Source organism: Chiloscyllium punctatum, chromosome 30 (genome assembly GCF_047496795.1).
Source record: "Chiloscyllium punctatum isolate Juve2018m chromosome 30, sChiPun1.3, whole genome shotgun sequence".
Lineage (NCBI taxonomy): Eukaryota > Metazoa > Chordata > Chondrichthyes > Orectolobiformes > Hemiscylliidae > Chiloscyllium > Chiloscyllium punctatum.
The window spans coordinates 79705788-79777876 of record NC_092768.1 but is presented as its reverse complement, the minus strand read 5'-3'; the positions used below and the strand labels follow the sequence as shown (position 1 = coordinate 79777876).

Genomic DNA, 72089 nt, shown 5'->3' with positions numbered 1-72089 from the left:
AGCCTCATCAATTAAGAGATATTTAAGACATTTCACTAATAATTACTGTTTATGACGACACATTGCTCGTTCAAACATTAATGAGATTTCTCATTAATATTCAGTTCACTGACAGCATATTAATAGTTTAGTTATTGTTAATATCTAATAATTGATCAATCCAGTAAGGGATATAACAGTGGAATTATGGCTCAGTACATTAACTCATGGAAAGATATTGTTGCGTTCACTCTCCCAATTATTGTGAATATGAATGTGTATTTGAATTTGATTTGATTTGATTATATTTTTCTTCAACGTGAAGATTTATTATATTTCTCATCACAGTAATAGTTAAATATTTTAAAGCTAAAAAAAATCAAATTTGAGACTTTTTTGTCAACAAGAAAAAAGAATTTACATGCGCACATTCTTTTCTTTATCAGAGTAAATTTTGAATTGTTGGAAGTTATGCATGTGTGTAAGGAAGGGGAGCTGCCTACAGCTGAACAGTCACATTGAATGATTTTTTTTGCGATTACATCCTGCTGCTAATCATTCTCGTTATCTTTTCATTATAAAAAAATTGCTTTAAACATAATTCCGCAGTTGTATTTTTCATTAATTTACAATAAGCGCATGATATGTGTATTTATCTTTCTTTCATTTGCCATGATTTTACTTTTTAAGTAAGAGCGTATGTGCTTAGTACCATCATTATTGTAAATTACTATTTCATTCTCAGTCCATTACACACAGAAACAGTCTAATTAATTCCCAGCCCAATTTTCGGAATGAATATTGATTTGTTTTCATTTGAGTAATCACAATTGATTATAATCCCACACTTCCTTGTTAGGAACATAATGAAAGACACTTGTGGAGCTCTAATAGTGTCACTTTTATGAGATTAGGAGGTGTGGGTTCAGTTCCCTTCTCCAACAGAGATATGCCAGAACAGCTTGGAATGGTGATTAGAAAATATCTAAGCAGAGTTTGAATTGATTTTCAATCCAGTTTTGTATCTGCTTCTGTCTGCTGTTCATTTCAATAATCTCTCAATCTGCAATTTATTATCTTCAGGTCATTAATAAAAGTATGTATCACATTACATTATATCTAAATTGTAGGTTTGTGAACACTGCAGTTTTTAACATTTTAAAGTATCTAAGTAATGAAAATCATTTTATTTAATCAAAATAGATCCAAGTGTTATCCATATGGTGGGCAACAGGATTTTACTTCCAGTCAGCTCAAGACTGTTCAAATATTGTTTATTCTGTGAACTTAATTCTGCAGAAGAATTTCAATAAACATTTAACACATCACTATTGTGCATTTCAACACCTCACGTACACCAATCCTTATTCTCTTGGCCGAGCGGATGAAGATATGAAGATCGCCTGATGAAGAGGCAGCACCTTGAAAGTTAGCGCTTCCCAATAAACCTGTTGGACTATAACATAGTGTCACGTGATTTTTAACTTTGCTCACCCCAGTCCAACTCTGGCATCTCTAAATCATTGTTTCACAAAGGAATTCTCATTATTTTAAAAAAGAAAATATGACTTTAATTAAGAACTTTACGCGATTATGAATCCCTTAATGTAAAAGCAAAATATCTCAATGTCAATGAAATCAGTGCTCACACAATAGGGCACATACAGCCACACAAATGTCTTCCTGGTCATCTAATTACTGCTCTGGAGAAAAACCGGAGTAAGTCTCTTATCGTTCCTGAGAACAAGAACCACAATAAACATTTGGTGACCAGTTCCATCCAATAAATGCATTTGATTTCTTACATTTTGGTTCAGTAATTGCACACAAAATATTTCGCTAAAACCAATAACCATGCTTTATTACAAATGACCGAGGATGGTAGCATCAACGTATGTAGCAGCTTGCCAATAAGGGTTCCAGTTGAATTATCGCAAAATAAAATAATTTAATTTCGGCTGAGTACAACTGTAGGTGAAAACATGTTGACTTTGCACATTAAAAACCTTTATCTGCTTATTCAGAAAAAATACTGAAAGGTGGCACTGTAAATTTAATTTATTTTGGGTTTCTTTCACGCAAACAATCATGTAAGTTGCTTTTCATTTTCTTCCTAGTTCTGATACACATGTCAAAATATTTACGATATTAACTCTTTATGCATAATGAAAGAGTTTTCTCTGCAAGAACGACATGAAGATGTTCAAGGTGCTCTAATTAATGTTGAGCAGAATACTCTTCATAAGGGTCTTATTGTCTTACACCGATGCTTTTTATGACCTTGATTTTATTTCTGACTGGTTTTTTTGTGACTGATGTGTTTTCAAACCATGTGCAGCGCATAAGGATTTCTTTCAATTTGTTATAAGATAAAAAACTGCTTTCCATGTTGATTTCTAATTGTATTTTAGTCCCGAGGTTTTTGTCAATGTGCAATAATCACAAAATTATGGAAGCTCCCGGTATCTTATGTTCACTGCAATATGCACTTTCACTATCTACTTATTTACTTCCTACGTCTGACATGAATGCCTAAACATTGGCCATGAACAAAAAGTTGTAAATTAAAGCTACATCTCAATAAGCAAACCAATGGATGGAAACATGTAATTCTTGTAATCCTGCATTTTTGAACCAAAAGCAAATCTGTTGAATAATCACTGAATGGCTCATTTTTCTGAATCATAAAGCTAGCTACCATATTAAATTTCTCAGTTTACCGATCTTAATGAATATCCAATCATCATCACAACAAAGTGCTTTTAAAATATTGAATTTTTTTTAGATTACAACGTAATTTTCCAGTCACTGCCATGACAATAATTTGCACAGTTGTTGGAGTTAGTCTTTCTCATAAATATAGTGCTATTCGCATTTAAATTGCATTAATTGTTTCTTAGTACGAACACTACAACATAAAAATCAATTTATTGTTCAGGCGAACGATCCCATAACGGAACCAATGACTTCCCAATCGATGCCTCATTGTAAGTATTTAACGATTGCTCATTTGAATGATCGCGGTAATCTCAGCCTGAAGCATTCAGAGAACTGTAATTACTTTTCATTAGAATAACTGCTGGTCGTTTCTCCACATTGTTCAGTGAAATAATTAACTGAGAATTCTCAGTATTCTTAAATGAAATGATATAATTTTGACAATTCAATTGTTGCTATTATCTAATCATTGCTCAATATAGTTCAGGGTATGACGACAAAATTATGGCTCATAAAGTAAATAAAGTAAAGATTTTGCAGTGGGCATTGTGAATAACAATTTTTGTTTTGACCATGGAAACAGTTGAATTGATTTAATTATGTTTAATTTCAATGTTAACATTGACTGTATTTATAAACACAATTCAAATTAATCACTTTTCATGGAACAAAATCATTTAGAATTCTTGTGACTATTTGAAGTGCAACAAAAGGAACTAACATCTCTTTATTGTTTCATGAAACAGTCACAGTACATTTTTAACTTTGGGAAGTTGAACATTTCTGGAAAGAAGGGAAGTTTTCTTCAGATGAATAGCCGCATTGAGTGACTGATTCATTTATTTTCCTAATCATTTATGTTGCAAATGCATAGTAATTTTCTTTTCATTCTGTGACAAACAGCATTGAACATATGGAACTATTTGATTGATTGAGTTTCGTTCATCAGTGTAAACTGATCAAATGATTAGGTTTTTTCTTATCATGAATAATCACGAGATTCATATTTAATTAAAGTCATTATTGCTTTGTTACATCATTACTGTAAATTACTAATTCATTTTGTCAGTTCATTACACACAGGAAAGACGCAATTAATTCCCATTCAAATAATTACAAGAAACATCTGATTAATTTTAATTTGAGTTGCCGCCGTAAGCATGTGTCTGGAGGCCTGCCCTTCCCGGCTGGTAACATTATGACGGGTCTTTGTGGAGCTCTGACAGTGTCTCTACGACAAGATCAGGAGGAATGATTTCAATTTCCACCTTCAGCGGAGATGTGTCAGAGCAACTCGGAAATTTCATTAGAAAATATCTGAGTATACATTGAACTGCTTTTCAAAACAACAGAAGATATTCTTCAATCTGTTCTGCATTTCAATCATCACCATATTTCCTATTTATTTTCTTCAGTTCACAAGTAAAATTATGCATCTAATTCTGCTGGTTCTATATTGCTTGGAAAAATAGTTGATGATGTTGCAACCTTAAAGTTGGAAGAGTCCAAGACATGGTAATCATGATTTGCTTTACTGTTTAAAGGAACCTAGTTCAAACATTTCAAGCACATAAATCCTTATTCTCCGGTAGTATAAAGAGGAAAATATTAACAGTCGAAATTCCTCTTTAGCAAAATAACCAAATGGAACTTCATGTTATTCATTGGTCAGCTGATCACCTACATTTATAACTAAATATTGCAATTCATCTAAATACTGGTATGTTCTTAGATCAAATTTATTTTCTATTTATTACTTATTCATGAATTGTCAGGAATTTATTTTTATTTTTCATTCACCTATTCATATTGAACGTAAGATTGACATGCTGTGAAACTATTGACGTGTTTTTATTTGAACATTTAATTTGTCTTTCTCTCTCTCTCACTTATCTCACTTCATTCGTGTTGGCTTCAGTGTACCTTGCTAAACTTAAAAGATTTTGTTGACTTTAAGTAGTATCTTTAGCACTCACTTATCAATTTAATCCAAAATCATAGAATCATAGAATCCCGACAGTGTTGAAACAGGCCATTTGGCCCAACAGTCCACACTGAGCATCTAAAGAGTAACCAACCCAGACTCTCCCTTGCTGTATTACTCGACATTTTCCCTGACTAATGCACCTAACCTAGATAAAAACAATGACTACATACACTGGAAACCAGAGTTTAGATGAGAGTGGTGCTGGAAAAGAACAGCAGTTTAGGCAGCATCCGATGAGCTGAAAAATCAACATTTCAGGCAAAATCCGTTCATCAGGAATACCGGCTGTATTCCTAATGAAGAGCATTTGTCCAAAACGTCAATTTTACTGCTTTTCGCAAGCTGCCTGAACTGCTGTGCTTTTCCAGCACCACTCTAACAAAATATAATGCACCTAACCTGAAACATCCATGCATCATGGGCAAGTTAGCATGGCCAACTCACCTCAGCTGCACACTTGTATACTATCACAATGTTATTGAAATCAATGCTTACACAAAGCACGATACATAAAGCCACACAAAGGTCTTCTTGACCATCTAATTACTGTTCAGGAAATAATCTGAGTAATTGTCTTATTGTTCCTGAGATTAATCATCACAGTAAGCATCTGGTCATCATTCCCGCCAATAAATACAATTGGTGTCCTCTGAAATTTCTGTTCAGTAATTATCCACGATACTTGTTTCTCAAAGCAGTGTCTATTCTTCATTACGAGTGGCCAATGATTCTAACAGCCATTGATCTTGATCTTATTGTTGCTGAGTGCAATAACCACAGTAAACATCTGGTTATCATTCTTGCCAATAAATACAAGAGCTATCCTCTTACTTTTATGTTCAGTAATTACACATGATACTTGTTGCTGAAAGTGGTGTTTATTCTTTATGGCAATTGGCCAAGGTCACTGACAGCAAGACATATTGATAGTCTTGATTTGTTCATGTTTTCAAACACGTTTTCAGGCCATATATTTCAAAAAGAAGTAATTTGACTTCGTTCAAATTTAAATGTAAGCATTTTCAGATATTTTCCATTCAAAATGTTTATTTGCTTATTCAGATCAAATTTGAATCTTGCCTTTGTAAAGTGAATTTATTGTGCTTTCCATTCATGGAAGTACTCATTAATTGGTCCTCATTTTCATCTTAGATCTGATGGAAATTTGAAATACTGATTACAGTGAAAATTGTATGAATTATACATGAGTGATCTCTAAAAGAAAATCACGAAAGGCGAGTTAGAATTCTTGAATAGCCTGTCGATTTGAATAAAGAAAACATTCCTTCAACCACCTGATGAACGAGCAGCGCTTTGAAAGCCAGTTCTTCAAAAAAAAACATGTTGGTTAATAACCTGCTGGTGTTTGATTTTTAATTTTGCACAGCCCACTCGAACACTGGCGCGTCCAAATCATTCAAAAAATAAAACTCTTAAGTCTGTGGTTGAACAATTCAACAATCCTGCAACTAGATTATAATTCCCAGTTTATCTATCTTCATAAATATCTAATCAATATCAGTGTAAATTCCCGGAAAACTTCAAATCGTTTTGTTTGTTAAAACACAAACTTTAATTGAAAAGTCATTGTTATCACAATATATGAATTATATTTTAACTCTCCAGTGATGTGAAGTGACCCTTGGACAGAAATTGGATGTTCTAAATTCACCTACAGGCAGAGAAATGGGGACAAATACAGAATCAATCAAACTCAATGAAACAGCAGCTAGAATCAATCAGCTCCAGGAAGAATCAGATTTTCCTACACCTTGAATTCCAGCCAGTGCGTGAGCATTATACACCTCTCTTGGAAATGTAAATAATGAAGGGTTTTCACACCAACACAGTAGATTCTTTAAATCCAGCTCATGACCACATGTGGATGTTTGTCACAAAATTATTAATCATATACAAATCATGTAAAATATCTCAAAGCTCTTGAAATAAATTAATCACTGCACATAAAGCCACACGATGGGATTCAAGGCCACCTAATTACTGTTCAGTGCAAAACTTTTTGTCAGTATTGTATTGTTCTCAAGATGAATAACCACAGCAAACATCACACTTTCACACCATCCCAAATATATGCAAGAGATACCTTCTTATAATTTACACACATCTTTCCCCCCCAATTAATCAGACTTCAATATTTACGACTAAGGATGCTGATAGTAACATGTTTTTTTAAATATAGGCGAGTTTTCTGATAGGGTTCCCCAGTCATCATGATAGAAATGTAATTGCGGCTCAGTACATTGTAACAGATCCCCATTAAACTTTTTCATGTATTCACTCAGAGACAATGTTTAAAAATTTCCTCTATAAATGCTGTGGACTGTTTTTTGCTATGATACCTATGTTCCTTGTTGAATTATTTTCTTTGTAATGCTGACACAAATGTCTGAATCTTGATGACATGAAAATTTGCATGGATTATATATTGTATTTTTACAGAAGAAAAACTGAGAAAGCAAGTACAGATTGCAGGAGTATCTGAGAATGTTGAACGATCAATAATGACTGCATATCGAATGTATTTTCCAAAACATCATGCCAGCATTCTAACTCTCAGTTCACTGATACTAATTATTATGTTATCAAAATCACAGCAAACCCGTTTGGAAATATTGAATCACTCAATGTGTCAGTGTTCTAAAATAGATTACCAATTCATTATTAGTACAACAATCACACAGTAATTCAGTTTAGGTTTTGTAATAAATATCGTGAGATTCATATTTCAAATTAAATAATTATTTCGTCTTGCCAATTTTACAAAGAAAAATGGAGCTTTTATTCCAAGTCAACACAACCACAAACCAAGCAATGATTCCTCATCCAACACTGACAGGAAATATCTGATATCTTTTCATTTGAATGTTCACAGAAATCATTGAACTAATATTCGGCCTTGCAAATGAAGATACGTCTGATTGTTTTAGACTCCAATAATTAATGTTCAATTCTACATGTTACGAATAATAATATGACATTTCTAATCATTTTAAGTTTACAGTGACCAGTTTTAACACTAATTGTTACTTATATCTAATATATAATCATCGATCAAACCCAATATAGTTGGCTTGAAGTGTGGAATTAAGTCTCAGTGACGTAAGCATATTGCGTGGTACTGTTTCCTAATGGTAGCTAATGCTGATTTTTATTTTAGTGCTGAAATCCTTATTGATTTGCTGCTGTAGGGATGCCCCAAGAAGCCTGCCTTGGAATTAAAACACAAATAGTGGAGGGGAGATAAATAAGACTAACAGCCTGTTTCAGTCTGAAGTAAAAAAGAGAATATTGTGTGCAATCCTACTCCAAGTCCATAAGTATGCCATTCTAGACAGTGATATTCCAGATAGTGATAAGAGAATGCCAGCATACAGAAAAATGACCAACATTGACTTTCTTAATGAAAGAATAATTATCCCAGTGAATGAGTAAACACCAGCTGTAGGATAGAGCCCAGCTAACTTCCACAGTTGCTATCAGAGAAACAGACAGGGGTTGATTGTCAGAAATAGTTACTATTTTAAAGTTGCTCAGAACATTTAAAAAGTTTCTAATTACATAATCATGAGAATCGTAAATAAGGCAGAGTGAGAGGCCCAAAGGACTGCAGCAATTAATTTTGTAATGTGAAGAAATAAAATGCACAAAGAGATCCCAAGGCCTGGAGATTATAGCACTTGTATAACAACATGAAACAATAGGAAGCTGGAGCTATCCATAGCGATGTCCATCTGAGATTAGGTGTTCTACAGGATCGGGTGTTTATATAAGGAGGGAAGAATTGTAACCACGTTGCATGTGGATATTGTAATACAGGAAGTGTGTAAAAATAGTGCTTTTTACTGTACACGTTACATTGTGTCATGGATCTCCCTTCCGAGATTGGCCTCGGGGGATGATCCCTGCATTAACTGATTGCAGCATGAGTAAACATCTTCCACTTGCCTGAGTTCTGCCGATCTCCTCAGTCTTCATTCCCTGTCAGGGGAAATCACTCCTACAGCTATGGTGACATTTAAATTCAATACAAACACTTGTTACCTGTGAAATGATTACTTGCAGACCGATATCATTTCCATGTTAATTTTTTTTTTACTTTTTTGTGTGCAAGAAAACAATCCATTTGTCATTTAGTTCAACTAATACTAAATTTTAAATTATTGATAATACTACGGGGGTTGGGGGTGGGGGAAGAACGATTCTTCAGCTCAAATGTCACATTAAGTGACAATTTCCATTTTTCAAATCATGTGACCCATCCAAAATGATATTTATTTTAATTTCATTTTGAGATAGCTTTACTTTCTTCCAACATTAGTTGCCAATGAACAATAATCACACAATTATTAGTCATTTGCTACAAAATGACTCCCTGTACCAAATGTCATTAACTCGATGTTGTGTTCATAATAATACTCACTTTCCCGGCCTAATTATTTTCTTCCTAGTTCTTATATTTGTCTAAACATTTATCATGATTAAAGTTACATTAATAAAATAGACATGAACCGACCAAAAAAAAATGTTGAACTGTGTTCAATTGCTGCTGAGTTTTTTTTAAAATTATTAAAGCCACGTTTTATATTTTAATTTTCAGTTTATTAAATTTAATGAACATACAATCGCCATCAGCGCAAAGTGCATTCAAAATATTAAGTCAATTTATCTATCAGGATTTTAGAAACAATTATCAGTTACAATAATTATGCAATTCTTCAACTTAGGCTTTATAAAAAGCACAATGTGCCTTTAATATCTTCCATATTTCTCAGTGTGAGTACTACAATATTAGAACTTGTTTCATAAGACCAATACACCCACAAAAGATCAAGAATTGCCATTGCAGCATCATTTGTAAATATCTGACTTTTGCTCATTTGAAAGATCACAGTCTTCTCAGACATTGAAATTCAGAGAACACCAGTTACTTTACACTGCAATATTTCTCTTCGTTTTTGAACATTATTCAGTTGAATAGTAAGAGGAGATACCTCATTATTCTTAAACTCATTAATAAAAGTTTTCAAATCGATTTGTTGCCACCACCTAATAATTGTTCAATTCGGTAAGGGGTGTACACGTGGAACTATGTTTTCATATTATAACCAATGCAAGGACATTGCAATGTACAATCTCTCAATCATTCTGAATATTGCGTTTCAATTTAAACTTGGAAACGCTTTTGAATTGGTTTGATTGGAAATCACTTCAATGTTAACATTTATTGTGTTTTTAATCACAATAGCAGTTGAATATTTTTCATGTGCAAAATCATTTAAATCCCCATGAATATTTTGAAGCACACATCTCTCTTATTTCATTAAACAATCACAGGAAATGGTGACTTCTTAGAAATCGTACATTTTCAGAAGGAATGAAAGTTGTCTTCAGCTGAATAGGCACATTGATTGACCAACTGATCATTTTGTTCCAATTTACGTGTAGATCAAAAACATTTTAATTTGCATTTCAGAAAATGAGAAACTTATGACCATATAGAATAATTGTATTCATTATTATTTATAATGCACAATAATCACACAATTCTGTCAATTTGTCGTTCCACAAGTGATCGTAAAAATCATGTTTAATTAAGACATTTGTTAACTCCCATCATTATTGTAAATTACTCCTGAATTTTCAGTAGATTACACACAGTATCCAACCATTTAATTTCAATCCAATTATCATAATAAACGTCTGATGAGTTTTCAGCCCTACCCAGCTTGGTTGGGAATGTTATGAAGGAATCTTGTGCAACTCTGGTCGTGTCGCTGTTACCAGATCAGCGTTTACAATTTCAATTCCCACCTTGCATAGGGCTGTGCCAGAGCAGCTCTGAATGTTGATTAGAAAATATCTAAGAGTCGAATGATTGCCTTTCAATTCAACATTATCTTTGCTTCCATTTGTTATTCATTCCAATAATCACAGTATCTCCTAAATATTTTCTTCAGTTCGCTAATAACAGAATGTATCTAATTCCACTCAATCAATATTCTTTGCAAACTATTTTGCTGCCTCACAGCGCCTGAGACCCGGGTTCATTTCCCGCCTCAGGCGACTGACTGTGTGGAGTTTGCACGTTCTCCCCGTGTCTGCGTGGGTTTCCTCCGGGTGCTCCGGTTTCCTCCCACAGTCCAAAGATGTGCAGGCCAGGTGAATTGGCCATGCTAAATTGCCCATAGTGTTAGGTAAGGGGTAAATGTAGGGGTATGGGTGGGTTGCGCTTCGGCGGGGCGGTGTGGACTTGTTGGGCCGAAGGGCCTGTTTCCACACTGTAAATAATCTAATCTAATCTAATCTATTTGATAATGTTGCACTCACAAAGATGAAATATGCAAAGTAAAGATATTATTTGATTTTCTTTTGTTTTGAAGAGCTGAGGTTCAGACTGCATATAGAACTTGATGCTTCAAAGGTATAAATATGAGAAAAAAATCAAGTTCTTCTTCAGTAAATTAAACAAATACCTCTCCCTACTATATATCAAATTTTTGTTATTGATATGATTATGAATTGTGTGAAATTTGTTTTTAGTTTTCTATTCGCCTACTTATATTGAATGTAAGATTGAAATGCTGTGAAAATATCCGAGTGCATTTATTTGAAAATTGAATTTGCATATTTCTCTCTAATCTCATTTACTGCATGATGTCTCAAGTGTGTTGTGTTCAGCAAACTAGTGAATACTAAAAATTGTCTAATCTTAAATCAGATCTTTCACACCCAGTTATCACTGTGTTCCGAATTCATGTAAATATCTAAATTTATTGAAATCAATGTTGAGACAAAATAGTGCACATAAAGCGACACAAAGATATTCATCATCAGCTGATTACTCTTCAGTGGAATAACCTGAGTATCTTATTGTTCCTGGGACAAATGACAACAGTAAGCATTTATTTACTATTGCATGCAATTAATGCAATTGATGTGTTATGTTTCAGTTCAGTAGTTAATGTTGATTTATATTGTTTAAACCAATAATTCCACTTTATCACGGATATTGACTGTATTGCAATAGCATTGGGAAACAATTTTTTGTCATTCTAATAATCTTTAAGCTCGTTTTTGTTGTGCGTGTACAAGAGACAATTCAAATTATAACCATTTTTATTACAAATTGAACAAACACTGCATTTTAAATTTGTGAAATTCCTACATTTTTGCAAAAAGGTTAATCATCACTAAATATATCACATTAAAAAAACTATTTCAAACCATGCGTGCTACAAAATGATTATTGTTTTCAGTTCATTGTAAGAAAATTGCTTTTACCATGTTGAATTTTTTTGTCATTTCTATTCCAACATTATTCATCATTGTACGATAATGACAATATTATTAAAATCGTGTTTATACCACATGTCATTGACTACATTGTTTGTTCAGTTTCAAGCTCACTTTCATGACCTACTAATTCTCTTCCTAATTCTGACACAAGTCTTTAAAAATTGATCATAATATTAATCATATAAATCGATGTAACACATCTCTACAAGGAATCCAGTGGATGGAAATTCACAATTCTTGTATTACGTACATTTTTGACTTAAAAAAGAGGATTTTGCTCAATAATCACTGATTGGCTCATTTTTCTTCAATCCATAAAGCTAAATACTATGTTTTATTCCTCAGTTTACTGATCTTAATAAATAACTAATCAACATCACAGCAAAGTGCTTTTGAAATATTGAATCATTTTAATTCTTCCAAAGACAGCATTAATTATCAAGTCATTGCCATTACAGTAACGGCACAATTATTTAAGAAAGTCTTTTGAACAAGTATAATGAGATTCACATTTAGATTTAATCTATTATTTCTGAGTACTAATAGTACAGTCTGAAAATGCATTTATTTTTCAGGTCAACTGCCCTCCAAGGGAACCAATGACTTCCCATCCAACGTCATTAAATATCTGATGTTTTCTCATTTGAATGGTCACGGTAATCTCAGCCTTAATATTCAGGAAAATGTAACTACTTTTCACTGAATTAATTCCAGTTTATTTCCAGACATTGCTCAATCACTTGCAAAAAGAGATTTTTCATTATTCCTTAGTGCATTGACAGACTTTGAGAATTAAATTGTTGCTGATTTATAATAATATATAATCATTATTCAATCCAGTAGGTTATGCAAATGTTGAATTACGGCAAAGTACATGAATTATTGTATAGATATTGCAGTGCACAATCTCAATCATTGTAAATATCAATTTTTATTTTACCTGTTGAAACATAGTTGAATTCAATTAATTATATTTGACTTCAATGCTCACATTTATTGCGTTTGTAATCATAATACGATTTATGGATGTTTCATGCAACAAAATCAAATGAAAAAGAATTAGCATCTCTTTATACTATCATTCAACAATGACAGTACATTTTGATTTTTTAAGGTTTTGAACATTTTTGGAAAGAAGAGATGTTGTCTTCAGTTGAATGCTTGCATTGACTCACTAATTCACATTATCCGCTACTTATTCTCTTTGGGTTCCTATGAAAAGGAATTAACTAGTTCTGCTGTTCGTAAATTCCTGGAAAATATTTGAGAATGTTGTGGTCTAAAAGGTGAAAAGGCTAAGTGATCGTAAGTCATCAGTTATTTTGTTAGAAAGAGCTTAATTCAAACATTTTGAACACAAACACACACACACGGACACACACACACACATTGTTATGCTGCTGTGTTACGAGGGGAAAAACAAGTCGCTATCTTCGGAGTAATTAAATATATGCCAATTCCAATTAATCATTAGTCAGCTAATTCCCAACATTTGTTTTTAAAAATTGCAATTCGTCTAAATATTGTTATGACCTTTGATCAAATTAAATTTCTAATTATTGTTCATTTATGAATTGCCGGGATTTTGTTTTTTTGTTGTTTTCCATACACCTATTCGTAGTGAATGTAAGATTGACATGCTTTGACAATATCGGAGAGTGTTCATTTGAAACTTGTCTTTTCGTATCTTTCACTGATTTTACTTCTTGCATAAGATTATACGGCACCTCAGTTGTTAGCAATGCTGCCTCACAGCGCCAAGGACATCGGTTTGATTCCCTCCTCGGATGACTGGTTGGACTTTACACTTTCTCCACAAGTCTATGTGACTTTGCTGTGGTGTCCTCGCACAATCCAAAGATGTGCAGGTTAGGTGAGCTGGCCATGGTAAATTGTACGTTGTGATAAGGGATATATGTATTAGTCAGCAGGAAATGAGAAGAAATATGATCGGGAAAAGTGTTTGGGTGGGTTACTCTTCAGAGGGTGATTTTCTTCAGACAAATGGCCTGTTACCACACTGAATAAGAGGGGTGTTTTCATAGCGTCGCGAGTATTAAGGTGCGCCCCGAGACCTAAGCCATGTTGGGACTTGAAACGGAGGAAAAAACAGAGAGGCTACAGAATTACATCGCAAGCATTTAACACGGAACACAAACAAAACTGGCATACCGAATGCATTTTCAGACACAGAGATGTCAGAAATGAGGAGAAACTACTTCACCCAGAGAGTGGTGGCTATGTGGAATGCTCTGCCCCAGAGGGCAGTGGAGGCCCAGTCTCTGGATTCATTTAAGAAAGAATTGGATAGAGCTCTTAAAGATAGTGGAGTCAAGGGGTATGGAGATAAGGCAGGAACAGGATACTGATTGGGAATGATCAGCCATGATCATATTGAATGGCGGTGCAGGCTCGAAGGGCAGAATGGCCTACTCCTGCATCTATTGTCTATTGATTTGGTCAAATAACCACGAGCTGATGACATTACTGCAATTTCGATTCTTGCTTTGCTAAATGATTTCACCCATTGCGTGAAACAGGACAAGTTTCACGTTTACACGGAACATGAAGCACACCAGACTACAGGGAAAATGCACAAATCTGAGCAGGCCGTGTTCCACATCATACCGTGCAGCATAATTTCAGTCACTGTGTCTGTTTTGCAGAATAAGGTTCCCAAACAATGTTCTCCACTCTAAAACCGGAGGTCGCATTCCAATCTGAGAACGACAGATCGCATTGTGAGGATGCTCTGACCTCGGAGCCAGTTAGAGATGCCACTTTCCTTGCCTTTTACCTTAACCGTGCAATTTGCTGCAGAGATGTTCACTCCTGGACATCAGCCACATGGATACCAACTGAGTTGGAAACCTGTGTGGGAATCGACGAGAAGCGACTCAATAAATTTTGCTCAATTCCATGGTGCTTATTAGAAATGCAGTTTCTGTTCCCCTCAATCTAAAAGGCAGTTTCTGAACATAGTAACAGAAGTCAAAAGGTAATTGCCTCATCCCACCCCCACTCCGGAAGAGGTGCTAACTGCCCTTGATTGCTTTTTGTTCTCGATGTGAAGAGCTCTCACGCCTCTGAGTCACCTTCACGTGTCTGGTTGCTGAGCGAGTCACAAAGAAGGAGTTTCTCCAGAGCTACAACTGCCTCACTTCCCCACTCGACTTCCCCGTTTACATTTTCCTGCTCCTCAGTGATTTTAAGAAAACCAAATGGATGCGATGTCATTCTGTAGCCTCTCTGTGAATTCCTCCGTTTCAGTTTCAACATGGCTTAGGTCTCGGGGCGCACCTTAATACCAGCGACACCATGAAAGCACACATCCAGAGGTTCCTCTGAGAGTGTAATTTCTTTCATTGCTGTTGCTGATTGAAAGAGCCACTAACGTGCGAACTGCTCCAAAACATGATTCAGGATCTCTGGTGCCAATTCTCACACGTTGAATAACGACAGACAGCTTCCAAACGAGGCCTTTCAGAGACGACTTTGGGGTACATTTGACAGACAGACAAGTTGAGGAATCCGTGGTGCACTGTGACACCAGCGCATCAGCTTCTTCCCTGTCTTTGAACCGAGCCGCCTGCACAAGGAATGCAAATGCGGTACTACTTTTCGTAGAAGGATCAGAAGTGGGTAACTACACTCTCAAACAGAATTGCATATGATCAAAACCAGTTTGGATAAAAACTTTACAATTCTTTGCACAGTCATTAAATGGAATTGCATTACATTTCACTACGCGAGCAGATTTGTTCAAGCAACTTCGAAGGCAGGTTTGCAGATGGGAAAGCAAGCACGAAAGCTCCGTTCTTGTCCATGTAAAAGGCTGCAGTTGAAGAACAAAGCAGTCTCTGCCCAGTTTCGAACTAGGGACTTTTCGCGTGGGAGGCGAACGTGATGATCACTACACTACAGAAACAGGCCTCAGCCGCCCAGCCTGCGGCTCAGTGGAATCCAGCACTGAAAGTTGAAGCCATTCTTCGTTTCACCTCTCTGTTTCCAATAGCTCGTTGTTGTCCAGCGTAATTGACATCTTGAAAACATAAAAAAAAGACACGTGAAATTGATGACAAAATATAGACAAGGATGTCGTCAATGTTTGGACCGTAGGGCGAGATGGAATAGACTGGGACGACTTTCCCTGCAGCGTAACGGCTGCGACATGATCTAATGGAAGGGTTGTAAACTGAGTATTTACGTGTTTTACCCAAGTTGGGGTGAGTTGAAAACTCGAGAGCATAGGTTTAAGGTGAGTGGGCTGAAATTGACAAAGGACCTGAGGCACATTTCCCACACAGAAGGTTGTGAGTGGATGGAATGAGCTACCAGAGGAAGCGGAGGAGGCTCAGAAAATTGCATGAGTTTCTGGATAGGATGGGTTTAGAGGGTTTGGGGCCAAATACTGGGGAACCGGACTTGTTTAAATTTGGCTATGTGGTGAGCATGGACGAGATACACCGAAGTATCTGTTTCCACGCGGTGTCCCCCAATAACGTTGTGTTGCTTTCACCTGCTTTAAAGGATTACTTTTTAGCGGAGCTTGCCGTCGCAGTCTGTGGCACAATCCTTTACTGTGTTCGACTGCTCACGGGAAAGGTAGTATTGCGAAACACTGCAGAAAGGAACGACTTCCTTACTTTTGCTCCGGCTGACCATACTCTGTGAAATTTTCCCAGATCCTCAGTTAAGGACTTTTGCAGCTGGAAGTTTCCTCAGAAACCCTGTTAATTCGTAAAGTATTGAGCGAATCGCAAAACAGAAAGCGTTTAACACGGAACACAAACAAAGCTGGCATACCTAATGCATTTTCAGACACAGAGATGCGTGAATGCAAAATGTGAGACAGTCCGAGGGCATGAGCCATAAAGTAATCTCACAACTAACAACAGGACAATTCCAAACTACTCTTTCAAGCATACTGCAGCCTTAGGGAACCACCACTTCCCAGACAATACTGAAAAGAGAGTAAGAAAGAACCTAATAAGAATGGGCCATAAAAAGTGAATTTCACCAATCACAGTCTCGATTAGATTACCTTTCCCTTCCGATGTCTCCAGGACGAAAACGAAGGAAATGGGAGAAATTCAACAACATATCACATCGAAATTCGTTGGAACGATTTTCCCATTGGCCAAAAAGCCAAATAACGACGAGTCGAGTCACCCCAGGACTTTGTTTCACAACAGCGATGAAATAACGGTCTCCATTCGGTTTCAGGACGAGCTCAACTTGCCTGGAACAGCACAGCTGCTTGCGATTTCCTGCGCGGGATTCGAACACGATCATGACAGACAGAGACACTTTGAAATATTCGGCAATATCCCACACCACAGTTAATTCCCCGGGAAGCAAAACCATTTTCCTTCGTTTTCAACATCAATACAGTGGGGACAGAAACAGCATTTTAACAAGCTGCAGCGTTGGAGCTCATTTGCAGAAATGGCAGTGGTGGTAATCGAACTCACGCCCCTTTCGAGATGGGAATCTAGATCCAGCGCTTTAGACCGCTCGGCCACACTACCAGCTGGCAAGCTGCACCATTTTCTTGCATTTCCAACTGTGCTCTCCTGCATAACAACAGATGCCAAGTCACATGAAAAGGGTTCCATGATCCCTCTCCGACTCGCACAGCTGCTGGGATGTGCCCGTCTACAATATCAATTTCGCAGCAGATAATGAGAGCCCATCAATCCAGACAAAAATCAATGGTAAGCTGAGTCTATCTTCTCAGACTCTTTTCATCTCCAAATGTATCTGTGAGAATATATGTTCGGTTATGATTTGGTCAAATAACCACGAGCTGCTTGACATTACTGCAATTTCGATACTCTCTTTTCTAAATGATTTCACCCTTTGCTTGAAACAGGACAAGTTTCACGTTTACATGGGACATGAAGCACACCGGACTACAGGGAAAATGCACAAAGCTGAGCAGGCCGTGTTCCACATCATACCGTGCAGCAGAATTTCAGTCACTGTGTCTGTTTTACAGAATAAGTGTCCCAAACAATGTCCCAAGCAAACAATGTCCCAAGACTACCATAAATCACTGTCTCCCCTGAGTTTAAAATTGCAAAATCATTATCTCCTACACGCTTCCTCACTATCTAAGCTTGGTATGCTAATCCACCTGACTATCTGTCATTTTCCGAAAATCTCCTTTGGTGAAGTTGGTGATATTTGGATTCAGCTTTCCAGTTATTACCGTAAGAAGATAAGCACTGGGCACAGGAGAACCAGCCCCACCATTTAATATGGTGATGAGTGAGCTCACATTGGTCTCAGCTGGATTTTCCAGCCTGCTCTCTCATCCTTCATCTCATTGCAAATTAAACATCTGTATCTCTTCATTAAATTGGCTCATTGTCCTGGCATCCACCGCATTTTGAATAGGGAATTCCACAGATTCACAACACATTGAGATAAGTACATTCTTCCTCATGAGAATAGAATAGAGTCCATGTTGTGGTTCTGTTCGCTGAGCTGGGAATTTGTCTTGCAAACGTTTCGTCCCCTGTCTAGGTGACATCCTCAGTGCTTGGGAGCCTCCTGTGAAGCGCTTCTGTGCTGTTTCTTCCGGCATGTATAATGGCCTGTCTCTGCCGCTTCTGGTTGTCAGTTCGAGCTGTCCGCTGTTGTGGCCGGTATATTGGGGCAGGTCGATGTGTTTGTTGACAGAGTCTGTGGATGAGTGCCATGCCTCTAGGAATTCCCTGGCTGTTCTCTGTTTGGCTTGCCCTATAATGGTACTGATGTCCCAGTCGAATTCATGTTGCTTGTCGTCTGTGTGTGTGGCTACTAAGGATAGCTGGTCGTGTCGTTTCGTGGCTAGTTGGTGTTCGTGTATACTGATCGTTAACTGTCTTCCTGTTTGTCCGATGTAGTGTTTTGTGCAGTCCTTGCATGGCCTCTATAAATGCCGGAGGAAACAGCACAGAAGTGCTTCACAGGAGGTTCCCAAGCACTGAGGATGTCACCTAGACAGGGGACGAAACGTTTGCAAGACAAATTCCCAGCTCGGCGAATAGAACCACAACAACGAGCACCCGAGTTACAAATCTTCTCCCAAACTTTGGGGTAACTAGTGGAACACTGTGATTGTCTGGAGGAGGAACGTATTTGCTTGTAGTATTGATCTGTTCGAGGGTCAAAGTGTCACCACACCCACATGGGACCAAGTTACATTCCCAACTTGTCATAACACTGGAATCTACCAATGAGAAACAAAAAAAGGATGTGACCCATTCTCCCAGGCTGAAGGTTCCTCTTCTGTCCAGGATCTGCCACCTCCCTTTCTGTTTCCTTTTGTTTCATTCTGCTGTTACATTATTGACTTGCAGCAACTGAAGGGAAAGGAAGTGAACCCAGAAAGGATGCAGAATCTAACCAGGAACAGGAAGTGGTGGCATAGACCAGTTTATCAACAACTCCATGAGAATGGGGAGGGTGTACATTCGAGGGTAGTAGCGTCAGAATGGTGGGAGAGAGGAAGTGGTCTGGAGGGTTACAGCTTTGGGGGAAGAAAGGGGAAAAAGATATTCCAGAGAAACTAGAATTGTCTGTTCTGAATTTCTAATCTGTGCATATTCCTTTATACAGGTTGCTAGATGGTGAAGATTTGCAGACTGAAATCTCAACATCATTTGCCGATCATGATAAAGTTAACCAGAATTTGAAGAACCAAAGATGGAGAGTCATTGGGCTAAAATCCTGTAACACTCTCCCTCCCAGCATTGTCGGTCTATCTGCGCCAAATGGACTGTGAATGGTACAAGACAGCAGCTCACTACCATCTTCTCAAGGGTAACGAGAGACGGGGAATAAATCCTGGCTGAGCCAGTGATGCCCATATCCTGGTAATGGGTTCTATCTGGAGTTGCTGAACCCTGGTTGATGTTACTGTTGGATGAAGAGGGACGCTGAGTGCATCCTCCAGGAGGCTGCACCATCACATTACCCCTGCCTACATCCACACAGTAACACACCAAAACAACTGGATCAAAAGGCAGTGAAGCCAAAGGAGGACTTAGATATAGTTCTCTGAGGTAAAGTCATGAAAGTGGATTGGAACAAAGCAGGAACAGGAGACTGAGCTGCATGGTTAGCTGTTTCCCCTTGAATGGTGGAGCAGGATTGAAAGGCCGAATACTCTCCTGCTGCTATCTCCCATTTATGTATATAGCCATGGAGCCCGGGTAGGAAGAAGTAGGCAGGGCAGGGATTCTCCAGGAGATTGCACCTCCACATCAGTTTTCAGTGAGGGATGGTTTAATGGATTTTATTTAACATTTGTCTTTAACACAAGGTTTGTGAATTTGATTTTAAAATGTTGTAGCTATTTATTCCACAATAAATAAAACTAAAAGAAAAGAAATGAAACTAACTGAATATAACAGTTCTTAAAAATTTCAAACGCCCTGTAAAACAAGATCCTGTCTTTTCCCGGACACCATCTCTTTCCAGTTACTCAAACTCCAGGGAAATATTCCCTCCCTGTCTGAACCTTTGGTTTGATTTAACTGCTTTTCAGTTCTCCTTCTGTGAGCTGTGAAGTGTTCTTTTTCCCCCCTATTTCTCCTACCCAGAAGTGTTATCTCACACAGCTGAGCAACCTTCCCACGTTCATCATTATGCCATTTTGGGTTTTTGTTTATATATAATCACCAGCAGTAAACCACCCACCTGGAGCACTCCATCCCTGTAACACTGCATTTCTCTTGTCTGATCCACCGAGTCTGCACAATCCTGGACACTGTGGACAATTTAGCACAACTGATCCACCTAACCCACAAATCTTTGAACTGTGAGAGGAAACCAGAGCACCTGGACGGGGCCCACACTATCCTGGGGAGAATGTGGGAACTCCACACAGGCTGTTGACCAAGGCTGGACTCCAACCTTGTACCTGGTGCTGTGAAGCAGCAGTGCTACAGTCACAATTTAAATCAAAACAGATGATCACTGCTCATTGTCACATTGCTGTTTGTGGAGAATTACTGCGCAGAGAGACATCCTGAGATTCAGAAAGAGATAATATAATTCAGTCAACTCCAGCTGAGTTAATATGATTGACAACAACATCAATACTCCAACAGTGCCATCAGACCTCGTACCTACTCTATCATTTACGATTTTTAACCCATGGGAAGTTTGTTACCAGCTTCGATGACAGCCATAATGCTCTGACCACTTTGACGGAGCCAGTGCAAGTTAGGTCTAATAGTTATCAATAGATTGAATCTAAACGGGGTGCCCCACAACAGGAAGTGCTCTGGCACTCAATGCCTGTAAATCAAGGCCATTTTCCTAAAACCACTCACGTCTGGCAAGACCATTGAAGATATTTTATACAGTAACCTTTCAGTCTCAATTGCCAGTTCCAGTCCATGAAGCAGCCAGTAACGTGCACCAGTGAATTGAATTCAAACAGCAGCATTGCTCTGGCAGGAGAGATTGAGGAGCTTGAAGCTGTCTTCTCTGGAGTATCTAAACATGAAACACTTCAAATGAACAAAAATTTTCAAGAGCTCGAGAGGATAGATGCAGGAAGGATGTGCTCCGAGGCTGGTGTGCCTGGAATAAAATAAACACTAACTACAGTATCTTTACCCAGCATCCCCTTTAGCTGCGTAACTGTTTAAGATTTATTTGCTGCTCTAATTAGACTCCCAGTTTTAACTGCTGCCATGTTGATGACTATGCAAATGTATAAAATATAATTTAATCCATCCCAAAACCTCTCTGTACCTGTGTCTCACTTGTGCTCACTGAGACACTCATTCAATCTGACCTCTTTACAACCCTGCCCTGATATTTCCACAGATGGCTCAGAATGAAATGTTCACTGAATTGTTACTGTGCAAAAGGAAGCTGATTGGGTCATCAGCTCTCCAAAGGATCACCTCACTGAATGCTATTCTTCTGCCTTTACCCCATAAACCTTCCCATTCATCCTCTTCTGATAACACCGGCGAGTTCCCAAGTAACCACAGCGATTGGATTTGTTTTGTTTGTTCATGGGATCATGGCATCACTTGCTGGGGCAGCATTTGTCATCCATTCTAACTGCCCAAGTGATGGTTCAGAGTCAACCACGTTATTCAATGTCTGGATTCACTTGTAGGCTGGACCAGGTTAGAATTAACAGTTTCTCAGACCCAATGACATGAATAGTTCATTTATGGCCTATTATCTTATTTCTGAAATGATAATGAATGATTTTTGCAGTTGAATTAAAAGTGAAAGACCAAAATATGTCTTATTCTGATTGAGCACATCCTCCTATTTTCTAAGTTGTTATTGACAGTCTCATTCCCCTCGCACCAGAACCTATTCCAGAGAGTGTTACAGAAAAGGCAGAACGGTCAGCTGCAGGTGGTCACTTGACCGGTCGCTGTACCCAAAGTTTCACTCTCCACAGATGCTACCCGATCTGATTTTTTTCCAGCAATTTCTGTTTTTATTCCTGATTTCACAGCATTTTCAGATGTTTCATTTTTGAATATTGATCTTGTCTGGTGCAGAGGTGTTTATTGATGAGTTTGGATGGTTTTGAAAATTGCAACTTAGGCCACAAATCAGCCATGATCTATTGAATGGCAGAGCAGGGTTGAAGGGCAGAATGGCTTCCTCCTATTCCAATGAAAGTGATCCATCTGCAGCTTGTGGTAACATTTCCCCTCAATGCTCACTTCACATCCATGTCGAACACACTGTTACTGACTGAACAAACCTTCTGTGTTTGAACTAAACCTGCTCATGTTCATTGATTCCCTCTCCTGCCACCCGGATTTAACTCTCATCATGGGATGCTGTCTCGTGTTACTGCGGGAATGCCCACAAGGACTAATCCTGGAATATGTATCCCCTGGGATCCAGAAATCCTGTTTATTTCCTTCTTCCTATTTCATTCTGGCGTTCAACTCTCGGTTTCAATCCATTCTCCTGTCATGCTCTTCAACATGCCCATGTGGGTGGACTAGTGGCAGCTGGCACCTGAGATTGTGGGGGGAAGCAGATTTAATCAGGGATTTGGGAAAACACTCAGACAATGACACATCCATCTGATTGTTGACTCAGACAGACAGGCAGAAAGAAAGATGCACATTTAGATAGTACCTTTGATGACCAGGAGCAATGAATCATGCTTCAAACGCAGTGATTTCAACTTCAAATCTCTGAAAACACAGACACAAAGCTTCCTACTTGTACCAGGTTGTCTCTCAGCCTCCTCTTTTCTTAAGAAAAGGGTATTAAGCTGTTAATCACCCCCTGGTGATTATAACCACTGTGTTTCTGTCAGATTTGTGACTGAACCTTTATTTTCCTGTTGTGAGTGATGCTAGTAGAAGAAACAGTTCCTGACTTGTGAGGGGTTTCGGTTGGAGTATTTATATTTCCACATTCATTCCCACCCTGACATACAGGGTGAAATGTATGTAAAACAGAAGGAAAGGATTGAGTGAGCACCCACAGAAACACAAAAGGCAGCATGTGTACCTGAGTTGAATGAACCTGGACTTAGGAAAATGTGACAAAAATCACAACTAGTTAGAATTACAGAATCCCTTTGGCGCACAAAGGGGCTATTTGGTCCATCGAGTCTGCAATGACTTGCTGTCCTACCCTACCTCCATAACCCCACATTTAGCATGGCTAACCCAACCCACCTAACCTACACACTACAGGCCATGTTAGCACGGCCAGTCCATCAAACCTGCACATCTGTGGGAGGGTCACATATTATGTCTAAGTGATCAGGATTGTGGATGAAGGCTCAGAAATACTTGGCCCTGAAGCAAATCCCCTTTTTTTTCAAAATAAAATCTGGGGGAAACTGCAGCCAAAAAGATTTCCGATTATCTCATGAGGAAGAGAATTCAAAACTCGTGCCACTGACCCAGGGGGCGCAGTGAAGTCACTGAGGTCTGGGAACCAACAGAACTGTAACAAGTTGTGAGCAAGGTGGGAGGGAGACAAGGACAAAAAGACAGTCTGTCACACGGGGGAAGACAGGATAGATTAAATTACAGAAATGGTAGTCCCTCAAGGCCTTGGGGAATGGAGTTAGGGCTGGGAAAGAAACCAGGAAACAAGTTGAGCAGAAATACATTGAAAAAGCAGATTATAACAACATAGAGGGCAGAGTACACAGTCTGAAATTGTTGCTCTCATTGGTGAGTGTAGAACGCTGTAAAGCCTGGGTCATTCTATTACAGCCAACATATGCAGGATAGGCCAAGTGGCCTCGATCTGTGCTGTAACTTTCTGATAAATTTATTCGGACATTTGGAATTCAGATCGGATCATGTTCATAAATTCTCAAATTGGACTTGAGTTTAATATTCTGGAAAAATGTTAAATAAATCTCAATGATCCCATTCTGCAGACTTTAGTCCGCAGCCCTGCATGTTCCAGCATCTCAGTTACATCCATGTCCTTTTATTCTAATGTGATGCTGGTTACTCCCTCTGCCACCCATCAGTGAGTTCCTGCTCCCCTCCATCTCCAAGTGAAAAGAATTCTCCTCTACCCTTCTTTCTGGGAATTAGTTTCAATCTAAATCGTCCAGTTTCTGACTTCTCAGTAAATGAATAGCTCCTTCCTCCAGACTCGATCTGGATTCCTCAGCATTTTATCACTTCAATTAAATCACAGGTCATCCTCCTCTGAAATCATCCCCAACTTATCCAACCTTTCCTCAGAGCAGAAATTTTCCAATTGTAGAAACATTCTGATCAATCTCCTCTCAGGTGTAATCACATCAACCCTGGAATGTGGGGATCAGAAGTGTGTGCAGTAATTTAACTGTGGTCAAACGAGTGTTCCTGACATTTCCCATGTCACCTCCGTGTTCCTGTGGTTGTCACTCACACAAGAAGTGTCCTGGTTTTGCCACATGGAACTGGATGTGCACTCCATGGGGCTGTGATTCCCTACCATGTGTTTATTTGTTAACTAATCCTAAATTAACTTCAGATTAAAACAAGATTATCAGCTACCTAACAATCAATTTCTTTCATTATACTTAAGTCACCTTACTTTTTAAAATGTCTTCAAAAAAATTACTATCTAAACACAACAGGCTTTAAGTTGCTGATCAAGTATTCAGATGACTCCACTGTTACAATCACTTGAAGGTTATCTTTACCTTCAGCTATATTTGGTGAATTGAACACTGATTGTAAATATATGGATATCAAACGGACTTGAGTTTTATGATAATTAATCCAGTCTGACATTCTTGTTGGTTAATACCTTGAAGAGAACTGTCCTCAGAACTCCAGCTGTGCTCTGACTTCATTCACAACTGGATTTGGTTGGACTGCAAATCTTAGATCTGTTCTGTTGTTTCCCGGATTGTTTCACTCTGTCTATCACTTGCTCCTTATGCTGTTAGGCACACAAGTAGTCCTCTTTGGTAACTTCATCAGGTTAACACCTCATTTTTATGTATTCATGCTGCTGTTACTGACATGCCCTACTGAATTCTCACAGTTGAATGAGGACTGATACTCTGGTTTGATGGTAAGGGGCAAGTTGGGGAATATGCGGGGCCGTGATTCTGTAAGTTTTGTTGGAGTACAATTCTACTGCAGTTCTTGGAAGGAATGAGCTAAAATCTTACACTGTTGGCCCCATATAACACATGCAGTATCATGAACACTGATAGGCCAAGACACGAAATACAAGAAACACTGTACAATGATGCAGGACCACACTGCAGTAAGGGGAGTTTAAGATCCAAGTTGACATCAGAGTTGGGGAAGAAGCAGCTGATCAGATTGTCTCATTCATAGTCACAAAGAGACTCTGTGAGATTATTGTATTGTTGGAGGAGGTTGGGGAGATGGAGAGCCCTTCAAAAGAAACTAATCTGCCTGAGAGTTGTGAGATAGAATTGATTGCCATGCATTTAGCAGAAAGCTAATTGAAACTGTTTTTATCCCGAAAAGATAACAAGTCTGATGATGCTTCCAATCATCATCAGAAACAAACCCCAGAATACATGGTTCGGAGATGGATGTTAATAGCCAATCAACCTCCAACTCCTGCAATCATTGAGCAAACGTATGTGTTATTACCCAGTTCTGATGAACCCAGAAAATCCCTGTTCACTCTGTGCAGATGGACAGCGATGTGGGGAAGTATTGGCAGAGTGGTATTGTCGTGAGACAGTTAATCTAAAACCCCAGATAGTGTTCTGGAGACCTGGGTTCAAAGCCTACTGCAGCAGATGGGGGGGATTTGAATTCAATAAAAAAAACTTGTGAATTTAGAGTCGAATGATGACCATTAATCGATTGTGAGAAAAACCCATCTGGTTCAGTAATGCCCTTTCAGGAAGGAAGCTACCATCCTTACCTGGTCTGGCCAACATTGTGACCTCTGACCCACAGTAATGTGGTTGACTCTTACCTGCCCTCTGGGCAATTAGGGATGGGCAGTAAATGCTGCTGGGCCAGCGACACCCTCATCCTGTGAATGAATAATGGAAAATAATAATCTGTACCCAGTGTGAATCTGTGCATGTTCAACACTGTTGTGAACATTTCCAAAGCTAAGATCTCTATGTGCACAACTTTATGAGCTGCCAAAACCATTGTTCATTACTTGGCGTGAAAAAGAGGAAAAAAATCCTTCGACTGTGGCTATCAGTAAATTGACTGGTGTCTCAGCAGGATGGATGCCTGAGTGAATCCCTCCCCCCCCCCCCCCCCCCCCCCCCCCCAACACAAACACAGAGCAGGTGAACAGCTCCCCAGTCTGACTGGTTTGGCCAGTTTCCAGGTGGGATGGGTAAAAACTTCCCTTCTGGCATTCCCCACATTTCCAGAGTCGATCCCTAGTGTGGCTGCACTGGTGTTTTGCCATTTCAGATAAATGCTGACAGACTGTTAGACACACCGATAGCCCGCCCCCACCTACACCCCGCCCCCCCCCCCCCCCCCCCCCCCCGCCACCACCCCATCAAGAAAACAGTATAAAGCAGTAAACATTACCTCCTGCTGTGGAGGGACAGCCTGTATTGGTCTGAGTAGGATCACTGAGCAGATTTACCTCAATGACAACTTAATCGGTGACCAGAGCAAGTTAAGCAAGTCCACATAAAATGCATCATAGCACAGAAAGAGGCCCATCAAATCCAAGCTGGCTCTCTGTAGCAGAATCCCATATTCTCATTCCCATACGTACCCTAAACTCTGCAAGTTTATTTCCCTCAGAACTGATCTAATTGTTATTATCAATCATTGATCTTCTCTACTTGCACCACCATAATAGGCAACATGTTCTGCATATTTCTAGCCAATACAGTCAGCAGAAACACTTGCTCATCTCCCGCTGTCTCAAAACCTTACATCTGACCTTAACTCTTGTGTCATCACCTATCGAATGCAGATATTTTTGTCTGCTGTATCTAGGTGTGTTAAAATTTTATACAGCTTTATCAAAAATATATCCAACTTCTTCACTTCAAAGAAAATCGCAATTTCTTCAAATCAATCCAGTGAATGTATTTTCTTCATCAGTGAACCACTCCAGTAAGTCTGTCCTCTGAAGATCACTCATATCCTTCATTGTTGATGCCTATTTTGTTCCACAAATCTAGATGATGCAAGTTTTCTGCACAACAGCAGTAGCTTTATTATTGGACAGCCGGCAAGAGTTTTAAAGTGTCTCTAAAGTAGCCGAGTGTCTACTTCACGAATCTCTGCCTTACCCACAGAGACAGTATATTTAATAGGAATTAGACAAAGGCATATCAGTCACATGGGCGATTGTCATTACATCGTTTAAAGCAGGTAATTATGACCTTACAAAGCTTGATGAATGACGATGTCCTGTGATAACGTGTGATGGATTACAGAAACTGATTATCATATTGTTCATGATTATGTGTTGGCAGGAAGAGATTAAGGCAGAAGGGTTCTTCCTTCAGTAAATGGGGGATTCACTTACCTATGCCCATATGGAGGGGAGGTAAGACAATGGGAGTGGAGGCAGTTTGACAGGGTTTTGCCCAGGGAACTCAGTCTTGTCTAGAAAGGGCAGGTTCCTCTGTCCTGGGTTACTGGGCAATCCACATGTGTGGCTGCAAGAGGTTCTATTTTGTGATACTGTCAGCCTCCCCCGCTTCTGAGGTGTTCTGTCTCGATTCTAAGAGAACAGACCTTCAGTTGATGAAATAAGGCCTTTGGCAAGGGAATGTTTAACCCTTGAGACTCCACGGTGTCCTGAAAGAGAAGCAAAAGGTATGGAACTGGTCCCTCTATGATATTTTAACTTCCTCGTGCTGACCAGGAATCTGTTGACCAGAATTGAATGCAATGATTGACTGTGACCTAACTAGAGCTTTGTCAAGGGTCAGCATCTTTTCTGTAATTTTGTTATCATTCCCAGATTAACGAAGCCCAGCATCCCATTTGTTTTACTCAAAACACTTTATGTTTTCTCTCCTTTAATGATTTGTACACATTGTCCCCCATTCCTGCTGTCCTGCAGTCTGTGTCTGTGCCACTCAAATATATAATCCCTTTCTACATTGCTTCTCTCAAAATGCATCAACTTACTGTGTGTTCTAAAGAAGAGACATATTCCACTCAAAATATTATCTTTCGCTCCACACATTCTACCCTCTGGCAATCAGAACAGTGCAGCACCGGAATAATCGGCCCACCACGTCTGTGCAGACCATGATGCCATTCCAAACTAATTCCACCGGCCTGGACATGATCCATGTACCTGCCAACCCCTGCCAGCTTATGTGTCTGCCCAAATGCCTCTTAAGCATTGTGATTGTTTCTTCTTTTACCACCTCCCAGGAGAGTACATTCTAGTCATCTACCACCTTTTGCATAAGAAACTTGTCTCACATAACTCCCTTTAAACATTCACATGTTGTTGGAAATGCTCAGCAGGTCTTGCAGCATCTGAGAAAATAAAAATCCGTTAATGTTTCGGGTCCTTCCTCAGAAATGTGAACTCTGATTTCTCTTTACAGATGCTTCCAGACTTGTTGGCATTTCTAATCCAAACTGCTAAATCACCCTCAACTCCACGCCACTGCATTTTCTCCATCAACCTACCATGTGGAACCTTATCAAAGGCTTTACTGAAGTCCATGTATACCACGTCAACTGCCCTAGTCTCATCTAACTGCTTGGTCAACTTCTCAAAAAACACAATGAGGTTTGTGAGACACGACCTGCCCTTGACAAAACCATTTTGACTATCTGAAATCAAATTGTTGCTTGTTAGATGATTATAACTGTTATCTCTTATAATCCTTTCCAAAACCTTTCCTACAATGGAAGTAAGGCTCACTGGTCGAAAATTACCGGGGTCATCTCTGCTGTCCTTCTTGAACAAAGGCACAACATTTGCAATCCTCCAATCCTCGGGTACTAAACCCATAGACAATGATGACTCAAATATCAAAAACAAAGGCTCTACTATCTCCTCCCTAGCTTCACAGAGAATCCACGGATAAACCCCATCCGGCCTGGGGACTTGTCTACTTTCACTCCTTCTAGAATTGATAAAACCTGTGCGTAACTAACCTCAAACCTTTCTAGTCTAATATCTCGTACCACATTTTTGTCCTCTGAAATATTCTCCTTTTCCTGTGTAAACACCGATGAGAAATGTTCATTTAGCACTCCTCCAATCTCTGCAGGGTCCACACTCAACTTCCCACTTCTGTCTTTGATTAGCCCTTTTCCTACTCTAATCATCCTTTTATTCTTCACATACCTATAGACATTTTCAGGGTTATACTTAATTCTGTTTGCTAAAGACTGCTGGTGTCCTCCCTTTCTTTTTTTAACTCTCTATTTAAATCCTTCCTAGCTGATCTGTAACTCTCAATTGCTTCATCTGTACCATTTTGCCTCATCAAGACATTAGCCTCTTTTATCTTCTTAACAAGAGATGCAATTTCTATAGTAAACCATGGTTTACAAACTCTGTGCCAGTTGGGTCACCCCACAGCCATTGACTTTCCAAAGACAACAATCCAAGATTTTCCAACCTCTCCCAATCCAGGCAACATCCTGGTAAACCTGTTTCCACCTTTCCAAAAACCTTCACATTCTCGCTATAATGTGGTGATCAAAACGGCACACAATACCCCAAAGGTGGCCTGATTATTGTTTTATATTCACTCACTGACAAAAGAAGGCAGGCCTGCCATTCACCTCCTTCACCACTTTCAGGGATCTTTCAGTTTGCAACTGAAGATCTCTCTGTATATCAGAGCTGCTCAGGGCCCTTCCGTTTTTTGTATACATTCCTCTTGCTTTGTGTCTTACAAAACGCATCACCTCACACTTGTCTGAATTGAAATATAACTGCAATTTCTCCACAAAACTTTCTGACTCATCTCTTTCTTACAGTATCCTTTGACATCATTCTTCACGATTCATAACTTCAACAGTTTGTGCCATCTCCAACCTTGCTCTTTAAATCGTTTACATTTTCAAACGTTTCATTTATATACATTACAAACAACTGATGCCCCAGTCCTGATCCTTGTGGAACAGCACTAGCCATAGACCTCCAGCCAGCAACATGCCCCTGCACAACTGTTGCTGGGAGAAATATCAAAGAGGAGCCTTGAGTTCTGTGTTGAGCAGCATGACCAACGTTTATTCAGAACTCCTTACTAATGCACGATGGGAGAGGTCCCTCTCTGGCTCCCCCAGATAGGTCCAGCATTTTGATGTGTTTACCTCATACGTTCCAGTAATATTTTCCCCCTGACCTGAACTCCAGGGTTTGGAATTTCAGCTCGGATATTTCCCTGATGCCTTTCCCAGTCTCCGATTCTCTCAGCTCATGCAGCTGCTTTGCCAGTTCATTTACAAATGGTTTAACCCATCCTTGTCATTGCACATCTCCAGCCCTCCCACTACCATACCCTGTGGCATCTGCATTGTCCATTCAGTCACTAATTCAAAGGGGGACAGCCCCGTCCCCTTTGCTGGGGTTGTCCGCAGTTCCATTAGGCTGGTGGGGAGTACTCTAACCCATCGTTGTCCTGTCTCTGAGAGATCCTTAGTCAGATTTGCTTTCAGTGTCTGCGTCATTCCTTCTACTGTCCCAGAGCTCTGGGCGAGAGTGGGGAGTGGGGGGGGGGGGGGGGGGGGGGGGGGGGGGGGGGGGGAGGTGGGGGTGGGGGGGTGTAATGGGGGATGGGATTTCTGTTCAGTACCAAACAGGGCACATAGCTCTTTAGCTATGTTCCCTCTAACATTTGTCCCTTGGTCAGAATCTGCAGGGGAATTTTTCCAACCACTGAGTAAACCTATTTATTAAAACCCAGTAGGACTTCCTTCCCTGGGATTGGGATGGGTGTGTGTGTAAAATCCATCTGTAATTGTTCCCATGGGCCCCTGGGTCCCTGCTGTTGCCTCCATTTTATCCTGATTGCTTTGCCTGGCTCACACTGTGAACAGACTACACACCTTCGACAAAACCTTGCTGTATTTCTCCCTGTTCCAGGCAAGGATTGTAGTGGATCATCTGATATTGCATTTTATCCTCCTCAATATGGGCCAGCCCATGATATGTTTTTAATACTGTTTGTCTTACATAGTGTAGTGGCGCTGCTGGGTCATCCAGACTCTGACGTGTCCTATTACTGCCCCACCCTTTTCCCATTCCTGTTTCTCCTGTTGTGGGACTGTTTCTGGGAATATCTTTAAACCTTCCTCTCTCACTTCTGTAGCTATGCCCAGTGCCATCTCCTCAAATGTCTGCACAGTTCCAGTCAGTATTTCACTATAAGATTATTAAAGGATTGGACACTCTGGAGGCAGGAAGCATGTTTCCGCTGATGGGTGAGCCCTGAACCAAAGGAAGCAATTTTAAAATAAGGGCTAGGCCACTTAGAGCAGAGATGAGGAGAAACTCTTTTTCCTAGAGAGTGGTGGGTATGTGGAATGCTCTTCCCCAGAAGGCTGTGGAGGCCAAATCTCTGGATACTTTCAAGAAAGAGTTGGATCGAGCTAATAAGGATAGTGGAATCAAGGGTTAATGGATAAGGCAGGAACAGGATACTGATTGAGGATGATCGGCCAATATCATAATGAATGGTGGTGCTGTCTCGAAGGGCAGAAGGGCCTACTCCTGCACCTATTGTCTATTCACCTGCCTTACCCACATACTCACTGCCCTGTTGGTGTGAGTTTTCTACTTTCCTGTGAGCTATAATCTTCATTATTGGTGCTTCACTGGGAAAGTTAACTGCTTCCACAAACTCTCTGACCTGTCCTTCACGCTGTATGTGCACCCAGTCAGGGTGATGTACCCTCACCGATCCCAGGCCATCACTTAGTCATGAACTATACCAAAAGTATGCTGTCTGTCTGTGTATATGCTGACTCCCTGACACCTAGCTAATGTCCGTGCTTCTGTCAGGGCTCGTTATGGTTCTGCCATTTCTGGGTAATTGTCCACAAAAGTCCTCCAGTAATTAAACAATCCTAAAGTTTGCCTTATCCCCTTCACGTTGTGCGGTGGATAGTTTTGAAATCATGGTCTTTTGTTCCACTGGGATTGTCCCCCTCCCTTCCTGATTTGATCACCCTGCTGTGATGTCCCAGGTACATCTCTCCCGACCTTCCAACGCTCTGTGGGTTAATTTTAAGCCTGGCCTGCCTGACCTGACCCAATACTCTGTGTAATATCCGGATATGTTCTTTCTCTCCAACTGAGGTAATGAGGTGTTGGTAAGATTAAATTGACGAACTCCATCAGTCATATATCGGTGGGGTATACTGGAATATTATGGGATCCCTGAGGTAACTGGATCCAGGTCTACTGCTTTCCTCAGACAGTAAATACTAGATTATTCTGCTGTTCCAGGTCCACAGGAACCCATTCACAATATCAAGTGCTGAGACTGTATCCTGTTGCGATTTTGATCCATTAAATACAGTGGTGTGGTTCACTACTGTAGGATACTCTATAATGGAGGATTCACTGAGGGAGGTATAATCAATAGTGAGGTGGGATGAGCCGTCCAGCTTCTGTGAGTTAGTCTGGGATACTGTCGGTCTGACTATTCCCTGCTTCTCTCAATCTGTTACTGTCTCAATTATTGCCTCCTCAATCCCAGCTTTAATGGGATCCGGTTTGTGTGGGGAGTGACAGGGCCCTCGATCTTTACAGGATCTGCAGATAATAACCCGCATTCCTGTTTGAGTTACTTGCCTTGCTGTTTGCGTCCTAGCTATAACTCCCCAGATTCTCTGACTGACGTGGTCAGTCAGTTTCAGGCTGATGGATCAGTTTCTCTGTCCTATTAGATGGTAGTCACTTGCTCAGTTTCCAATGGCTCACTTGAGCGTCAGTCCATCAGCTGCTGAAACCATGCATCCAGCACTTTTTCCCTCTCATCATGACTACTCCAATACAGTCCCAGCTTGTCTCCCACATTCTACCTCCATATACTCATGATCACCTCAGATTCTACTGTCTGTGTCCTTGCAGCAAGTTGTGTAAGACACCTACTTCAGTTTTAACCTGATCTATATTATGTTCAGAAAGATCATTTCAAAATTTGGTTCACTGCTCCTTCAGGACCTTCGTGAAGAAGGGCTCATGCCCGAAATGTCGATTCTCCTGCTCCTTTGATGCTGCCTGACCTGCTGCGCTTTTCTAGCAATACATCTTCAGTTGCAATTGTAGTAACCAGTTAATTACAAGTTACTGACAACATAATTCAAGAGGAGCTGCTATTGGTGGTGGAAATGTTGCTGGTTGGTATAACAGAGGGCTGGGGTGAATGCTCTACTGGGTTTTGATGAAAAAGTTGAGCAATGTAAGATTATTTTATCTTTGTTAATAAGAAGAGGCAGAGATTGCAGCTAGGACATCCACAAGCATCTACCTTCACCAACACTGATGCTCAGTAGCAGCAGTGCCAATCAAGCGGGCTGCTTTATTCCGGATGGTATCAAGTTTCTTGAGTGTTGTTAGGGCTGCACTCATCCAGGCAAGTGGGGAGTATTCCATCACACTCCTGACTTGTACCTGGTAGCGTTTGGATAGGATTTCAGGAGCCAGGAGTTGAATTACTCTTGTAGCCACTGTGTTTACGTTGTGAGACCAATTCAGTTCCTGATCAATGATTATCCACAGGATAATTTTGATATTGGGTGTTCAGTCATGGTAAAACCATCGAATGTCAAGGGATGGTGGTTATGTTATTTCTTACACGTGATGGTCATAGCCTGCATTTGTGTGTCTTGTATGTTACTTGCCCCCTGTAAGCCCAAGCCTGGATATTGTCCCGATCTTGTTGTACTTGGACTTGGACTGCTTCAGTACCTGAGGAGTTAATTATTTATGAACAATAAATAGTCATGAGATTATGCAAATTCCTTTTTCTATCAAATGTCATGGACTGTATCTTGTGGTCTCTCTTTGTCGAGGGAAGTGAGCAGAATCGAGTTGAAGATTATCAGATCAACCATGAGTTCATTGAATGTTGGAGCAGACTCGATGGGCTGAGTGGCATACTTCCACTTTGTTTAACATTTGGTCTAATGCCTCATTTTATTCATAAGCTCAGAATTGTGAGCGGATGAGCTGAAGTGATAGGAAACATTTATTAAACAGATCAGACAGATCAGGAACAAGGCTCATAAACTCAGGAAAAAGAAATGTGCTGTGGCTTGGGTGCAACAAATGACACTGGGCACAACACAGGTGGCTGTGTCCAGAAGCTGGGATTGCTGAAGAAATTTGGTTGACCTTATACAGTTGGCAAGTCAGTGATCACGCTGGATGATGGATCGTTGTATGGTTCACACACAGCAGAAATTTGTGGAAGAAGGAAAGGTTCATTTAATTGGAGAAGCTTTCTGCGGTTCGGATTCCGAGTGACTGTTTGAAATACTGATCAAATCATTTTGTGAAATGTTAGGTTAAAATACTCATGTACAACCCCACTGGATAAAGTTGTGCTCCTGATCTCTTGTTATCTGTTTCTCTTTCTTTCGATGTAACTTCACAGAAAGACAAGATGGAATGTGGGGCAGAAAGAAAAATGTTTTCATTCTTATTACAACAATTTAATGCACGATTGAATAGAATGACTGCTCTCGCTCTTCATTTCGACTTTAATGTGGTGTAGAATGCTCGTCAATCTCCCGTGCAGTGAAGGGCAAAAACAGGATTCTCGACCCAATCTGACGTGCAAAGGAAAACTGCTGGAGCGGTTTGTGAAGTTAGCAACCAGAGTGTGACTCGAATCCGTGAATGTGGAGAACAACAGTATAATAACCCACCACTATAATCGCTCGGTCTCCTCAGCACATTTTGTAAAGCGGTGACACGTGACCTCATCAGGTTACATGTCGTGAAAGTCATGGATGAGAAATTTTCAGAGTGGAATCAAATCCACGCCAATGTGTTTCTGCTTTCACCAGAATTATAATGACAGCAAATTCCAATAAATAGCCATGCTGGTCAGAATGAATAGCTGTCATTGATACATTCTGAGTCTGAACTGTGTCAGAATCAAACAGAGAACAAGATTTTTACGTCATATTCTCACCTTCAGTTGACTCATAATTTCTTCAGTCACTTTCTCTCTCACGTGGAGAAGCAGCCATGGAGAGGGAGATAAAGACGATGTTGTGGCTCAATGGCTTTTCTGATATGGCTGAACCTGAATTGGATTAAATCACAAGAAACGCTGTTTGTTCGTTTCATTTTAATTTTGTGGAAGCGTGACAATGTTCATTGTAATATCGGAAGTGAATTACATTTATCTCATTGGAACGTTTAATGTTGTATTCAAATTTGCTCCGACTTTATTTCAGCTTACGAATACTTCTTAGAAAAGCAAAGGGTTAAAGTGCAGATTTGTTGCTCGTTACTTTGGCAGATTTCACCGAGTATTAAATGGACCAAATATCATGGTGTTTTTCCTCACATCTTGAACGCATGTGATTAAAGCACGAAGTCGATCTCCAAGCAACTGGTCACTTCTTATCCATTATGTAATATCTTCCCATCGCAATTTTAAAAATCCGCTCAGTTCCATTTACAGTGCTTGAAGTGGAATATTATGCCAAATCTTTCTGAACTTAGAGTTTTGGAATCGAATCTTACTCAGCTGCACATCTTCACGAAATGTCTTTACATTTAAACTCAACAAAATTAGACATTGTTTCCCCGCAACTTCCGACTTACTACACCACACCCCTACTCCTTTATCTCGCCACACGCTGTCTCTCTCCTTGTGAAATTTATTCCTTGTATGTCACCAATTGTACCTTTTCAAATATTTTGAAAAACAGATTCTCGGAGTGACAGCGATACTGTTCTCATCATTTCGTTGTCCTTCAAAGGTTGTATTCAAAGGATTTGAATGCCTGACATCTAAAAGTTTAATTACTTGAAAGAGGGAATTTTCCACTCATTTACTCTGTCCAAACATTTCATCAGCGGAAAAAAACCCACTAAGTCTTCCTTGGTTCAGCGATAACTGTTCTCAATTTTCCAAGAAGACAAGTGAATAAAATCTCATCCTCAGTGCACCCCGTCAGCATCTTCTCTAATGGCTTTACACAAACATTATCCTCTCCGATAGAATCACAGAATCCTACAGTGCAGAAAGGGCATTTCAGTCAATCAAGCCGGTGTCGACTCTCTGAAGGTCATCTCACCCACACCAAGCTCTCCTCCCTATTCCCGTATATTTCACCAGAGGAAGAGTGAGCCCTCCCCCTTATGAATTCAAATAAACCTGTTGGACTATAAGCTGTCGGCCAGTGACTTCTAAACTTGTCCCCACGTTACCCATGGCTAATTCACCTAACTTACTTAATTCACTCCCTGGACACGAGAGGGCACTTCAACTTTGTCAATCAACCTAACCATTCCACTGAACAGCAGTGCAAATTACTGAGACAATGTTCCATCATAGTGAACAACTGCTGTATCATTTTATAATGGCTTTATTCCCTGGTAACAGCCTCATCAAAACAAAAGAACCCAAATTCAATGTTACTCTGTCCTTTACAATTTAATTTGTGCTGTAGGAAATGTTTCTGCACTCATATTTGAATGCGTTTATGTTGTTTCTTACCCAGCTTCCTGCTTCTAGTAAATACTTCAATCCAGAATAAGTCTGTCAAATGCTTTTCATTCCAACACAGTCACAAGGTGAAGTTTGCAGAAGTCACGTGTTTGGCCGTTCACTGACACTCTGCCTTCCTGAGAGCTGTAGCCCTTACCCACCTTTATTCAGGCAGCACTGTCCTTCCTGTGACATGCCCCATCGAGGTTGGAAGGACACGTATCGATACCCGCACTTGGGAATGGAGCGACAGTTTTTAAACGTTTACACTGTTCTCAGTAGAGAATTGAGCCCTGTGACAGGCGGGGACACTAACCATTATACTACCGAGGACAAGAGTGTCAAAGGAGGCCCTTCAACCAAATGTGGCCACACTTGTCAAAAACAACTGCCTAATGAACTGAATCCCATTTCAAAAAACTTACCCCACAGCCTTATATGTCTTGGCATCAAAAGTTCACATCTGAATATTTATTCAGGTTATAAGTGTTTCTGCCATTCTGAAAAATGCAGACAGTGTATTCCAAATTCCAACCACCCACTGGCTGATAAAGCTCTTTCACACATCTTCTCAAAGCTTTCTGTCTTTCTCCTTAAGACTCTGGCCCCTGCTGATCGATCCTTCCATCAATGGTAAACTCGTTCAGTCAACCCTGTCCATACCTAACCCAATCATGTCTCCTCTACATCTCCTTTGCACTGCGACAAACACTCCACTCTGTCCTGTCTTTCTTCACAATTGAAACTATTCAGCCCAAACAATATCCCGGTAAATATCTCCTGCAATTTTCTCAGTGTGATCACATCCCTGCTATAATGTGACTTGCAAAACTGCACACAACACACTTGCTTGAGCCTAATAAGCATTTGTTTTAAAATTTCTGCATTAGTATAAGCGCGATTCTGGCTAAGCAGAATGTATTACCCATTCCGAATTGCCCAGAGGGCAGTTGAGACTCAACCATATTGCTATGAGTCTGAAGTCACATGCAGCCCAGACCAAGTAAGGATAGCAAATTCCATCCCGAAATGACATCAGTGAAACAGATTTTGTTTTCAACAATTGTCAATGGATCTATAGTAGTCATTAGATTCTTCCTTGCAGATACTTTTTGAATCCAAATTTGACAATCATGGCATGGTGGGATTCAAGCCGAGTACCCAGACTATTACCTCGGTCTCTGGATTATCAGTCCGATGACATTATCACAAGACCAACGCAGAAAGCCATAACAGCTGATCTTTTCCAATAAAATGTCTTTTCACCCAAACTGCCCTGGGTATTTTCCATGAGCCTGACGCTCCAATTGTCTCTGGTCTATGTCAGTAAAAGCTGTTCCATGGGGATTGATTTCACAACCGTGGTATCCAAATGGATCGATTTGTTTGAAGGTCCCGGTGGTGGGGTTGGGGCACGTTCACCCAACAACAGTGAGCGCAGCAGCAGCACAGACAGAACAGTATGAATGTGAAAGAGAGTTAAAGATTGTGCATTGCCTCAGAGAAATGGGGGGAGGGACGGAAACGAGGTTTAATGATCGTGGGAAGGAGAGGAATCTCCGACAACGGGTGTGTTTGAATCCTGATATATGAAACGCAGAGATGTAAGAGAGCGGAATTTGAAGGTAAAGCGATTAATTTCTTAGCATTTGTCACAAAAAGGACAACGGAGAGAATAATTAGTGCCATGATTTGGTTTCAAATCGAGGTTGCTGTGGTCACAATTCAAAATACCGACAACCATGATCACAGTAACCACAGAACAGGATGCTTGCAAGCAGCAATAAGTATACTAGCAGAGGGAATGTTCGGAAGAACAGCACATGTTCAATATCAGTACCCAGCGAACAGAGACAGACATGTGGGAACTGAGAATAAGCTGAATCTTTCAGTTTGATGTCCTCAGATGCTGTGGAGATCCCTTGAATGAGAATGTTGAAAGATGAGATTGATCGATTTCGACAAAACATCAAAGACTCGAGGGACAGTACAGGATATTGTTGAAATGTATGCTTCAATAGCACTTTAGCTTAACATCGGCACAGCCGCCCAGATTGAACCAGAAATGGGGATGGGAATGTATGCACAGAGTTACTCTCTGACTCCAGTGATGAAATAGGTGAGCGTCCTGTCCTTCTGTGATGGTATAGGGGCGCAAGAAATTCCTCGGTTGAGTGTGCTCCTGCTCAAGGGAATGGTTGCCCCCGTTTATACTATCATAGCGATTTACAGTGCATCTTTCGAAGACAGCTGAGTGGCACAAGTGGAGAGTGTTGAGCCCTTAACTTTGCACTGGTGGGTTTAAAAGATGATTTTGCTGTTTGGATCTGTGTTTCCGACACTGGCGGTGGCAGCTACATTTGCTTGCATCAGCTCAGTATCAGCTTCTTCCACACAGTCAAGACTTCAACCTGGAGAAGGTGGTGTTGGGGTGATATTTTAAACTAGTCATCCTTGGGGGTTGGGACACGGAAACGGTGATGTTTACGTTCGACGAATAAAACATGAAATACAAGCCTGACCTCAGGAACAGAGACCATGACTTTAATTTCCTGCAATCCCATTCATTCATGTCCCTTATGCAGGGGATTCCACCATCTTCACCCAGTCCTGCCTACGAGAGACTCCAGGACCAGAAAAACATGAGCTGACCCTTAATTCAAGAATCTGCACCGCGTGCGGAAGCAGTCTAATCGGCCCTTCCAGTCCACACCGCACATCCGAAGCGCATCCCACCAGACCCCCAGGGTATTCCCTGTCCCATAAGCCTGCATTTCCCATTGTTGATCCCTGTAACTGGCACATCTTTGGTCTGAGGGAGAAATAAAAGCTCAAAAACAGAGAGAATGTGTAGACTGCCCACAGACAGACACCTGAGGCTGGGATCACACCCGGGTTTGTGGGGTAGCCAAACAGCAACGAACGAGGGGCGAAGAATAAATGTTGTTCAGACCAGTCATACTCACACCCTGTGGGTGAATGAGGAAGAATGAAAAGACATTCACAACATAGAATGTTTGTATCTGTGTGGACACAATTTGAAACGATCGTTCACCCTGTGTAGAAAAAAGGACACTGATACCACAGAGAAAGCAGGGCAATGTGGGAACTGTTGGAAGGGAATTAATTAACCGCAGAAATGGAAACTCATTTAATCACGAACACTGGGGAGAGACCGTTCACCAGTCCCGCGTGTGGGAAGGGATCACTGAGCAAAACAACCTCGGAGCTTCCAGCAGGATTACATATCCCATCAGGTGTTCAGTTCTGCTGTCAATGCTGCTGTTAATCCCAACCAGTTGCCTGCTCCATAGCGTCAGTCAGAGTCATGCAGCATGAACACAGGCCTGTCAGTCCAACCGATCCATGCTGAACATACTGCCAACCTAACCCATTCCCATCTGCCTCCTCCTGTACCCGCTGAGTGGTGATAATGCCCTTGTAGTTTTATTACTGTGTTGTTAATCCAAAACCCAGGTAATATTTTGGGGACAAGGGGTTCAGGTCCTGGCATGGCAGGTAGTGGAGTTTGAATTCAATAAGCACATGAGTTGAAGAATCTCGTGGTGACCTGAATCAGTTGTGTGGAAAATCCCATCTGATTCACTCATGCCAGTTCGGGAAGCACCCTGCCATATTCATCTGCTCTGTCCCACATGAGACTCCCGATGGATAATACCGTGGTTGACTCTTAAATGCCCTCTGGGAAATAACTGATGTACTAGGCATGAATACATTTATTTTTTTAAAATCCCACTTTCCCATTCATGTTTGGAAAATATTGCCCATTAAATGTTGCAAACATACCCTCATCCATCACTTCCTCAGCAAGTTAATTACACACGTAAAACACCGTCCCTAAAAAATGCCTTATGTCTTTTTTAAAAAAAATCTCTCTTTTCATCTTAAACATATGCCCTCTCGTCTTGAAATCCCCCTCCTGGGAAATGGCCGCTATCGTTAACTCTAAACTTCGTTCTCAATAATTCATAAACTCTGTCAGGTCGCCGCTCAAAACCCTAACCTAGAGTGAAAACACTCTCAACTAGGAGAAAGTGAGAACTGCAGATGAGAGATCAGAGTCAAGAGTGTTGTGCTGAGAAAGCACAGCAGATCAGGCAGCATTTGAGGAGCAGGAGAATCGACGTTTCGAGGAAGAGCCGGGTGAAGGACACTTGCGTGAAAAAAAATTGATTCTCCTGCTCCTGGGATGCTGCCTTACCTGTTGTGGTTTTCCAGCACCCGATCTCGAATCTGAAAATAGTTTCAGCCTATCCAGCCTTTCATTATAACTCAAACCTTCCGCAGGCAACAAGTATGTATACCTTTTGTGAACCTACTTCAGCTGAATAATATCATTCCCACAACTGGGCGACTAGAACTGGACACAATATTCCAGAAGAGGCCTCATCAATGTCCTGCAAAGCTTCACCATTACGTCCCAACTCCTATACACAAAGGACTGAGCAATGAAGGGAAGTTTGTTAAATGCCTTTGAACCATCTTGTCTGTTGGTAATGCAAATTACAAGGAATTATGTACCTGCATCCCTAGCTTCCCTGTTCTCCAACATATGCAAAGCCATACTCTTTTTGTTGTACCAAAATGCAATACCTTCCATTTATCCAGATTGAACTCAATGTTACATTTTTCAGTCCAACGACTCATTGGATTAAGATCCTTTTGAAACTTAGATACTTTTCTCCACTGTCTACAATTCTGGTGTCGCCTGCAAACCTACTAAGCCTGCCTGCTGTGAGTTCCACTGTTTTCTCATATAGATCAATGATTCATATTTACTTGTAGTGGCCGTGAGTTTGCAGTGTGCAGATCATACAAGTTAGTCATGCAATTAACCACGAGGAAGAAAGCCGCAGACTGCAGGGAGATATCAAACAATTTGAAATAAAAATGGTGAAAGCAATTCATTCCAGGGAATTGGGTGATAATGAAGCAGAATTAAACTTCAAACCAGCTGCCCACGCTCCAGTTGTGGCACTCAGCTGTCTCAGCTAGATGCACTGTAGATTGCTGTTATTATAAACGGGAACAAATTTTCCCTTCTACCCCGCCTTTGACCAGAAGCACTCCCAACCTCGGAATTGCTTGGGCCTCTAAACCATCATAGAAACACCGTGCATTCTCCGGTTGAGTCACTTAAGCTAGCGAGTATCTCTGCGACCTCATTCCCATCTTGATTTCAATTTGGTTATTCGCGACTGCGCCACTCATTTCCTCTGATTCTGGGGCTGGGAATTGGGACTATGTGGCAGCAGTGGTTACTGCCTTGTGTGGGGAAACTCGTGAAGTAACCGATGTTAAACTGCATTGCTATTGAAATATACATTTCAACAAAAGCTTGGTAAAAGCAATGACTGCAGATGCTGGAAACCAGATTCTGGATTAGTGGTGCTGGAAGAGCACAGCAGTTCAGGCAGCATCCGAGGAGCAGTAAAATCAACGTTTCGGGCAAAAGCTCTTCATCAAAAATACAGGCAGAGAGCCTGAAGAGTGGAGAGATAAGTGAGAGGAGGGTGGGGGTGGGGAAAAAGTAGCATAGAGTATAATAGTTAAGTGGGGGAAGGATGAAGGTGATAGGTCGGGAGGGAGGGTGCAATGGATAGGTGGAATAGAAGATAGGAAGGTAGAACAAGTCAGGACAAGTCATGGGGACAGTGCTGAGCTGGAAGTTTGGAAATGGGGTGAGGTGAGGGAAGGGGAAAGGAGGAAACTTGAAGTCCACATCGATGCCCTGGGGTTGAAGTGTTCGAGGCGGAAGATGAGGCGTTCTTCCTCCAGGTGTCTGGTGGTGAAGGAGCAGCGGTGAAGGAGGCCCAGGACCTCCATGTCTCGGGCAGAGTGGGAGGGAGAGTTGAAATGTTGGGCCACGGGGTGGTGTGGTTGATTGGTGCGGGTGTCCCAGAAATGTTCCCTAAAGCGCTCTGGGAGGAGGCGCCCAGTCTCCCCAATGTACAGGAGACTGCACCGGGAGCAACTGATTCAACAAATGATATTGGTGGATGTGCAGGTAACAAAAGCTGCACTGTCCCCGGAGTCGTTGATGTTTTGGAGAAATCTATTTATCTCAGCCTTCAACACATTAATGATGGAATCACCACAGCCACTGGGGGAACCGATGTTAAACGGTCAGTCCATTCTGAGTTCCCACATATCTGCCACTGTTCGATCAGCACTGATATTGTGTATTTCTTGCTCTGCCTAACATTTCTTATGATACTTTACTTATTACATGGGCTTAGCGTGTTCATCTGTGGTTTGCCGTGATCGTATAGTGGTTAGTACTCTGCGTTGTGGCTGCAGCAACCTTGGTTCGAATCCGAGTCACGGCATTAATTGCGTTATGTGTCCCAGTCTTTTGTGAAACACAAAGGAATCAGTTGTTTTAAAGTTTTGATTTTCTCCATGGTGATTTTTTTTTCCTTCAAGCTCTGCTCACTCACATCTCTGTGTTTCATATGTCAGAATTCAAATCCACCTGTTCTCAGAGATTTCTTCCCTCCTACAATCACTAACCAAACTTTCCATCCCATAACCCCCATTTCATTAATTTGGAGATGCCGGTGTTGGACTATGGAGTACAAAGTTAAAAATGACCCAACACCAGGTTATGGTCTTACAGGTTTAATTGAAGCACTAGCTTTCCGAGCGCTGCTCTTTCATCATGTGTTTGTGGAGTCATTTCCTATTTCACTCAGGCATTGCAGAATCTAACACTGACTCTCACATTGATACTGATCAGTCTGTGTGGCTGCGGTCATTATTGCTGGGTGAACGTGCCCGAACCCCACCATCGGGACCTGCAGACCATTTGGTTACCACTGTTGTGAGACCAATACTCATGTAGCAGCTTTTACTGATATGGGCCAGATATTATTGTTGGGGGGCGGGGGGGGGGGGGGGTGGGTTAAGCTCAGGAAAATGGCACAGAACAGTATTGGGGCAAAGTGACTTAATTGGATAAGATAAGTTTCACTGCTTTTCTGCAAATGGCCGAGCGCTATTACCACTGAACACTGCACTGTTATTTCAGACACCAGGGACCTGGGTTTGACTCCGACCATGATAGGTGGTAAAATTGGGATTCAATAAATATCTGGAATTACGAATCTAATAACACCTATATATCCATGTTCAATTGTTGAAAAACAACAAAACCATCTGACGTCATTTAAGGAATGAAACTGCCATTCTTACCTGCTCGCGCCTCCATGTGGCTCCATGCGCCGAGCCAGCGACGCCCTCATACTGTAACAGAATAGAAAAAAAAGTTCATTAGGCCCTAGCTAGATTACTGTGTGCAGTTCTGCAATTCAGAGTTCTGCATGGATGTGATCGCACTGGGAACGTTGCAGTAAAGATTCACTGGGATATTGTCTGGGCTGAAGAGTTTTAGTTGTGAGGAGAGATTGGACAGACTGGGGTTGTTTGTCGCCGAGCAGAGGAGATTGGAGAAGACATGACTGAGATGTACTAAATATTGAGGGATATGGATAGGATAGACTGAAAGAAGTGTCTATTGATGGAGAGATTGAACACTGGGGCCAAGAGATTTCGGGAAAAGGCAGAAAGGTTTGAGTAGATTTGCGGAAAGTGTCAGAAGGGCGGAAATCATTCTAAGCATTAAAAAAAATCAGATGTGAATTTATGATGCCAAAACATGTAAGATTATGGGCTAAACTTGATTCAGGTCATTAAGCAGTTGTGTTGGACAAGTGCGGCCACAACAGGCTGAAGGGTCTCCATCGATGTTGTTGTCCTCCACAGTATCGTGGTTAGTGTCCCCGCCTGTCACCGGGCTCAATTCTCCACTGGGGGCATTGTAAAGGTTTTTAACCTGTCGCTATGTTCCCAGTGAAGGTTATTCATGTTTGGCTTTGCATTCTCGATGGGACATATCTCAGGAAGAACAGTGCTGTCTGAATCAGCTGGGGAAGGACTGCAGCTCCTGGGGAGACAGAGTGTCAGTGAAAGTGCAAGCACATTACTTCTGCAAACTGCACATTGTGTTTGTGTTGCAATGAAAACCATTATACAGAGTTGTTCCTGACTCATTTGTTTATTTAAAGCAGGAATCTGAGGAAGAAAACAGAGTAAACCCATTCAGACCTGAGTGCAGAAACATTTCCAGCAGAACTACTGAGGTTGTACAGCGTTGGATGCATTGAATTCGGGTTGGTGGGCACAGCTTGCTTTCACTAGGCGGAGTTGCCAGTGTGTAAAGCCATTACACATGATGCAGGTAGTGTTCAATGTGATGGTACATTTGTTCAGTGGTTCGCACTGCTCTTCGGTCTGTAGGTTAGGTGGATTGGCCATTTTAAACTGGGCTGATGTGTCCAGGGAGTGAATTCAGTAAGTTAAGTGAGTTAGCCATGGGTAACGCGGTGATAAGGTCAGCAGTCACACGATGCCAGGTTTTATTCCAGCTGGTTTATTTGAAATCAGAAGACAGAAGCCTGCGGGGATAGAGACGGGAGCGGGTTGAGATGGTGTTCAGAGTCTCCCTATAGACTCAATTGGGTTAATTGTACTTTCTGCATTGGAGGGAATCTGTGATTCTATCAGAGAGGACACTGCCAGCGTTTACTGGGCTGCTAAGACATTAGAGACAATGCTGACGGCGTTTAGTGAGGATGGAGTTTTATTTATTTGTGTTTTGGAAAATTTGAAACTAAACCAAGGAAAACCAAATGGAAGTTTTACAGAGTATTTGAGGTTTGGAGAGAGTAAATATGTGGTAAATTCACTCTTTCAAGTTCATAAATTTCTGAAAGTCAAGATTTCAAAACCATCGATGTAGGACTAATAAATGATGGGAGCAGAATTTCTGTCACTCAGACAATCCGTTTCCAAAATATTTGGAAAGGCACAGTTAGAGACACACAAGCAGTGAGTTTCACCAGGAGAGAGACAGCCTGTGGCCAGGTAAAAGTGTGAAGGAGGGTGTAGGGGGTAGAAGGTGCGAGGAAACAAGGTCTAATTTGGACGACTTCAGATGCAAAGAAATATCGGAAACGAATGCAGCTGAGTAAGATTCAGCAAAAAACCTCAGCGTTTTGAAAGATTTATATTAATATTCCACATGAAACATTATAAATGGAACTGAGCAGATTTTGTATATTGTCAAGGAAAGCTATTCCATAATGAACAGGAAGTAACCCGTCTTTTAGAGATCGATTTCCTGCTTTAATACCATGCCTTAAAGATGGGAGGACGACCGCCAGGATATTGGGTTCATTTGATACTCACTGAAATCTGCCAAAGTAACTGAGCATCAAAACTGGCATCTTGTTTTGTAGTTCAACCTTCTGTTTTTCTCATCAGTATTTTGTTTAAGCTGAAATAAATTCGGAGCAAAATTGAATACAACATGAAGCGTTACATTCATATAAATCCAATTCACTTCCGATCATTGGAATGAACAGAATGAAGTTGCAGCAAAATTAATAAAATGAATCGAACAAAACTGCATTTCCGGGAATTTTACCCAGTTCAGGTTCAGCCATATGAGAAAAACCATCGAGCTAAAACATCACCTTCACTTCTCTCTCCGTATATACTTCTTCACGTGAGAGAGAAACTGTCTGAAGAATTTATGCGTCAAGACTAAATGTGCGTGTGAATGTGACGGGAATTTCATGTTTGCTGGGTCATTCTGAGACAGTTCCGACTCGAAATAAATCAAGGACAAGGTCTTCCTTCCAAGGACGACGTCAATTGCTTGGATTTTGCTGGTATTATTTTTCCGCTGAAAGCAGAAACATAATGGCGTGGATTCGATTCCGCTCAGGGAATTTCTTATCCCCTCGGTGCACCAAATGTGATCTTGACGGGGTCACATGTGAGCCCCTTTGCAATGGGCTGAAGTCTCCCAGGGGTTCAGGCGACGGGTTGCTCTTCCATTGCTCATGTGTGGATTAGAATCCTTCTCTGGCTGTTACTTCCATCACAAGCAGCTGTGGTTTCCCTTTGTGCCTCGCATCTTTAGGATACTTTGGGTGGAGAATCGTGCTCTTGCCCTTCATTGCAACGGAGATTTGTGATAAATCGATATCTCATCAAAGTCGAAGTAAAGCAATTTGATTCTGTTGTTAGTTACATTGGGATAATGAAAAGGAGTGCAAACGTTTCTTTCCTCCTTTCATTCCATCTTGACTTTCTATGAATTTACATCGAATGAAAGGGGAACAAAAAAAGAGAGATCGGGTGCAATAGTTTATCCAGTGGGCTTGTGAATTTTAATGTCACATTCCACACAAAGTTCTGATCAGTTTTTTAAACAGTCAATCGAAATGGAACCGCAGAAAACCTTTCCAATGAAACGAATCTTTCATTCTTTCACAAATTTTTGCTGTGTGAATCATCCAGCATCCAGCGTAGTCACCAAGTTGGCAACAATATTATATCCACCAATTTTCTTTAGCAATCACAACATCTGCACATACCCATCTGCGGTGTGTCCAGTGCCATTTGTTGTATCCAGGCCACAGCACATTTCCTGTTAATGACCTTATGAGCTTAGTTCCTGATCTGTCTGATCAGTTTGAGAGACCTTTTCTATTACTTCATCCCATCCCCTCAGAATTCTAAAGGTATCAATAAAATAAGACGTTAGACCAAATGATGTAGGATTGGAAGTCGACCATTCAGCCCATCGAGTCTGCTCCACCATTCAACGAACTCATGGCTGATCTGATAAGCCTCAACTCCATTCTCCAGCATTGCCTCAACAAAACTTCACCGTCTTTCTGGTTAAATATCTGTCTGGCACAGTTTGAAAATACACAACAACTCAGCCTCAATAACAATTTCGGCAAGGAGTTCCATCGATTCACTGGCCCGTGAGCAAAGAAATTACTCCTCATTTCTGAATTAAATAGATAATATCTAATGCTGAGTTCATGTCCTCTGGTGCTCTCCTCATACCAGAGGGTGAACCACCTGCCCGTAACTACCCTGTCAAGATCCCATGAATATTGAACGTTTATAAATGTCATTATGTGATTATAGAGCTCCCCTCCGTCTCCTTTGTTTCAAGGAGAATAATCCCAGCCTAACCAATCATTCCACGAAGCTCCATTTTCTCCAGTGTTGACAACATGTTCATTAATCTCTGCTGTCCCCTGCAGCGTCCTTACATATTAATACGGCAGGTGGCGACATTTTTTGCGAAGAAACGGTTGAAATTTCAAGCACAGACGGGAATTGGAACTTGAAATCAGACAGCGAATGGAATCAAATTGGTCCACACAAGGACGAAATAGAGTAAGATCGTAATGATTGAGAATTTAATCGTATCTCATTGACATTCAATAATTTTACTGTAAACAAATTACCCCGTGTAATCGTCCACAGAGCTATTATTTCGGGAGAAAAGTTTATCAAAACTGGATAGATAAATACTTTGACAACAATAACATGTTCTTGAGACATTTTTTGATTATAAACTCAACTCATTGTTCTGTGAATCCTACATCGTTTGCAAGGCACAAATGAGACATGGAATATAACTCACTCCATTTACCTAGATGGGTATAACTTCAATAACACTTAAGGAACTTGACACCGTCCACGACAATGCAGCCACTTGAGTGTACCCTCTTAAACATCTCCAATATTCATTCCCTTCACCACGAAGGCACAATTGCAGCAGAGTGCACCAACTATAAGATGCACTGGAGTAAGTCATTCGGGCATTTTGACAACCTTCAAAGCTCAACAGCTATACTGACTATAAGGACAAGTTTGGAAGATGCAACGAAACGCCACCATTTTCAAGTTCCCCTCCAAGGCCCATAGCACCCTGACTTGGAAAGGAATCAGTGAGAAACTCATTGGTGAAACGGTCTTGATGGGCAAAGTTGCATACTTTAGCCTTCCATCTTTTATCTTACAATTTTAAGAAAAATGTTGATTTATGCCGTGACCATACTTGAGCTCAGTCCTTTAGCTGTTCCCTAAACTGGTGGTTGCTAAAGTTCTGCTACCATCCACAGCCTGTGGTCAACAATGAAAAATATCTGAAAATCCTCTCAATCAACTGACTCCCCTCAAGATTAGAGTGGTGTTGGAGAAGCACAGCAGGTCCGGCAGCATCTGAGGAGCAGGAAAAATGGACGTTTCAGGCAAAAGCCCATCATCAGGAATGAGACTGGGAGCACATGGGATGGAGAGATAAATGGGAACTGGGTGGGGCTGGGGAGAAGGTAGCTGAGAGTGCGGTAAGTGGATACAGGCGGGGGGTGAACATGATATGTCAGAGAAGTAGGTGGAGTGGATAGGTGGGAATTAATATAAACAGGTGGGACAAGTCAGGCGGATGGTGTTGAGCTGGCAGGTGGGAACTGGGGTAAGGTAGAGGAGGGGAAATGAGGCAACGGGTGAAGTCCAAATTGATGCCATGGGGTTGAAGAGTCCCGAGGCGGATGATAAGGCTTTCTTCCTCCAGGCATCGGGTCGTGAGGCAGTGGCGATAGAGGAGGCCCAGGACCTGCATGTCCTCGGGAGAGTGGAAGGGGGAGTTGAAATGTTTGGCCATGGGGCACTGGGATTGATTCTTGCGGGTATCCTGGAGATATTCTCTGAAATGTTTTGTGAGAACCCATCTCCTCTCTCCAACTTAGAGGAGACCGCATCGACAGGAACGTATACAAGAAATTACATGTGTGGAAGTGCAGGAGAAACTTTGATGGATGTGGCAGCCACCATTAGAGCCTTGGACAGAGGTGAGGAGGTAGATGTGGGTGCAGGTTTTGCAATTTCTGCAGTGACAGGGAAATTTATATTTCCATCCCCACCCCTATCCACTTTTGACAAAGACTCTTTCCTCCACTACTACCTAGTCAAGTCCAGGCCCTCCAATGACCCACCCTCCCCTCACGGCACCTTCCCCTTCCACCACAGGAATTGCAAAACCTTCACGCACATCTTCCCTCTCACATCCTTCCAAGGCTCCAATGAGCCTTCCACATCCATCAAATGTGCATGTGCACTTCCACACATGTCATTTACTGCATCTGTTGCTCGCGATGCGGTCGTCTCTACATTGGGGTCAACAGACACATTCTCGGAGAGCGCTTCAGTGAACATTTCCAGGGCACCCGCAACATTCAACTCCAACGCCCCATGACCAAAAACATCAATTACCACACCACCCCTGACTGTCCCAAGGACATGCAGTTACTGGGTCTCCTCTACCACCATTCCCTCACCACCAGACGCCAGATCTTCCACCTCGGGACCCTCAACCCGAGGGCATCAACGTGGTCTTCACCAGTTTCCTCATCTCGGCCACCTTATCCGAGTTCCAACTTTCTATTTTGGCACCATCCTACTGACCTGTCCCACCTGTCTATCTTCCTTTACACCTATCCGCTCCACCCTCTTCTCCGACCTATCACCTTTAACCCCATCTCTATCCACCTCTTGCACTCTCAGCTAAATTCTTCCCAGACCCAGTCCTCCCGTTTATCTCTCCACCCTCGAGGCTCCCAGCTTTATTCCTGATGAAGGGCGTTTGCCCGTAAGGTTATTTGTTTCTGCAACTCGGATGCTGCCTGACGTGCTGTGCTTCTTCAGCACCACTCTAGTCTTCATTCTGATTTCCAGAACCTGCAGTACGCACTTCTGCCCATCTGATTCCCCTCTCCATTGATCTTGAATAGGCCGTTGCTAAAGTTCCAGCATCATTTCCCTGCTCTAATATTACCATCTGCTGTCAAGAACAGAAAGTATCTCCAACCCATCGAGACCACTTGATCCCTTGTCCAAACACCTTCAAACATTCGTGAATGCCTACTCCAATTTCTCTTTTGTTACTGTTAACAGTCACACTTTTATCATTGTTCCTCCCCAAATTCATTATCACCCACTTCACTGGATTAAATTCCTTTCAGCACATTTTCTTGCCAATTGTTTCCAATTTCCCTGCAGTCTATGGCTTTCTTCCTCATGGTTAACTACATGACTAATTGTTAAATGATTTGCAAACTGCTAAATGATGGCCACGACAAATAATTAAAATTCGTTGACCTATATGAGAAAACAATAGAACTCATAGAAGCCATGGTTCATAAGCTTGCAGAGGACAGCAGAACTGGAGACTGTAAAGAAGGTGATCTAAGATTCCAGAAGGATCTTAATCCATTGCGTCTTTGGGCTGAAAAATGTCACATGAAGTTCAATCTGGATAAATCGAACGTATTGCATTTTGCAACATCAAATAAGAGTAGGGCTTATACAATTAATGATCGGGCGTGGCATCGTGTTGTGGAACACGGAGGCTAGGGATGCAAGTACATAATTCATTTTAGTTTGCTGCATATATAGACAGAATGGTTCAAAAAAATGTCATCCTGCCTTCGATGCTCAGTCCTTTGAGCGTAGGTGTTGGTACGTTATGTTGAAGTTGAATAGGACATTGGGTGATGCGTCTTCTGGAATACTGTGTCCAGTTCTTGCCGCCCAGTAATAGCAAGGAAATTATTCAGCTGGAGTAGGTTTAGAAGAGGTATACCAGCGTATGGCTAGTGGGGAAGATTTTTGTTACAACGAAAGGCTGGATAGGCTGAGAATATTTTCACTCGAGCACTGGAGTTTGAAAGGCGACCTGATAGAAATTTATAAATTATTTAGAGCCTGGCTAGAGTTAACTGTAACTGTCTTTTCCCCAAGGAGGGGCACTTCAAGACGAGCGGGCAATTGTTTAAAGTGAAAAGAGGGATTTAAAATAAGACATGAGAGGCTTTTTTAACAGAGGATGTTTTATGTGTGCAATTCACTTCCTGAGGCAGTGATGACTGAAAGTACATTTACAATATTTACAGGATATTTGGATCGATAAATGAGTTGGAAAGTATCAGTGGGATTAACAAAAGCTATTTATTCATGCCTAGTACATAATTTATTGCCCAGAGGGAAGTTCAGAATCAGCCACGATATTATGGATCTGGAGTCATATGCCAGCCAGACCAGATAAGTATGGCAGTTTCCTTCCCTATCAGGCATTAGTGAATCAGATCTACAACAACTGATTCAACATTATCATTAGACTCATCAACTCTAGGTATTTATTGAAATAAAATTCCAGCATCTGCCATGCCAGGATTTGAACACGTGTCCACAGAATTATATCTGGACGTTCATATTAACAATGCAGTAATAATATTACAAGGGCATCATTAACCCTGAGCCATCACAGGAGCCGTCAGATGCGATTCGTTTAGTTTGGCATTACGTGCAGTATGAGCTGGAAGGAGTGAAAGGCCTGTTTTCATGCTGCATGAGTCTATGACTTTGACGCTATGAAACCGGCAGCTGGTTGGGATTAACAGCAGCATTGACAGTTTAATTGACCTCCGTTTTGTATATGTAATCTTGCTGGCTACGCTGGAGTCTTTTATTGGCCATTGAGCCTTTCCCACACACGGGACTGTTGAACAGTCTGTCCCCAGTTTGACTGAGTAAATGAGTTTCCACCGCAGCAGGTATTTGAATTCCGCATTGCCCTGGTTTCTCTGTGATATCGGTGTCTTTGTATCTACCCAGGATAAAACGAGTGGTTCAAATCATGTCCACGCAGACGGTAAGTCCTGTTGTCCATGTTGTGAATGTGTTTTTATTCTTTCTGATACACCCACAGGGTGTGGATGTCCCTGGTCAGGACAGCATTTGTTGTTCATTCTGATTCACTGCTGCCTCACTGCATGAGAGACATGGATTCGATCCCAGTCTTGTGAGATTGTTTGCAGTTTGCACAGTCTCTCTTTGCTTGTGTGAGTTTCCTCCCACAGTCTGAAGGTGTGCAGGTTACTGGGATCAGCCATGGGAAATGAAGGGGAACAGAATAGGTATGGAGTGTGTGTCTGATAGGATGTGCTTCGAAGGGATGGTGTCGACTGGAATGGGCCGAATGGCCAGCATACCCACAGTGTCGGCATTCTCGGATTAAGGGTAAGCCATGTTGTTCTGCACCTGGAGTCACAATTAGGCAGGATTGGGTAAAGATGGTAGCATCCCCTGTATAAGGGTCATGCATGAATGGGATTGCAGGAAATTAAAGGCATGTTCTCTGTTCCTGAGGTCAGGCTTCCATTCCAGGTTTTATTCTTCGAACTTTAACATTACCACTTCCGTGTCTGAGTCCCCAAAGATGACTCGTTTATTATATAACCACAACACCACCTTCTCCAGGTTGCAGAATTTACTGGGAACAAGAAGCTGATCCTGAGCTGATGCAAACATAAGCAGCTGCTACTGGCAATGTCAAGAACACTGATCCAAATAGGAAAATGAAATTTCGAACATTGCCACCCCAAATTTAAAGGTCCAACACGCTTCAGATACGCCAATCGGCTGTATCAACAACATATACTGCTTATGGCTATAATGTAATAAATGGGGGCAAGTATTCCCTTCCGCCCCGCTTTTGACCAGGAGCAGTCTCAACCTCGGAAATACACGCGCCCCTCTCCTGTCATTCCATCCCAACTTGCAATTGGATCTTCGTGGCTGCTTCACACAGTTTCCCTGATTCCGGGTCTGGAACTGGAATTAAGTGTGATAGCCTGCAGCAGTTGGTACTGCCTTGTGTGGGCAAAGTGATGGAGTAGCCGATGTTACACTATAATGTTATTGAAGCATACGTTTCAACAATATCCTGCACTGTCCCATGAGTTTGGTGAGTTTCATTAATCCCATTCTCCAGTACTCTTATTCATGGAATCTCCCCAGACTCTGTGGACGTTAAAGTTAAAGATTCAGCCCATTCTCAGTTCCCACATGCCTGTCATTAAGTCCTGATATTGTGTATTCTTCCTGACATTTCCTCTGCTACCACAGTGGCTGCAGTTTGGAAGTGTGGTCTGTGGAGTGCTGCAACCATTTAGTATTTCGTTTTCTGCGTTTGGATTGCTGCGACTTCGTATCAAATCCACATCATAGCGGTCAGTTCTCTCAAAGTTTTACTTTTGATGAAACACGGTAAGAAATAACTCGTTTTTACATGATAATGTTCTCCGATGTGATGATTTGTTTTCCATCGAATTTCGTTCTCTGATATTTCAGCGTTTCATGCATCAGGATTGAAACCCAAAAGTTCTCGAAGATGTCCCTCCCTCCCATTCGCCCTCACTTTCTTTTCCGTCCCTCGTCCCATTTGACTGAGGCATTGCACAATCTAACATAAACTTTCACGTTGATACCGTCCAGTCTATGCCATTGCACTCACTGTTGCTGGGCGACCATGCCCCAATCTCTTCACTGGCACCTTCAAATCATTCGATCCGTTTGGATATCGTGGCTGTGAGATCAATTCTCTTTTAGCAGCTTTTACTGACATGGACCAGAGATTATTGGAGCGTGAGGCTCAATATATGGACACAGAGAATAATTGGGGAAAAGCGACTCCATTGGAAAAGCGCAGTCATGACGGCTTTCTGCAATAGCCTACTGGTATCATTGCTGGATTTTAACACAAAAGGTCAGGTCACATTCTGGTGAGACCGGTTCGATTCTCACCACACCACGCCGGTGTTAGAATAGAAATGCAAGAAATATCTCCAATTAAGGAACCGCGAAACCCGTTGTCTGAAAAGCCCATCTGTTTCACGAAAGGCCTTGAGGGAAGGAATCTGCCGTCCTTAACTTCTCTGGCCTCCATGTGACTCCAGACTGCTCGGCAATATATGCTGCAGATCAACACCACATGCTGATGCAGAATGTAAAAAAAGGTTCATTTGACTCTACCTAGACAATTGTCTGCAGTTGACAGGAGTCCAGGGATGTGATCACACTGGGAAAGATTCACTTGGATAGTGTCTAGGCTGAAGAGATTTGGTCGTGAAGAGAGACAGGACAAACTGGGCTTGTTTTTCACGGTGCAGAGGCATTTGTGAGAAGGCACGGTTCAGATGTACAAAATAATGAGGGGTATGGATAAGGTAGACTGAAAGTAACGTTTCCCATCGACGGAGAGATCGATCACGGGGGGTGGGCAGAAATTTAATGAGAAAGACAGAAAGGTTTAAGTAGATGGGTGGAAAAGCGTTATAGGTCGGCGTGTGTTGGAATTTGCAACACTCTGTCTGTAAGGGTCAGAGAGGCAGGAACCCTGAGAACCTGAAGAAATATTCAGATGTGAATATGTTCTGCCAATAGTACAAAGCTATGGGCTAAACGATTCGAGTCGTTAAGCAGTTGTTTTTGACAAATTGAGTCACAACGGGCTGAGGGGTCTCCTTTGAAACTGTTGTCCTCGGTAGTATAGTGGTTAGTGTCACCGCATGTTATGCGGGAGATAGGAGCTCAATTCCTCGCTGGGGCAGTGCAAATGTTTTAAAACTGTGGCTAATTTCTCGAATGCGAGTTATTAATGCCTGTCCTTCCATTTTCCATGGGACATGCCACAGGAAGGACAGTGCTGTCTGAATCAGCGTGGGGAAGGATTGCAGCTCCTGCCGAGACAGTGTCAGTGAAAGTACAAACACGTGACTTCTGCAACCTGCACCGTGTGTCTGTACTGGAGTCTAAACCATTTAATAGAAAGAAGAAGGAAGCTGAAGAAGAAACAGGGTAAACCAATTTCAATGTGAGTACAGAAAGATTTTCCGCAGCATCTTGAGGAAAACTGACAAACGGCTCTGAGAATGAGTTTCACTCTCAGAACTGTTAGTTCACAGAGGTGTTTTTGTTCCACTTAAGCACTTAAGAAATTGAATAACAATTTAACTGAAGACTTGAAATGTTAGAACGCACCAGACGACGAGTCACGTGCTGGAAACTGTGTTTACAAACGAGATGTTTGATGACTGATAATGATGCAATAGGCTGAAGGGCCATTCGCCATGCTTTTAAAAACACAATGACTGTCATTTTTCAACTGAACTAATAAGTCAAAAACAAAGTCACCGAGAAAATTTGCAAACCTTGCATATGTCTTCCTTGGTGCGAAAGTGTTCAAATTCAGCTCTCTCACTGCTATTTCCCAACGTTGATTTCCAGTCAGGGAAAAATATTTGTTGTTCCTTATGAAAGTCGTAAATTGAACAGGAATTCCTGACATTACAAAATAGCAAAGATATCAGTGCTGTCAGAGTCAGTGAGAATTTCATATCGGAGATGAATTCAAATGGAAATAAACGTTGAAAGCAGTTGCATTTGCCTGCTCAGACTCAGTACGACAAAAATAATGCTTACTGAAACATTTAGGTTTTTTTCAAGGATTTAATAAATTGAATGCACAAAGGTTGGTTCTGTGACCAGAATGCCTTGGATTGAATGACTTGTAGATGCAGGTTTTGGACTAGGGTATGCAAATTTGAAAATCACAGAACACCAGGTTATAGTCCAGCAGGTTAAATTGGAAATACTAGCTTTCAGACTGCTGCTCATTCATCAGGTGGTTGTGGAGTACACAGTTGTAAGACACGGAATTTAAAGCGCAAGTTTAAAGTGTGATGTAACTGAAAGTGTACGTTGAAAAATACCTTCATTGTTTGCTAAGTTTCCCATCTGTTAGAATAACCATGTTAGCTTCACTTCTTTCATTTATAAAGCGCAAAACTTTTTATTTTAAAGTTACATTCTCAGGTGAGCTTTAAGAATTGGTGTCAGCCCCCGTGTGCTGTTGTCTGTTCCATAATGTTTAGACTGATTCTAATTTTATAAAACGAGTTAACAGAGACTCACATGGATTCATGCACTTTTTGATCAAAGTGCAATGTAATGTTGCAAGTACAAATTCACCCCACAAACGTATATATGCGTGTGTTTGTGTGTGTTTGTGTGTGTGTGTAGGCGGGTCGCTGTGTGTAGATAGGGCATTGGGATCACCTGTACTGTGACATGAAGCCAAGGTCGCAATTGAGGCCATCCCCATTGGTTCCGAAATTTGCTATCAGCCTCTGCTCGGGCACATTTAGCTGCTGCCTGTGTCGAAGTCTGCCTTGGAGGATTGTCACCTGAAGGTCCGAGGTTGAATGTCCTGGACCACGGAAGTGCTCTGCAGCTGCGAAGGGGCACAAATGTCTGTGATTGATGTGAAGATCCATTCATCTGTTGCTGTACCCTTGCTCGGTTTCACCAATGTACCATGCCTCAAAACATCCTTGCCTGCACCGTGGTATTTTTTTTAGATTAGATTACTTACAGAATGAAAACAGGCCCTTCGGTTCAACAGGTCCACACCAACCCGCCGAAGTGCAACCCACGTAGATCCATTCCCCTACACATCACACTATGGGCAATTTAATATGGCCACTTCACCTAACCTGCACATTTTTGGACTGTGGGGGCAAACCGGAGCACACCCACACAGACTCTGGGAGAATGCGCAAACTCCACACAGTCAGTGTGGCAGGCAATTGCAGCTGACGTTGCTGATGCGGAACTGTAACATACAAGGAAGCGGTTCTGACTGCTGCACAACATCATTCTGCTTCGAAAGATCAGGCAGCATTTCATATTGATTAATGTAAACGTTAACATTTAACAAGCCATGACAGTGAAAGCATTAAAACCTCATCAATATACTACCAGGGAAGATTTCTGTTAACACCACCCTGGACACCATGAGATTCATCATTCTATTCTCCCATCCTTCTGTGCATGATGCCCTCGGCTCTATTCCAGTCTTATTGTTTGCCTTACCACACTGAGGCTGAACAATCATCTGTTGCATTGAAGTTTCTAATGTATGAGACCTTATCTCTGAGCTGGCAATGTGCTGGCTCAGTGGTGATAACACTGGCCTTATAAACTAGAAAAGTGTTTGAAATATCCCATTCCTGTTTTTCAGTCCAAGAACTTGAGGAAAACCGTTCGGCAGGACAGGAAATAGCGGGCGTGAGCAACGATCTAGTTTTGCTGCAAGAACGAGGTGAGGCAGTATGAACGACAGAGTAATGGGGAAACAATGGGCAAAGAACGCTGGGACGGGAGGGGCTGAATGTTTCCTTTCTTTGCTGTAACCAGACACTGGTGTTGAAGTCTGAAATTGGTCAATATCAGCCAAGCGGGCGAAATCATACTTTCTGTTTGTTTTCTCCCGAGGCCTGTTTCACTCTTGTGGAAATGTGCCTGCGTGCTTCAGTCTGTGGGTAAAAATGGGCTTCAGTTCCCCGACTGGGTGTGAACATATTTTCCCCATCTCAAACTTCAATCCCATTTATTGCATCTTACAAGATTAAAACGTTCCAGGGTAATTAACATTGAGATGAACACGTGAAACATCAGAGTTTACAAGGTTACAGACTCGGTGCTGGGAAGGGAGATGATGGGACCCATTTCTGTGCTGTAAACACTTGATAATTCATTCATTTTTGAGGGGAAACGTATCTGCAGTGACACAATTTTTAAAAACTGTGTTATGAAGAAACGGTGCAACAGTTTCTGCCCTCATCCCTGGTGAACCAGTAGTTAGTATTCGGCGCTTTCACTGAGTGGGTGTCATTACCGTTCAGGAAATCAGGACTTTTTGTTCCTGATGCAGAGAGAGCAGGTCTACCAGGAATCTGTTTAATTCCTTAGATCAGTCAATACCCCAGCTCATCAAAGAAGGGAAAAGTGCCTTCCTCCTCCCTGCGCAGTCGGACAGTTCATTCTTCATTCTCCTCTGAGTCCACTTCCCAAAGAGTTTCAAAATATGATCAAAACTGAGTCTCAGCGATTTCTTTTCTGTGCTTTTAATACACAGAAGCTGCAGCGATTGAATGGGTTGGTTTCTGAAAATGAAACGTACCTATGAACAATGTGCGTTGCTATTTCAGGATTGTCTTCTCTGACAGCGCTGGGACATGACTGATGTTCTCTATGATATGGAAGTGCCAGTGGTTTGAGTTAAAAATTACACAACATCAGGGCATAGTCCAGCAGGTTTATTTGGAAGCACGAGCTTTCAGAGAGCAGTTCCTTCATCAGGTGGGTGTCTTTCTGCCGAAACTTGATGTATGTGTCAGCATGCGTGATCTTTTGGAAGATCATCTGGACTTTAACGGATCGTTCGTGGTGTCAAGGATACCCCTGACTTGGAAGTATTCGTGTTGGACTGGGGTGGACAAATTTGAAAATCACGCAAAGCCAGATTAGAGTCTAACAGTTGTCAACCATCTGATGAAGAAGCTGTTGCTTCCAAATACGCCTGTTCGATGCAACTTGGTGCTGTGGGATTTTATAACTCTGATTGTCCTTGGTAATGTTTATCTTATCGAAGACAGTGAAATAATTTTCGTTCGTAGAGATGAAAATTCGAAATATTATCCACCTCAGTGTAACAACAAAATTAGCTTTGATGTGCTGTGAATCTCCACAATGCGCTTGCGCCAAGTAAATTTCGAACCTATAACCACCTCATCCGTAGCCAGGGAAACGAATGGTTGAAACACTGGCCAGATGCACAGCTGAGATTTTACACTCTGCAGAAGTGTGGTGTTTACAAGGACATGAGCAATAACAGTAACAGTCCCAAGGTGAACAAAAAACAAAGATAATCACCATCATTGATTCACTTCAAATTGTCCTCAAATAAAACTATCATTCACAATCTGATCAGCCAATCACTGAGGTCACTGCTGATCGAGGAAATTTCAACTTATTTTGCTGCGTTTCCACTATAATTCGAGGTAAACTCAATGACAACATGGCATTTCCCATAATTTTCCGATTTAGATTACGTCAATGACCCGTTCGTATTTGCAGGAAACTAAGTAACATGAAATGATTGAAAAAGTCCTTTAGGTCATGTAATCCAATGTAGAGTCTGTCGGAAAAGAAAAGTCAAAGACCTGAAACATCACTCGCATTTCTCTCTGTATTAATGCGTATTCCTGAGTTGAATATTTGCAGGACTTGTCTTCAATATCTAAAGAATTTTTTTCCCGCGACAGACTCTTCATAAATCAATTTACATCTGAGCTGTTGAAACTTATTTTACTTCAGATTAAATTAGTTGAATATCCTTTCCCCCAGCCTAATATCCCAATACTCCCTCCTCTTCCACGTATATACAAGCTGCTCCAGGTGAGGTTGCAGCTCCCAACCTGAAGTTCCATTGCTCCTTGCTGCTCAATGTCAATAGAAGCTTCTGCCAGTAAGATTGGATCTCCCACTTTGATGTCCCAATGCTCCATGGTGCTCCATGTCATTAAATGCTGCTCCAGGTGAGAGTGGAGCTCCCAGACTGATCTCGCAAAGCTCCCTGCTCCATGTCAAATGAAGCTGGCCCAAATGAGATTGATGTCGCAGTCTGATGTCTCAATGCTCCCTGGTGCTCCATGTCATGAAAAGCTGCTCCAAATGAGGGTAGAGCTATCAAACTGATCTCGCAATGATCCCTTGTCCATGTCAACAGATGTTCCTACAAATGAGGTTGGATCTCGCAGTCTGATGTCCCAATGCTCCCTGCCGTTCCATGTTAATAAAAGCAGCTCCAGGTGTGGTTGGACCTCCCAGTCTGATGTCACAATGCTCCTTTGTCTATGTCTACAGACGCTGCTCCAGATGAGGTGGGAGCTCCCATCCCTGGCAGCTCCATCACCTCTATACCATCATAGAAATATTGCCCACTGACCATTTCCACCACTGGAGCCATTGGTGGAATATCCGCACCATGAGAACTTAATCGTATTTTTCATCACCACCGAATCGTACTAAAATACTTTCTTTCTTAAACGTTATTTAGCATGTGCATATTGCAGTCAATGCGAAGTAAGACAATGGTGTTAACTGACGTATGTTCAATAAAAATTACATCTTATTTTTCATGTTGAGTTACTGCTCCTTAAAAAGAACAATGTTTATAATAAAATACAGTTTTATTCCGAGTGAGCGAACGTGGTTTGTATTATTTAAATTGAACTTGTTCGCTGTGTAAAATGATGAAATAGATCTCAATTTCAAAATAAAATTGGTAGTGTTGTCATCCACCTTGAAATGTAGTCATAGAGCTGTACAGCATTGAAACAGACCCTTCAGTCCAACCTGCCCATGCCGACGAGATGTCCCAACCCAATCTAGTCGCACCCGCCAGCACCCGGTCCATATCCCTCCACACCCATCCTCTTCATATTCCCATCCAAATGCCTCTTAAGTGTTGCAGTTGTGCCAGCATCCACCACATCCTCTGGCAGCTCATTCCATACACGTACCACCCTCTGTGTGAAAACGTTGTCCCTTAGGTCTCATTTATATCTTTCCCCTCTCAAACTAAACCTATGTCCTCTAGTTCTGGACTCCCTGATCCCAGGGAAAAGACTTTGTTCATTTATCGTATCCATGGCCCTCATAATTTTGTAAAGATGTATAAGGTCAACCCTCAGCCTCCAATGCTCCAGAAGAAACAGCTCCAGTCTGTTCAGCCTCTCCCTAACGCTCAAATCCTCCAACCCTGGCAACATACTTGGAAATCCTTTCTGAACCCTTTCAAGTTTCACAACATCTTTCCAAAAGGCAGGAGACCAGAATTGCACGCAATATTCCAACAGTGGCATAACCAATGCCCTGAACAGCCGCAGCATGACCTCCCAACTCCTGTACTCAATACTTTGAACATTAAAGGAAAGCATGCCAAACGCCATCTTCACTATCCTATCTACCTGCGACTCTACCTTGAAGGAGCTAAGAACCTGCACTCCAAGGTCTCTTTCTTCAGCAACATTCCCAAGCCCCTATCATTATTTGTGTAAGTCCTGCTGAGATTTGCTTTCCCAAAATGCAACACCTCGCATTTATCCGAATTAAACTTTATCTGCCATTTTAAGCCCATTTGCCCATCTGGCCAGATCCTGTTGTAATCTGAGGTAACCCTCTTCGTTGTGCACTACACCTCCAATTTTGGTGTCATCTCTAAACTTACTAACTGCACCTCTGTTGCTGATATCCAAATCATTTATGTAAATTATAAAAACTCGAGGATGCAGCACTGATCCTTGTGGAACTCCACTGATCACTGGCCTCCAGTCTGAAAAACAACCCTCCACTGCCACCCTCAGTCATCTACCTTTGAGCCAGTTCTGTATCTAAACGGCTAGTTCTCCCTTTATTCCATGAGATCTAACCTTCCTAATCAGTCGTCCATGAAGTCCAAATGGATCACATCTACTACTCTGCCCTCATCAATCTTCTTTGTTACTTCTTCAAAAAACTCAATCAAGTTTGTGAGACATGATTTCCCACGAAAGCCATGTTAGGTATTAGAACGAAACGTCTGTTAATGACATTCGTTTAAAGACACGTTAGATGTTTATGCTGCATTAATCTGTGGTTATTGATACACAGTTTACGTTCACTTCCTGCAGTTAACATGCTGATTTCTTCAGTTGTTCATAGTTCAGTGTGATGCATCCAGTGTGTGCATAACGAGAGGGAGCTTGCTTCCCACATCTTATGTTTATCTGTGTCTTATATCCAGTATTCATCAATGGCGAGAGCAAGGGGGAAAGGGCGAGACCAATGTGTAAGTCTGTCCATGCCAATGCACGGTACCCACATCGGCAATTCTCTACTGTGCATTCACAGCCAGTTTTCTGTGCCGCTACACCCACCCCCTGCACCTTTTGAAATATCTCTATTATTTTGTGGTGTGTCTCTGTGCTCTTACCAGCAAGATGAATCACATCTACCCAACCTGCTCCAGATTTCATGTGATAAAACACTCATTAAGAATCCCATTGCATTAAACATGCACATCGCATCTCTCGTTATTTCGTTTCCCTGGATCTCTTTCATAAGATTAACGTTCACAGCAACTTGACTTTGAAAAGAAAATCGCGTTCCTTTTCATTATCCCAATTCAGTCTACATTTCGTTAAGTTCAGGCATCAGTCTCAAATTATTCTTTGAGGTTTTATAATATGGTCGATACAGATAAACTAACCATTGGAGTTCCAATTTCAATAAGACAGCTGTGATAATCCAAAAACAGCGACAAGAGTGGGATTCGAACCCACGTGTGCAGAACACAATGGATTAGCATTCCATCGCCTTAACCTCTCGGCCACCTCGTCGTATAGGGGCAGTATGGTATAACATGATCTCCCAGACCATCACAATCTCATCATCTCTGGGGAATCGCCAATTCACAGCCTCCAACCTCATTGCCCATGAACCCAACACTGCTCGATTCTCCCTCCTTCCTAAGATCTGCTGTCTCTGCCTGCGCCTGTTTAACCCGACTCATCTCTTCTTACCTCAACACCTTCCTGTCTCCCCAGTCCAGGAAATTCTCACCTACGTTTGTGACACCACGTATGCACTTCATCTCCTCCAAGACTTTCATTTCCCTGGTCCACAACGCGTCATCTTCACATTGGAGATCCAGTCCCTGTACACATGCATCAGCTATGACGCAAGTCTCCAAGCCCTCTGTTTCTTCATTTCACCCCATCCCAACCAGTACCCTTCTACCGACACCCTCATCCAACTGGCTAAACTGGTCTTCATCCTCAACAACTTTTCTGTCCAATCCTCCCACTTCCTCCAAACCAAAGGAATAGCCATGGGCACACACATGTGACTTAGCTATGACTGCCTGTTTGTCAGATATGTGGAATTGTCCATCTTTCGCAGTTACTCTGGCACCTCTCTCCACTTGTCCCTCCGCTACATTGATGAATTCATTGGCCCCACTTCCTGCTCCCACGAGGAGGTTGAACAGTTCACCAACCAACACCTTTCCCCCAGAACCCAAATTCACCTGGATCTTCTTGGCAACTCCCTTCCACTTCTTGGACCTGTCCATCACCGTCTCCAGCGAATGACCAATGACAGACATATATTACAAGCCCACCAATTCCCACAGCTTCCAAGACGACACCTCCTCCCACCCCACCTCGTGTAAAAACACCATCCCTTATTCCTAATTCCTCCGCCTCGAGCGTATTTTCTCCCAGAATGACCAATTCCACCTCAGAAAGTCCCAGTTGGTCTTCCCACGTGGTTGATGATGCCCGTCAGTGCATCTCCTCCACTTCACTCACCACCGCCCTTAAACCCCACCCCTCCCGCAACAAGAACAGAATCCCATGGTCCTCAACTTTCACCCCACCAAACTCAGCATAAATCATGTAAGACTCCACCACTTCTGCAATCTCCAAACAGACCCCACTATCAGGTATATATTTCCCTCCACACCCCTATCAGCATTCAGAAAAGACCATTCTCTCCACGAACCCCTAGTCAGGTCTACAACCCCCAATAAACACACACTCCACTTCTGGCATATTTCCCTGCCACCGCAGGAAGGGTAAAAGCAGCTCCCACACCACTCCACTCATCTCCGTCTAAGGCCCCAAGGGATCCTTCCACTTCAGTAAGAAATTCACCTGTACAACTTACAATGTCATCTCCTGCATCTGTTGAATCCAGTGTGGTCTCCTCGACAGCAGGGAGACAGGAAACCTTCTTGCAGCTCATTTCAGAGAACATCTTTGGGACACCCGCAACCACCAACTTCACCGTCCAGTGACTGAACACTTCAACTCCCCCTCCCACTGCGTCAAAGAGTGCAGGTCCTGGGCCTCCTTCAGTGCAAAACCATAACCACCCAATACCTGGAGGACGAACGCCATATATTGCGCCTTGTGAATCTGTCACCTCACGGGATAAGTGTGGTTTTGAACAGTTTCCTCATTTCCCTTGCCCCAAGTCCCAAGCCTCAAACTTGGCACCGCCCTCTGGACCCATTAAATCACTGCTCCTTCTGAACTATCATCTTCTCCCTCACCTTCATCCAACCACCGCTTTCCCCATCCCCCCACCCCCCCACCCCCAAATCCCTTCCAATTATCTCTCAGTCCCGACTCACAAGCCTTATTCTTGTTGAAGGGCTTATGCCTGAAACGTGGATTCTCCTGCTCATCAGATGCTGACTGACCTGCTGTGCTTTTCCAGCACCACACTCCAGACTCTGATCTCTAGCATCTGCTCTCCGAACTTTCTCCTAGGAATAATCAATGACCTCGGAGTGAAGATGTCCCTGGATTGCATTGATCACAGTGTGTCTGAGTTTTGCGTTTATTTTGGGTGAGGTCAGGCTGGATCTGAGACGAGCACTTAACACCCAGACAACGGGAATGGTATCAGATACCGACATTAGGGCGGGCTGAAGTGAAGTGGAAATTCTGTCAGAAGGAGGATCAGTACAAATGCATCATATCAACCAGACAGTAAAAGACACGCAGAAGGAGCAAATCAACTTCATTGCAGGCACAAAAACAGGTAAAGTGGAAAGAAGACAATACAATACACTGAGATGGAGTGGAATTATTTATGAGAAAGAATTAAATATTTAAGCTATTTTACATAAAGACTGCCCTCACATTGGAAAAAGGAATTTCCTGCAGAGTAACGGTGATATTTCCCTGTGACATCACAATTCAGAGAGACATTGACATATTATCAACTGTAGTAGCGTGGCCTAGTGAAAGCATGATCGGCCCATCAATCAGAATTCAATACTTCGAAGCTCTCCTCTGCGCTGTACAACCTATTTGCTACTCCTGTCGTCAGATCCCAATCGCTTCACGGTGTATCTTTTTCTGCTTCCTGCCTCAGGTAAACCCTTGAAACATGATCCAATCCCCAGTGTTTCCGCCTTAACCCATATTTTGTAACTCCCAAGCTGACAAAGGTAAGAGTGACCAATTGGCCTTTTTGAGCACTATCACTCTGTATGATCTGAATGATCTGTGCACTGTATCTGATCCGCAGGACACATTGCAGAAATTATCCCATCCCAGCGGACTGAGCTGTCTCCATTGGTAGAGGTGTCTCCATTTTTGGATTATCACACAGTAACAGCGAACGTCTTTTGATGTCATCCTCGAAGGTACTTTCTCCAAAAAAAACGGAAAACTGCCGGAAACTGCTGTCGTTGCGCGATGTACAGAGGCCCAGAGGGAGCCTAGTAGGCCCATAAACCAGAAATCAATGGATAAAAAGATCCTTCTTTTTAGAAGAATCCAATTCAGACCATCAAGTGAACACTTCCTGGGGAGAAAATGGATGTGGTAGAGCTGACAGTCTCAACTGGTTCCAGCATTTATAACCTTGGTCCGTGTGACAACAAAAGCAGAAACCTGGAATTGTTTATCTTGCTTCTGAAAAAACAGGTGAGTAAATTTTGAAGAGCATTGATATTTCTCCCTGATGTTCATGAAATTATCAAGAGCAGAGTACGGTTCCCTGAGTGTGGTCTGACTTCTGGGTTATGGACTGTGATATTCTGCTCACGTGATCTGAACACATACAAAGTAATGACTCAGTGACAAGATCTGCTGAATCGGATTCTGTGAAGAACAGAAGCTGATGGAATTAAAAGAGTCATAAGAGCGGGAATGTAACAAATTATTTTCCAGACTCGAGGAGAGTGCACAGTCCTGTTTCCAGGCGTCAATATCTGTACAAGTAGACAGAAATAGCGTTGGGTGTTATTGTACTGCATCTTTTGTATAATGGTGCAAAAGCACGGAACCTTTGTATAGAGGGGACAACTTCAAAATCCTCAATGAGGCAAAACACACAAATGAGGTAAACAACAAAGTAACCACACAAATTGGTGTTACGCCATGGAGTAAACTTCCCTGCTCAAATTTCGTTCAAAATCGCTCTCTGTCTAATTCCTAAGACTGATATTCGAACAGTGAATGGTCTATGTCAATAAAAACTGCTCTGATCTCACAACTTCAGCATTTCATACCCAACCGCTTAAGTATGACTGGCAATAGTAATTGAAGTAACTGTGTTACTTCAGCACACGTAGAGAACAAATAACTATAAGAACAACAGTCATGTATGTGACTGGGATTTGATCCGATTATGTTGCAACCAATCGATTCAGCTGTAATTGAAATTGTTTCCACCGTTCCTGTGTCGGTTATAAATTTGCATAGCTTAGTGGTGAGTTTTTAGATTAGATTAGATTAGATTAGATTACTTACAGTGTGGAAACAGGCCCTTCGGCCCAACAAGTCCACAACGCCCCGCCGAAGCGCAACCCACCCATACCCCTACATCTACATCTACCCCTTACCTAACACTACGGGCAATTGAGCATGGCCAATTCACCTGCCCTGCACATCTTCATTCATTGAATTGGACCCAGCATCCTTTCTCAGGTTGAAATATACAGGGATATGATGAAAGACACGGGCAGTGTTTACTGGACTATAAAGACGCTAGGAATGACACGGCCATGATACCATGTCGTTATCAACGATGGAAATGAGGTTTACTGGTAGATAAAGCCACTAGAAACGAAAAGAGGGGGTTTAAAGGGATGGTAGCATTGAATAAGGAATAATGCATGAGAAATCAGGAAAGACTTAGTTGTGTCCGAAGAGAGGTTATTCAGCTGATGTGAAGTTGTTACGAGTGAACACGAGGGAAATTCCGTCGTTTAGATGAGTGAAAACTAGACGTTAGAACTTCAAACCCATCGGGACATGATAAAGAAGTTTGGAGTAGGTATTTTTATTCTGTGAGTTATTGAATTCGGAGATGAATTTTGAGAAATAGAATCATTTTAGGAGCTGATTAAAGAATATTTGAAAAGCGAATGCAAGCAGACAAGGAATGAATTATATTAGATTAGCTTAGATTAGATTACTTATAGTTTGGAAACAGGCCCTGTTGAGCAACAAGTCCACACCGACCCGCTGAAGCGCAATCCACCCAGACCTATTCTGCTACATTTTCCCCTGCCCCTAACAGTACGGGCAATTTAACACAGCTAATTCACCTAACCTGCACATGTTTGGACTGTGGGAGGAAACCGGAGCACCCTGAGCAAACCCACTCAGCCACAGGGAGAATTAAACAGCGACAGTGATTCTGGACTTCCTGGATGGGGATGCAAAATGGAAACATTCTCGAATTGGTTAACATTCATAGGAAAGAAATTGCATAACTCCTGCAAGTGAAAATGTTAAGTATAAGAAGAGCTGGTGGAGTTGGAAGGTGCAGCAACTCATTCGACATGAAATATTTAATACTGTAAATGCACTGAGCTGTTTGGTTTAGTTCTGCATTGAATGGAAGTCAGTTAGCTCAGTCCACTGACTAACTGGTTTATGAGAAAAATCAGACCAACAGCGTGGGATTAATTCTCTCACTGTCTCAGGTTTCCACAAGGATCATCATGTCCCTCGCTCACCTGGTCTGTAATACTGTGGTGACTCTAGTAAGCAAGATTTGGCCTGTCGATGTAAAACATCATTGTCATTGCTATCTGTTGTCTTGAACATTTGGTCATCACCAACCGAAAGGGGAGTGAGTCCATTTAATACTCTTTTATCTCCGCTTGAGAAATCCTGCGCTAAGACTCAACCTGATTCCAGATGGACCCTTTGTTCCTCCCAACAGCAAAACTACTTGCCCAGATCCTTTACCAGGTTTACTGACAATAGTCAAACTCCACAAGGAGTTAAATCTAATACTTTCGATTGATTGAATGAGCTGTGCAGCTTGCAGGAAATTAAATGATGTGAAACGATTTTTACAGACTTTCCCAGGATGTAATCCAGTGTTGGGTCAGCAATTTTAGGAAGGTCATCATGCTAAAACTTCACCTCTGGTTCTCTATACATAGATGGATATTCACCTGGGGAATATTTGCAGATTTTCTGTTAATAATTGGCATATTTAACAAAGGCAAAATATTTCCCCACGTCAGAAACTGGAATTTCCAAGCAAATGCTACTTTACTCAACATTGTTTCCAACTGCGCTTCAGTCTGATGCTTCTATAATCACTGGTAAATATCAGTAACAGCATCTTTAGATAAGCATTGAACTTACAACCTTGGCATGTTATGCACCTTTAAGTATTCGGCGCTGACGAATTGCGTGACTGGAGCTGCAGACAGCGAACCTGTCATGTGACCTTCACGTACCTTGGGAACTGTAACTCAACTGCTGTAGTTTTGCTGTGATTATTAAATTCCCTACAGTATGGAAACAAACGCTTCGGACCCAAATGTCCACACCAACCCTCCGAAGAGTAACCCAACCAGAAACATTTCCCCTCTGACAAATGTACTATGGGCAATTTTGAATGACAAACTCACCTGACCTGCACAACCTTTGGAATGTAGGAGGAAACTGGAACACCCGGAGAAAACCCACACATTCACGGGAGAATGTGCAAACTCGACACAGACAGTCCACCGAGGCTGGAATCGAACTTTACACCTTGTTGAGACAGCAGTACTAACCACTGAACCATAACACTGTGGGATCTTTGGTGGTGATGTACTTCCCCACCGGTACCTCAGTCACTCACCATGCTTCATTTCCCTGAACTGTCTGGTTCTGAAATTAAAGCTATTGCAGACAAGGTGAAACTGACATGAACCTGTGATTATTGAAGCATCAGGTTCACGAAAAGGATACAAAAGGGACACAAAAAATGTGAAAAAAATACACGACATTGAAAAATTGGTTTCTGTTGGTTCCTCCGTTGCTTACAGACAATGTTACATTGCCGCTGTCGCAGGGCTTTTCCTTCGATCGGCTTCATTCGGCACAGAATTCGAATCAATGAAACTTCGCCAAATTACTTCTGAAAATTCATACAGGTAACATGAAATATTTTGCGATCTGTAATAATCTTCACTATTCCTACATCCAAGAACACGTTGCACAGTTTGCATGAATACTGAAGATGTAAGAATATTATGCAATAACAAAAATCAATTACAGTTAAAATCGTAAAGTAGGAAGAATACACAGAAAGTCTCAGCATGACAGAAATTCACGTGACCAGAACTGCAGCCCAGCAGAATGGAAATCTGTCCCTGAGTCCCAATATCCACACGTTTGCTTGCTCCATGTACCCTGTGTGAAGGAGCATGCAGTCTGACAGAGCACCTGAGAGAATCCTTCGCTGTCTGATCTAAAGCAGCAATACGAGCTGTCTGTTCTGGCTGTGAGAGCGGTGGGGTAAATGGGAGCACCATGATATTCCGTAGTGTAGATTCACATTGCCCCCATCAGGTTAATTTTGAAAACCTTCTGTAAGAAACAGCACAGAAAGACAGGAACAGGAGGAGGACACGTGTCCTACACACCGTTTGATATCATCATGGCTGACCAAACACATCAATGTCTTTACCCAGCTCATCCATAACATCCTGCCACAGAACGGGATAAAGACATTTAAGCAATCGAACATTTCTGAGCATTTGGGAGGGAAATGTGTTGAGAGACAATGGGTTTCAGCACGAAATGTGCAGGTTTTGCGAGTGAGCATCTGGTTCTGGTCTGATCATGATTCCGTAAAAACTCACAACCAAGAAGGTGAGGAATTGCCTCTGGTCAGTAGCAGGACAAGAACTCCAGAAGACAGGAATTGGCGATGAATCAGCACAACACTCAATGATTCATCTGTAAACTGAACTAAACTCCAATTCTGGTGCGGTTCCAATTCACAAACTTTGTGGTGCAATGAAAAGCGTGTTAGATTTCGACAAATTTGGTAAATTTGCTATTCTCAGTCGTGATCACACTGCAGCCCCATCTCCATAATCCCAGCTCAACCTGACTGGGTTCACACTATTTAAAGCTACCATTTCACAGGCCTTATTGAAAAGTTCCCAGCTTCATTCTTGCCCCATTGAAGGCTGCTCTCAATCAACTAATGTTTCTCCATCTCAATTATTGCATATCATTCTCTACAATCATCTTGAACTTTACAATAAAATGATCGCTGTGCCCCAAAACCATCCCCTACCGACAGTGAATCCACTTGCACCATCTCTTTCCCAAATAGGAGGTCTCTTGGGCTCTCTTGGGCTGGACACATACTCCTGCAGTCAGCTCTCTTCCATGTAATCCTGGAACACTTGCCCCTCGTGACTCTTCACCACCAGTATCTCTGTCTATATCTGGATAAATTAAGTTTCTCGGTAGAACTAATCTGTAGTATTGCCATCGCTCTGAAATGACCCTGCATATTTATTCTCTCCATCATTTCTTTGGTTGCTGTACCTCACAGTGGAATTGTATACTTTTTGTTCTGTAGCTCCAGCCAAATTCATTCTGTCCTTGGATGGATCGTCTGTGTCTTGGACTCCTTACCTCACGCGAATCAAAATCAATACTTCTACCTTCATCATTTCCCTTCCCTTCTATCATTTTGGAATCCTTTATACTCAGCAATATTTAACACCCAGTCCTGCCATTCCTTGAGCCAGCTCTCGGTGATCAGTCCATCAGATTTCCACACACCAATCTGCATCTGGAACTCCCCGCACTCCGGGTATTCATGTCTATGCAGAGTACCTCAGATTAAGGCTTTCTTTCTTACTCCATCTTCCACTGATAAACTTGTTGCCGTAAATTAGTACCAACTGCATCTCCCATTATTTTGAGAATCCTGGTAGGATTCTTTTTTGGATCCTAAGCACACACCAAGTTATTTTCAACCCCTCCCACACACCCCGTATGACATTCAGTCCCAGCTCTGTCACGTTAGCCCATCCAGCTTGTACAGTTGCTGCCTTCCCCAGAACCAGTCCCAAATTCCCAGAATTCTGAAACCCTTCCTACTGCATCATCATTCCAGTCACACTGTCATCTACCTAAAACTCCGAGTTCTGTTCTCACTTGGACACGGCACCGGGAGTATTCCAGGGATTGCCACATTTGAGGTCCCGCTTGTAACCATCCACCTAGCTCCCTAAATTCTGATGCCCAGACCACGTCACCCTTCCTACCCAGGTCATTCCGACCAACTTGGACATGACATTTGACTGCTCACTGGCCCTCGGACGAATGTCCTGCAGACACAGTGACATTCGTAACCCCACTATCCTGGAATTATATACATGCTGACATCTTCTTCAATTTCCTGTCTCCCCTGTGCCTTTTGCTCCTCCTTCCTCTCCTGTACATTTAGGCTGCTTGTGGTACCACAGACATGGCTCTGACTACACTCACCTGAGCAGCCAACACCTCCATCAGCTTCCAAACT

The 72089-nt window shown here is 41.8% G+C and overlaps 3 non-coding genes across 3 annotated transcripts; 1 reads left to right on the top strand and 2 right to left on the bottom strand.

Annotated features, from left to right (window-relative positions):
* Positions 1-15856: 15856 nt before the first annotated feature.
* Positions 15857-15929, bottom strand: trnag-ccc (transfer RNA glycine (anticodon CCC)). Its single transcript has one exon. It is a non-coding gene; the product is annotated as a tRNA-Gly (tRNA).
* A 27455-nt stretch (positions 15930-43384) lies between these two features.
* Positions 43385-43456, top strand: trnah-gug (transfer RNA histidin (anticodon GUG)). Its single transcript has one exon. It is a non-coding gene; the product is annotated as a tRNA-His (tRNA).
* Positions 43457-63042: 19586 nt separating this feature from the next.
* Positions 63043-63124, bottom strand: trnas-gcu (transfer RNA serine (anticodon GCU)). The gene has a single exon. It is a non-coding gene; the product is annotated as a tRNA-Ser (tRNA).
* Positions 63125-72089: the final 8965 nt, after the last annotated feature.